The sequence below is a fragment of the Boleophthalmus pectinirostris genome, unplaced genomic scaffold (genome assembly GCF_026225935.1).
Source record: "Boleophthalmus pectinirostris isolate CB_2022bp ecotype Guang Dong unplaced genomic scaffold, ASM2622593v1 HiC_scaffold_22, whole genome shotgun sequence".
Classification (NCBI taxonomy): domain Eukaryota; kingdom Metazoa; phylum Chordata; class Actinopteri; order Gobiiformes; family Gobiidae; genus Boleophthalmus; species Boleophthalmus pectinirostris.
Window position 1 is genome coordinate 4,561,739 of NW_026571190.1, and position 72,089 is coordinate 4,633,827.

At 41.0% G+C, this 72,089-nt stretch overlaps 2 protein-coding genes and 1 pseudogene across 5 annotated transcripts in view; all 3 read left to right on the plus strand.

The window, feature by feature from the left end:
- pin1 (peptidylprolyl cis/trans isomerase, NIMA-interacting 1) overlaps positions 1-7,707 on the plus strand; it is a 10,344-nt gene extending 2,637 nt beyond the window's left edge. The window contains exons 2-5 of the mRNA XM_020917421.2: positions 612-694; positions 1,283-1,391; positions 2,181-2,291; positions 4,252-7,707. Coding sequence (XP_020773080.2) covers positions 612-694; positions 1,283-1,391; positions 2,181-2,291; positions 4,252-4,361 — 413 coding nt within the window. The 3' untranslated portion in view covers positions 4,362-7,707. The remainder of the gene's footprint in view (positions 1-611; positions 695-1,282; positions 1,392-2,180; positions 2,292-4,251) is intronic.
- Positions 7,708-13,080: 5,373 nt separating this feature from the next.
- On the plus strand, positions 13,081-20,894 carry LOC110153537 (perforin-1-like; annotated as a pseudogene).
- A 9,959-nt stretch (positions 20,895-30,853) lies between these two features.
- si:ch211-14k19.8 (mucin-5AC) lies at positions 30,854-54,707 on the plus strand. Of its 4 annotated transcripts, none has more exons than XM_020917423.2 (11): positions 30,854-31,106; positions 31,849-32,193; positions 34,706-36,229; positions 38,481-38,569; positions 38,651-38,709; positions 40,480-40,643; positions 43,867-44,029; positions 48,026-48,217; positions 51,464-51,685; positions 53,083-53,242; positions 54,278-54,707. In XM_020917423.2, the coding sequence occupies exons 1-11, from the start codon at positions 31,061-31,063 to the stop codon at positions 54,350-54,352; spliced, it is 3,039 nt and encodes a 1,012-aa protein (XP_020773082.2). In that variant the 5' UTR covers positions 30,854-31,060; the 3' UTR covers positions 54,353-54,707. The 4 variants fall into 4 exon arrangements, 3 of the variants coding, with proteins under 3 accessions (XP_020773082.2, XP_020773083.2, XP_055014762.1); XM_020917424.2 differs by having other exon boundaries at positions 51,473-51,685; XR_008632879.1 differs by lacking the exon at positions 54,278-54,707 and having other exon boundaries at positions 51,571-51,685; positions 53,083-53,104.
- The last annotated feature ends 17,382 nt before the right edge of the window (positions 54,708-72,089 follow it).

Genomic DNA, 72,089 nt, shown 5'->3' on the forward strand with positions numbered 1-72,089 from the left:
ATATAAGCTCGATGTAATAATTTGAGCTGCAGAATTTTATATCTCACACATTTAGAGATTTTGGTGGAGTTTTGCAATGCTGTTTCCCATTGTGAGGCAGTTATATGCATTCCCAAATCACGTACCAGGGTGACCAGATTTTTAAAATTTCAAAACTGGGACGCACCTGGATTGGGATGGTTTTGTATAAATAAAATTGTGAAAAGAGCGAGTAACGTTGTCCTTTCTCGACTCACCTGTGGATCAGTCATAATCTGAGGAAGTCTTTGCATTTTTTATTTTTTTTATTTTATGCCTTTTATGCCTCTCTTTACTGTTGTCAGGGATAAGATTGGTCAAAAATAGGGACACCTGGGATATTTCTTGTATAAAACTGGGACAAATCAGTAGTTTTGTATAAATCTGCTGGGACAGGGGACACTGGGCTCAAAACTGGGACTGTCCCAGGTAAATCTGGACATCTGGTCACCCTGCGAGAAATGGATGAACGTTCCCTTTGTATCACTTTGTACCACTAGAGGGCGTGCTCACTGCAGAAATAGAAACGTGGTCCTTCTTTTGTTTCCACTGGTCGAATAAAACGTTCACTGAAGTTTGTTTGTGCTTTTTAGGCAGAGTGTACTACTTCAACCACATCACCAATGCCAGCCAATGGGAGCGGCCTTCTGGAGACGGATCCGGCGACCCAGATAAGGTAACTATTAACTTATCAAAAGTAGTTATACATGAATACACTGCCAGTCAAAAGATTGGACATGACTCCTTATTTAATGTTTTTTTTTTTCTTTTTATGTGGTTTTCTTTATGTTTGTTTATCTTCTACATTATATACTTAAAAAAAATATATAGTCTACTGCATTTCACATGTGTGCATAGTGTTGATGCCCACAGTGAGAATCTACAAAATCATCATGGAAACACAATAACACATTTTAAGTATAATATAGAATTAATATAACCATAATAAAGTACTTATCAAATTATGATTCACAAAAAGGTAAACTGGAATTAAAATAACGCATAAAAATGTGTCTTGCAGTAAGTAAGTGGCATGGTAAATAGCATGAAATACTTTATAGATACTAGAGCTGTCCTAGATGTTCACATTTGAGCTCTAGTCCATCAAATAATTATCAGGCTCAGTTCTAGAAGAAAAAAAAACAGAGGTATTTTTACAAATGGTTGCTTTGACCTTTGTGAATCTGAATGAGAACATTGCACATTAATTTCCTGAAAAGAAAAAAAAAAAGATTTTAAAGTGACCCGTGCTGTTGTCCGTCAGGTGCGCTGCTCTCACCTCCTGGTCAAACACAACCAGTCCCGGCGGCCATCCTCCTGGAGAGAACAGACCATCACGCGGTCCAAAGACGAGGCCGTGGAGCTCATTCAGAGTACGACACACCGCAGTACACTCTCACTACTACATACTGTAGTACTACTGTGTCCACACTGCACTACTTTTGTCCTGCTGTCACTACCACATAGAGCGACTGCCTCAGATTGTTCAGACATGGAGGGACAGACTCTGGAAAATAAAGATAACTGCAATAACATGTGATTTTTATCAGTTGTAGTGGACAAAGAATTTAGAATAACAAAGGAGCTCAGTCATTTTTCTCTTAGAGCTGATCAGCTGCATGGTGACCTCAAGACCTACAATTTTATGTCATTTACAAAATCTTGCATTTTAAATGTGCTTTTTGCTTAAAACATAAACAAAAAATATATGGAAACTTTACTTCTGAAACCAAAGTGGACAAAAAGTCTTGATTTTTGTTGTGAAAAAAAAATATATAATCATATGTTATTGTACATTATCACTGATGTAAATCTCACTTTTTATAATTCATGTGGCATCAATGAAAAAGTGCAGCTTTCTCTAAACGGCTGTTGAGGACAACATAAAGAGACACATGGACACCCACTACACAGAGTACAACTACAACTACTAATGACAGTACTTTTGTCCCACATGCAGTACAGAGTACACACTGTCACTACTATATAATACTTTGCACACTGGAAAAAGTACTGCAGTTACTTAGGACAGAGTATACACTTACTACACCTATATTACTCTGTTGTAACTGCAGTACTTTGTCCTACATGCGGAGTACACACTGTCACTACTACACATGTACTGCTCTGCTCTAACTGCAGTACTTTTGTCATGTGCTCAGAATACATAGAACAGATCAAGTCCGGAGAGGAGACGTTCGAGACCCTGGCCTCTCAGTTCAGCGACTGCAGCTCAGCCCATAACAAAGGAGACCTGGGGCTGTTCGGCAGAGGTAGGGCATCTGGAGCAAACTTAAAGGGCTGGGATCATGTGAGATGCTGGGAAATTAATGTATATAACAGGTTTGACTTCTCATTTCCCCAAAATGTGTGTGAAGTGTTTTTTTCACCTTGGTTGGAATTTTGTGTTAATGACAGAGGAATTCCTTTTTACAGCTGAAATTTTCAATCTGTCACTCAACTGGGGTAAAACTGTGATAAAAATGTACTATAGATACTGTTCCACTAACATGAAAACAGGTCATATGCACTTCAAGCTGGAGGACAGCTCAGAATTCTGTAATCTGTCTGTGTAAGTGTCAGATTGCAGGTTTGATGAACTGGTTTATGGTTTATGTCTGTAATTACTGGGTCTAATTCATCTCAGCACAATTGTTAAAATATATTTTGTATGTAGTATTAAAAAGCAATGACAGGAGGACACAGGGTTAAAATGCCAAATGTATGGAGCCAATAGTGAATGCAAACTATTGTATAGACGCATCAAGAATCTCAGACGTCTGGTCATTGCGCAATTCATACTGTGAAGGATTTTCTGAAAAAGTGAGCATCAAACCTCCATGTTTGTTTTCCCAGTGGGATGTGTCTATTGACAAAGTCGATCTTTTCAAGTCTTTTGAACCATATCACTTTTGTTTGTGGTTCTGATATTGTCATATTTTAGTTTTGGGATTCAGACATCGTAATTGTGTGGTTGTTGGATCCTAACAGCGGAAAACGGCTCCAGAAATGTGTTTGTGAACTCCATAACTGCAAAAGGGAATCAGATGTGTGTGACTGCAAACCTCTGTTCAAACTTTTTCCCTTCCCAACAGAATTGAAAAATAGTGAAAGTCAAAGGCGATGGGCAGGACTAAAGGACTACAAAAAGGACTAAAAAGGAAACCTTTGACTGACTAAATCATCCTGAGTTTACAGTGAACATTTTGTATGTGGAGTGTCATCAAAGCAAAATCCCGATCCCTCACTCCACCTCAGTTACGAATTGAAAAAGTCAACACCAAAGCAAAAGGCACCAGCTGTTCACCAAGAAACACCTTCCACTGCAAAGAGACCAAGACGTGATGTTGCTGTAAAACCACAAGAACAAGAAAGTGCAGCTCAGTCTGTTTGTCTTCTGCTCCTCTCCATTAACAAACAGGATCCCGCTTTGATGTTGCTCCACATACAAAATGTTCACTGCAAACTCAGGATGATTTAGTCAGTCAAAGGTTTCCTTTTTCGTCCTTCCTGTGGCTCAGTCCTGCCCATCACCTTCACCTTTCACTATTTTTCATTTCTGTTGGGAAGAGAAACAGTTTGAACAGAGGTTTACAGTCACACACATCTAATTCACTTTTGCATTTATGGAGTTCGCAAACAAATTTCTTGAGCCGTTTTTCACTGTTAGAACATCTAACAACCACACAGTTACGATGTCCATTTGGTGTTTCAGAACTTTAAAGGAGAACACATGTCTTCAGGATTTTTAGGGATGTCCCAATAAAACATTAGATTTGAGTGTAATTTTGTTATTTACAACAGTGAAATCTTATTCCCATTTACATTGCCAGTGCTCTAGAACAGTTTCAGGAAATCAAACCTAAAATAAAGTGAATGTGTCATAATCTAGCAGTTAAATCAGCATCTTTCACATTGGTTTCTCTTTTGGAGTGTAGATAGAATAGACACAACTCCTTACAATATTTAAAATTATATTATAGCCAATCATCATCTTCATCAGTTTGTCCTCCCAAAAAAAATTAAAAACAAATTTGGGTGCCAATGCGAGAAAATTTCACATTTTACTACTTGAAATGTGATTGAAATTTGTTGTGATTTTATATTTTCTCAAACATTAACAAAACTGGCCACATTAACAAAACTGAAAAAAAAAAAAAAAATTGAAAACCTATTCTTATTTTATTTGTGACTCCATGATCCCGATGTAATAAAAGCGTTGTGTGTGCGCAGGTCAGATGCAGAAGCCTTTCGAAGACGCCTCATTCGCGCTCAAAGTGGGGGACATGAGCGGCCCCGTGTTCACCGACTCCGGGGTCCACATCATCCTGCGCACGGGGTAAAACCTTCGTCCCTCCTCTTCCTCCTCTTCCTCTTCCTCCAAACGCCCCCAAACACAGAGCCACAGCTGCTACTATCGCTACGGAAGCCACACTGCAAAACGACGACAAATCTGTAGCTGCCACGGACCTGCGGAGGCTGAGGCTGCACCCGAAGTCTTGCCCCCCAAAATTTAAGTGACACGAGATCAAAACGACGTAAAACTTGTAATATCGATCATTACTGGACTAGTGACATTCATTTACTGACTCCTAAATTAGACCTTTTATCATGATACTTCTGACTAATGTTCAAAATGTGTTATTTTAAAGATTCGCTATGGAACTTTCTCCTGCTTAAGATAATATTGCTTTTCCTGTAATGTTCCACAGTATGGCATTAAGCCTATCTTATCTTCATCTGCGTTTATTCAACTGCAGGTGTAAAAAGTGCATACCGTTTTTTCTGGACCATAAGTCGCTCTGGAGTATAAGTCGCTCCAGCCAAAAAAATTGTAATGAAGAAGAAAAAACATAAGTCTCACTGGACTATAAGACGCACTTTTTGGGGAAATGTATTTTATAAAATCAGAGACCAGGAACCGACATTTCATCTTGAAAGTCAAGTTCTAGTAATAATAATAGAGCAGAGAAGAACAGGCTGAACAGGTGTTAATATGTTAACGTCACATATGAACAGTTCTTCAGATAATTACAGCATAAACAACAGAACAAGTTTACCAAACTCTCCATCTCACTCAAAATCACAAAATCTATTGAATTCTTCATCGTCGGTGTCACTTCTGCACGACCTCCGGAGATAAACTATAGATCCATGAGGTAAACAGAGCGCCACTTCCTCTTCTGTGTCGCTGTCGTCAGACTCAGCATTAGTTCCAGTTAGAATTATTCGGGCCTTTCTGAATCCCGACAGGATGGTTTCAGTGTCACTGAAGTCCAGACTTTGTCGATTCATCGAGTGACTTCCGGTTCCCGTGAAGTTGTGTTCTCTATCCCCGCTTTCCATCAGTCCCTCACAAGGTTCTCACTCACTCCAAACTTTCTTTCTGCTGCTCAGTTACCGTTTTCAGCTGCAGATTTCACTATTTGCAGCAAGACAACAGTTTTTTCTACAGTAGGCATGTGCAGTAGAGTGTGAAGTGACAGTGTTACAGGAGTACCATATTTTCAGAACTATTAGACACACTCTTCAAGCCTCTAACCGCATCAAAAAACGACTGCGCACCCCGCAATCCAGAGAGCCCTGTACACGTCCCAGCACGACTTCAGTAAACTACAAAGCCGCACCACCCGCAGAACACACACACACTGAGCAGACAGCGACCGCACAGCGAAACACACCCACAGCCACAGGAACGAGGAACGAACCAAAAAAGCGAGTGCAATGTACCACTTCTAGACACAACTGAGTCACTGCGAACACACCAACAATCCAGCGATCCCAGACAGCACCTCCCTACACGCCACAACTGAACAAAGCCCAGAGTCACCGTGAACACCACAAACAAACAAAACCACTCACCCATCCAACTGTTGTGTTTCCTTTAAAGTCCAGTGCGGTTTATTTGTGAAAAAAAGTTTGAAAATAGACCATTCTATGACGCCTTATAATCCAGAGCGCCTAATAGCCCGGAAAATAGGTTAATAGTAATACTCAATATTGACATACAAGACTAGAGCCTGTCGCTGCCGTCAGTCTGAAAATTTTAATATAGAAGTCGCACCGGAGTATAAGTCGCAGGAAACATCACCTGTTTGGTCTCTATGCAGATATTTCTGTTTAATGCCATACTGTGGAAAAATGCATAGCGCACCTTTAAATGTGCTTATACTATTAGACCTAAATTACTCTTAAAAATACTTACTTACTTAAACTTTTTATCAAGTTAAGTGTGACCATTTTTATCACCTTCTGGATTCAAAATTAGGTATATGAGGTATATGCTCTGGTGGGAATTGAACCAGCAACCACCCCCAGTTTCCGGGTGACGCTTAACCCACTACTTCACAGCGGCCTGTTCACTCCACTAGCAGATAATCTCGTGTAAATTAAGGAATAAAAACAAATGACTTCAAACCAGTAACAAAAATGGATCAAATAAGTCTATAAAAATAAGTAAAAACGACGAAGTAAAAGGAGTATGAGTATATTCTAAGTTTCTCGCAGTGCGCCCTGAGCTTTTTTTTAGCATGCATGTCTCTTGAGGACCATAACTGACAACATTCATAAGGCTGCAAATGCTAAAAATGACAAGTTGTAATTGTACATCTCCTGTTATGTTGGCATATTAAGCGTCGGCCCTGTATGTACTTCCATTGAGCAACGCATGGGTCTCGAAACTGTATCCAACTAATGTCACTCACGCTCTTCCTTCAAATAAAGTTTTTTTTATATAAAACTTCTCTTTCTTTGTGTCTGAAAAATAACATGTCTGCATATTAGTATTTTAACTACATCATCGATTTCAAAAGTATAAAAAAACAGACACTAAGCGATACTGTGACTAGTATCGAAACTAGATATTTGAGGAGGTGTACAGCGTGGTATCGGAATCGGTATTGAGTATCGAGTCTATTCCCAAGTATTGAAATGGAGTTTGAAATTTTAGATCGGGATAACGCTGCTTCAGATCATTATAGGAAAAAGTTATTGTGTTGAATTGTGTATGAAGGGCTACAGACCAGTTAAAGATGAATTATGCAACACCTGCATGTGAATAAATGCAGGATAGATACATGTAATGCCATACAGTACTGTGGAACATTCTAGGCAAATAGAGCCATACTGCAACCTCAAAAATATATATGTTATTAGTATTTGTATGGTAATGAATGCACATCACATATTTTCTGGAATTTAAGACAAACAACAAAAACAGGTCAATGTCTGAGAGTAAACGTGGACCGAGCCACAACCAAACCAGGACCAAACCAGAACTAAACAGGTGTAGTCAGTGTGTGTCAGGAGACACATTTTAATTTAATGACAGGGTGTCATGTTTAGCAGCCAAAATACTTAAAAAATAAAAGAGAAACAGAACGCAACTTACAGTAAGAGGTGTGAGCTTTTACCTGAAATCACTCCCTCACACTAACACACCATTTCCTCTTTGCACTGGTATTTTATGTGTGTGGGAAAACCAGGTCAAGTAACTCAGCCCTGACCATAGACTGTACATAGAAATGGACACAGATAAACCACCAACCACCACGTTCTAAGTAGGCATGCTTATGACTCTAATTCAGTCAGTTCAGTTTGACAAAGAATTGTTCTTTTTAGCGCTGCACAATGTGAGCTGTGATATTTGTTCATTTGTTTTGTACTGGTCAAATAAAGAATATAAAATCAGCTTTTTTGGTCATTTCACTCTCCTAAAACAACACACTTCTGTAAAAATGAGAACTTTGTGTTGTTGTGATACATGTATTGTTGCTGTCTTGTGATACTGATTGATTTAGTGATATACTGTGCAGCTCTAGTTCCTTTAATACAGGGGTGTTCAAACGTTTTTCATCAAGGGCCACATATCAAAACACGGATGAAGCAGAGGGCCGATCGAGGGCCATAGAGGATCTCAATACTGTGAATAATTGAAACATGTGCATTTTTGGTTAGGTTAGAATGAGCCATCAGTCCTTTGTTCAAGATTCGATCTTCAAAAGTGCACACTAAATATTTCATGTTGGCTTTATCAAGGTAGACTTTTAAAACAAACTTGCAGTAAAAAGTACAGCCTTGTGTAATTTGGGCCAACTCAACCTGAGGATCAAGAAAAATTGGTTTGAGGGTCACATTTGGCCACCAGGCCAGGAAAAACAGATATTGCGTGTTTGGACTCACTCATAGTGATTTGAAAAGCTAAAGTAATATACACACATTTGTACTTCCCAAAATGCAGCTGGACACTGGCTACAGACCAGTTAAAGATGCAGGCCCTATGCAGGTGATGCCACCTGCTCGTCTCCATGGAGATTATACTTCTTTACCTGGAAATGTTGCACAGTATGGCATTAAATTTATCTTCATGGAAACAACCAGATAACACCACCAGGAAGAATGCTTTGTTTTTTAAGATAATTTTGAACCATAAAACACCTGTAAGTGAATAAATGCAGGATAGATACATGTAATGCCATACTGTGAAATTTATTATTATTATCATTTGTACGGCAATGAATGCACATCACATATTTTCTGGAAAGACACAACAAAAAACAGGGTCAACATCTGAGACTAAACCTGGACTGGAACAGGACCAAACCAGGACAGGTTTGGCCAGTGTTATCAATGTGTGGCAGGTGACAGTTTAATGACAGGGTTGGCTGTTTAGAGGCACATGTTTGTTGTCACTTCACAAACATGCTTAAAAAAGAAAAGAGAAACAGCACACAACTTACAGTAAGAGGTGTGAGCTTTTACCTGAAAGCACTCTCACACTAACACACCTTTTCCTCTTTGCACTGGGATTTTATGTGTGGAAAACCAGGTCAAGTAACTCAGCCCTGACCATAGACTGTACATATTAATGGACACAGATAAACCACCAACCACCACGTTTTAAACAGGAAATGCCCATGGGCGTGCTTCTGGCTCCATCGACCCTGGCTCCAATCTTGAGAATTAAAGAAATATGTGCCACATTTAATATAGGAAATACAAGACTCTTGCAATTTCATTAGATGCTGAGAAAAAAAAATGTATTTGGTTTGGGTCTTGAGTTTGTTGGGTGGACAAAATTGTTGTACAGTTCTCCCACCGCAAGGGTTTTGGTGAATGGTTTGAACTCTGATATTTTTCCCTTGGGTAGGGGAACCCGTCAGGGCTGTCCCCTCTCTCGTCTATTTGCACTAACTCTGGAGGCACTAGCAGAGGCTATGAGAACTCACCCTGGAGGATCTGGAATTAAATTGGGGAACACTGAATACAAAATTTCACTTTATGCTGATGTTATTATGTGGGGGGGAGGGCATTAGATTATCAGCAAATAATTATACAAATTAAACTTTAAAACAGTTTTAAATAGGTGGTTTGACCTCCTTCTGTCATTACTAGGCAGGATAAATTTGATCAAAATGATTATCCTTCCCAGGATACCAGTGGTGGAGTGTGCATTTCACACCTAGGCCTTCAGCAGTGCTCCGTCTGAAACAATCCACTCCTCAACTATTTTATGGTTATAAAAGCACTCTTATTATACAGAAAAAAAAATTCTTTCTGTAATACATAGTAATAATAATTTCAATTCGCACAGCCTGCATAAATGGTAGCTCGCTACAGATGCAGTTTGCTGCTTTGGCTGGTGTGTTCTCGGACTCTCCAATCAACAGGTCTGAATACAGTGATGACGCCTGCTAGAAAGCCCTGGTGACACCAACTCAAAATCTGATTGAAACTGTTGCTTCAACCATCAAAATTTATTTTGTGTTGGAAGGCCTGCAGAACAGATTGTGAAGGCCTCAGACTTCTTTGACTTTGACTCTGCCTGGCAAAAAATGATGGCTGAAATGTGATTGGTCAAATGCTTTAATATGAAAATGCATGTCGAGGCAGCACAACCATCGAAAAAGCTCTGAAAGGAAGCAGACAGACCATTTGGAATTATTTAATAATAATATGATTAAAATCAGTCTGTGATTCAGATATTTTTAGGCCAGCAGAGAAGGCCTTGCAGGCCCTGACGGCCCACCACTGCAGGATACTATATCCTATGCAAATGTTACCTCTTAAAATTAAACAAAACAACATTTTCTGAGATAGAAACATTTTTTGCCCAAATGTATATGGTATAGGGAGAAATCTGTTCTTAAGATGAATATTTCAATCAGCCTTCCAGCTGACGAGGGCAGTCAGATTTTACACAACTTCAAATATTACTATTGGGCCTGTCATGTCCGAATAGTATCGTGTGGGTTACATGTATTTTTACACCAAGCTGAGCTTCATGTGGACAGCTGGAGCTGTGAGCCTCCTTCACTGCTGAGTCTTTTGTCCTCACATCTGACAAAACTACCAGTGGGGGTTAAAACCAAAAACATTCTGTTCATAAAGTTAAGACTTGGGCGTCATATTAAGAGTTATCTTGGGTGGAGAAACTTTTCAAGTGTGATACAGAAACATTTCTACAAAACTTTTAAAAGGATGCAATACCAAAAAAGAAATGTATTAATTTTTCCTACACACAATTAATGGAATCAAAACCTTCCACTGGGAATTCCAGGACTCATTGGAAAGTGGATATGGGAATTGAACTTAGTGCTGAGACTTGGTTATGTGCCTTTAGGTCTGCCAGGATTTTTTTTAAACTTGTAATACGCTCAGGGAAAACCAATATCAAATTTTACACATCAAATTTTACACAGGCTTCAATGTACTCCTCAATTTTTGCATAAGATTCACCCTCAGTACTTACTTACTTACAAAAATACCTTTTGTATAAAATGTAAAAACATTGTGGGCACTTCTTATCACTGTATCTGGCAGTGTCCATTGATACGCCGGTTTTGGAGGAATATTACTACGAAACTCCGCTCCATTTTTCACTGAGCTGTCCCTATGGAGCCTGTTTTATTTATTTCTAGCTTGTCTGAGAGGCTGCCTGTGTTATCAGGGCAGATGATGTTACTACATAAACTTTTACACCTGGCGAGTAGATGCACCACAGGATCTCATCTCTGCTGTTTGCAGATGATGTTGTCCTGTTGGCTTCATTGAACCAGGACCTTCAACATGCGCTGGGACGGTTTGCAGCCGAGTGTGAAGCGGCTGGGATGAAGATCAGTTCCTCCAAATCTGAGGCCATGGTTCTCGACAGGAAAAAGGTGGCTTGCCCTCTCCGGGTGGGTGGAGAGTCCCTGCCTCAAGTGGAGGAGTTCAAGTATCTCAGGGTCTTGTTCACGAGTGAGGGGAGGACGGAACATGAGATTGACAGGCGGATCGGTGCACCATCTGCAGTGATGCGGTCGCTGTATCGGACCGTTGTGGTGAAGCGGGAGCTGAGTCAAAAGGCGAAGCTCTCGATTTACTGGTCAATCTACGTTCCTACTCTCACCTATGGTCATGAGCTCTGGGTAGTGACCGAAAGGACGAGATCGCAGATACAAGCGGTCGAAATGAGTTTCCTCCACAGGGTGGCTGGGCGCTCCCTTAGAGATAGGGTGAGGAGCTCAGTCACACGGGAGGAGCTCGGAGTAGAGCCGCTGCTCCTCCACGTCGAGAGGAGCCAGTTGAGATGGCTCGGGCATCTGTTTCGGATGTCTCCTGGGCGCCTCCTCGGGAGGTGTTCCGGGCATGTCCTGCCGGGAGGAGGCCCCGGGGAAGACCCAGGACACGCTGGAGGGACTATGTCTCTCGGCTGGCCTGGGAACGTCTTAGAGTCCCCCTGGAAGAGCTGGTGGAAGTGTGTGTGGAGAGGGAAGTCTGGGAGGCCCTTCTCAGACTGCTGCCCCCACGACCCGACCCCGGATAAGCGGAAGAAAATGGAATGGAATGGAGTAGATGCACCTTGCTTCAGTGGATACACGCACAACCTCCATCTGTTACACAGTGGTACAGAGAGACTTTTAAAGTTTAAAAGGCAATTCAAACACTTTCTATAAAATATGGCAACCCTTTTTGGACCATCTACCTCAAGACTTCTCTGATGTGCTTAAGAAAGGAGTCAATAATTATGCAATGTGTATTTATTTATATAACTGTGGCTCAGGCCATAGTTTGGACATGAAATGAGAAATAAATATGACATACAATCATTTTTTATTGTTTCAGACCATTTCCCAGTGGTCAGGCCGGTCTGGTCACAATGAGATTCACAGGATAATAATTTATTCTAAGTATGTTGTTGCTCCAGTTTGAAATGTAATTTAATTACCTCCTCATCATCAATGCAGGGAAGACCAAGGAGATGGTGGTGGACTTCCGCAGATTCACTCTACTACCTTCAGTGAATCCAGGGAAGGGACATTGAGAGAGTGGACTCATATAAGTACCTGGGTGTTCATCTGAACAATAAACTGGACTGGATTCACAACACAGATGCACTGTACAGGAAGGGCCAGAGCAGGCTCTATCTCCTGAGGAGACTCAGGTCTTTTGGAGTGGGGGGGCCACTCCTGAAGACCTTTTATGACTCTGTGGTGGCATCAGCCATCCTGTACGGTGTGGTCTGCTGGAGCAGCAGCATCACAGAGAGGGAGAGGAAGAAGCTGGACAAGGTCATCAAGAAGTCCAGCTCTGTCCTGGGCTGTCCTCTGGACTCAGTGCAGGAGGTGGGGGACAGGAGGGTCCTGACTAAGGTCTCTCTATGCTGGGCCATGAGTCTGACCCCCTGCAGGACGCTCTGTCTGCTCTGGAGAGCAGCTTCAGTGACAGACTGATTCACCCTCGCTGTGTGAAGGAGAGGTTTCGCAGGTCTTTCCTTCCTGCTGCTGTCAGATTGTACAACAAACACTGCTAACACTGAACATGTACCAGTCAATCATAACCATGTGCAATTATTTTTAAGTCTATTTTTAAATTATTTTAAGCTATTATTTATTATCTGTGTTACCTTTTCCTGCTGTTCTGAAATTGTGCATTGCAACACTGGAATTTCCCCACTGTGGGACTAATAAAGGCATATCTTATCTTATCTCTTACAATTAAATTTTCCGAGAAGTACTTCCTGCTTGAATTTTTGAAATCCTCTCCTCTATAAAAGCACAGTTACCTGCTCTCCTCCAGTACTTCAGGCTCCTACCGCTCTAGCTTTAAGCCAGCTCCACAGCATCACAGGTGAGTACATGCATCAGGAGGCTGCAGGAGAACACATATTTATCCACAGATATATTCATATTAAAAAAACATTTTGATGACTGACGTCTGTGTGTGTGTGTGTGTGTGTGTGTGTGTGCTAGGCCATGACGTCTGTCCTCCTGGCTCTCTCCCTCATTGCGGGATTCCTGTCTCTGACTCACTGCTGTGACTCTTCCAACACAACTGAAGTGTGCAAGGATGCCCCTTTTGTCCCAGGACACAACCTGATGGGTGAGGGCTTCGACATCGTCACCCTGAAGAGGAAAGGGGCTTACCTGGTCGACGTCACCACCTACATGAAGTCCGACGGCACCTGCAACCTGATCCAGAACCCTCTACACAAAAACCAACTGGAGAAGGTGAGAGAAGCAGCCACAATGCATGAAAAGCACACAACTCTAATAATGGTAGGAAAAATTACTATGTTTATTTATTTTTTTATTTTATTTTTTACTACAGTAAGCTTAAAAGGTCTAGTCACTAATATACAATTAGTGTTGTCAAAGTATCGAAAATCAGATACTAATCAATACCAGAACTGGTAACAAAACTAGATACTGAAATTAACTTTTCTTGGAAAGGTCTCTTGCAAAGGTTCTTAGAATGATCTTGAGCTGTAACGGAACAAGTATAGGAGCACATACAGTGTGTATAGATCAGCCTCAAAGAAATTCTGACAAACGCCTCAGGATGAGGAAGCAGTTCTTCACACCAACACTGTTTACAGTGCAGGGGGAGAACTGTTGACCTCGACTGAGGACGTTGTCAGACAGTGGAAAGAATACTTTCAGGATCTCCTCAATCCCACCATCACGTCTTCCGAGGAGGAAGCAGAGGCAGGGGACTCTGAGGCGGACTCGTCCATTACCCTGGCTGAAGTCACTGAGGTGGTTGGCAAGCTCCTTGGTGGCAAGGCTCCAGGGGTGGATGAGATCCTGAGAATCTTAAGTCTCTGCATGTTGTGGGGCTGTCTTGGTGCTCTGGGAGTATGGGGTCCCAGACAAGACAAGTGAGATTTAGTTTTACTCACCACAAAAGTGTCTGGCTCTTCCTGTGGGCTATTCTGTCCAAAAGTATTACTTCTGTTGAAGTTTTCTCACCTCAGAACTTCCCACAATGCCATGCTCTTAGTATAACAAAATATATAAGGGCCTTTGCCTGTATAACTACAGTGGCAAGTGTTACATTTAAGGAAAGTTTACAGACAGCACAGGTAAAACTCAATGGAGATAATCCATCAACATTTACAGGAAAAGGTCTTGTTTGTTAACACATATTTTTAGATTAAGATGAGTATACGCCCATGGACCACTATGGAATCTTCCTGAACCACTGAGGGATTACACACATGTAAGAGCGCATAGAAATAGAAAATAATGTACTTTTTAAATGTTACAAATTACATTCTATTGTCTAAAGAGTTTTTTATTATGATCGTGGAATCTGTATTAAATACTGAGTCTTTTCCTCAGTATCTTTTGGCATGTACTACAGACCTATAAGAAAAGTCCCTCTTCTTGTCTGTTTAAAGTATGGGAAACTGTCTAGTCAGACGACTCAGTAAGTTATGATATTGTAGACATGCTCATGAAATCATTAGGATCTTGTGGAAAAACAAATATGCATGCAGAGAAGAACTAGTGAACAGCATCTTACTAAAGAGAAAGGCAGATTTACACTGTGCAGTCACTCCCAAAACTCCAGCTGACTCACTACTCCACGCTTCCTCCTTTCTGCTGTAGTCCATCCATACATACTTGTAATCACATAACTAATCAAACATTTCACTCGACTATTTACCATTGGCCATCTAAAGGATTACATACAATCAGAGATGTTTTTGTTAGCTACTGAGCAAATGCTGAGAGCCTAACAACCACAAGGGGCCCCAGATTGAAATTCAGCATCCATCTATTCATGCATCTTCTTCTGCTTTATCCTGGGCCGGGTTGCAGGGGCAGCAGTCTGGCCCGGGCCTGTCCCTGACCCTGGACACTTGGATATTAAACATTTTCTTCCCATTTACAGCTGCCACTCTCTGCACTAGACTTTCGAGCTTTTACTCGCTGTAATTCCGCTGTCTACCAGTCTGCGACGTCTTCAGTCAGGTAAGACTAATGACTAATGTCACCCTAATGCAGTGCTTCTCAATTATTTTCTGTCATGCCCCCCTAGGACGAATAAAACATCTCGCCCCCCCCCCCCCCGCGTGACTATAGATAGTATCATTGTCTATAAAATTGTTATAAGTACACCTGTGCGTAACACTGCCACCTTATATGACGCCAACAACGCTCGCTGGTTTACTGAAGTAGCAGTCACAAAGCGGGATGATTGTCGGCAATATTCGGCACGTTTTCGCTGAAAAATCTCAAGCGGCTTATCAGAGTGATTGGGGTGTAATGTATTTAAGTGACGCCTTAATTTATTGGGCTTCATGCTGTCGGCTGCCAACATTTTTAGACGCAGTAAGCACACCGGTCTTTCCTCGTCTCCCACCGTAGTCACAGTGAAGCCAAGCGCTACATACGCTTCGTCATATTTCCTCGTCTTAGCTTTCGTGAGATTTTCGTTTGTCTCTTTATCTCCGTCTCTCTCCGTCTGTCTTCTCATCCCTGTTAAATATTTTTTCATGGTGTCACTTGAGGGTCTGCTACACTTCGTGTCTACACTTCATACTCAAACTCTGTGCTGTGTGCAAAGCGCGCATGCTCAGTGCAAACAAAACTCCTACACCACTGAGCGAATGCTCCCTGCGCACACTCTGCCAATGAGAGTGCTCTGCCCCCTAATGTAGTGGAAGTGCAATTGCACTTTATTCTAAAGGCCCGTTCAGACCAAAGCGTCAAAAGTGTCCACTTTCTATGTAAAGTCTATGTGGACGCGCGACTAGAGCGTCCTGCGTTTTGCGGCGCGTTTTCGGCGTCAGCGCGGCGCGTCTTCAGCATTTTGGCGTCAGCGGCCAAGACGCGCGTCCAAGGCGTCAGCGTCAAAAAGTTGAAAATGCTGAACTTTTCGCGTCAGACGCGCCGCGTCAATCAATCAGGGACGAGTATCCAGAGACGCAGCGACGTTATTATCAGGAAGAAAAACCCGAGAACCAGAACGAGAACCACAAACATGAGCGGAGAATAAATATATACGCCACAATCACCGAGCCGATCGCGAGGACTACACCAGGACCGGACCAGGACCAAACCAGGACTAGAACGGGACTAAACAAGGACTAGACCGAGACTAGACCGAGACTAGACCGAGACTAAACAAGGACTAGACCGGGACTAGACCGTGATTAGACCAGGACTAGACCGGGACTAGACCGTGATTAGACCAGGACCAGACCGGTATTAGACCAAGACTAGACCGGGACTGATCCAGTGTCATTAGCGGAGTAGAAATATATATACGCCCAAGTCGTCGACCCGATCTCCTCCTTTGATGTTTTATGTCATAAAAACACTCTCTCAGTCTGGTCTGACATCGTTTCGGGAAAAGAGCGGGACCGGGCTCTTGTTTCCAGGGCAACGGACGCGCGTCAAGTATTTTTGTCCCGTTCGTCCGCGGCGTCAAATATGCGCGTCGGGGGCGTCTGAACTCAAATGCAAAGACTCCAAATAGAGACGACAAGGCGTTTTTTGACGCTTTGGTGTGAACGGCCCTTAAGACAGTAAAAAAAATCTAAATAAAAAAATAAAAAAGCATGCTCCCCGAGGTCAAACGCGCCGCCCTTGACGGAGCCTCGCGCCCCCCCAGGGGGGCGCCCCACTATTTGAGAAGCACTGCCCTAATGTAACCTCACCCAAGTAAATGCTAACCCTAAATCTCAGAGAGGTAACCCAGCACTAACCCTAACCCCAGAAGAGTTTACCCACTAGTAACCCTAAATCAGAGAGAGGTAACCCACTAATAACCCTAAGTGTGGGACTAAGCCTTTGGGTAACTCGGTGTTCATTTCACTTTTTGATCTGTGTGCAGTACCGTGGTTAGTACTATGACTTACCAGGACAGCACTGACTGGAAGGTAAGAAGTGGAGAGTATTTTTAGAGTACTATAGAGTGAAAACAGAGTGAAAACAGTCTTTGACATGAGACCTCTCCTGTGTTACAGCTGGGACTGGCGTACAAGGACTATGGAGACCTGGAGGTGGGAGGGACGCGCTCTGATGCATACAATTTTGCAGCAGCAAGAACTAAAGAAGACAAGTTTACTTTTAGTATCCACCGCTCCTCCTGTGCGCACTACAGGTAAGTCCACTTACCTACATCCAAGTCAATGTAATGTGTCCAGAAAGCATAAAAACCCACCATGTGTGTGTGTGTTGTGTGCAGGTACCGGGTGTCCAGTACTCCTCCTCTGAGCTCAGAGTTTAAAAAGGACGTATCCCTGCTGCCCTCCTCCTACAACTCCTTCACCAAAGCCCAGTACAGACGCCTCATCAGCATCTACGGCACACACTACATCCGACAGGTCACTACATTTGTCCTGTCCAGAGGCACCATTGTGAACTGCTCACTTCTAAAACATCTGAAGCAGCGTGGGTCTCATATTTCCTGTCTTTACATTTGCAGGCAGATCTTGGTGGGCGATTTCGTCGTCTGACTGCTGTGCGCACCTGTTTGTCTGCTCTCAATGGTTTTTCCTCTTCTAAGGTACTTTTACATTCTGTACATCAGAGCACTACTAACCTGGAGTTGTATTTAGTTTCATACGGACACTTTGAGTAATCCTATGAGAAAGCCAGCTCCATCCTGTGTTTAAAGCACTACTGCAACATGCGGTGTGCTCACTCCTAACCCAAGACCAGGCATGTACTGTTGGGAACCACTACAAACATGAAATTAAAAGGAGACATATTCTGCTTTGTCTGTGGTGCAGTTAAACACACGTGACACCCATCAAGACCCAAAGGAAAAAAAAAAAATATTACACAAGAATATAGATTACTCAAACATGCACGGATAACTCTAAATACAACTTCCAAGGGTAAATGAAAAGGAGAACAACTATATCATGGATAAAAGTTCATATGAGTCAATCATTCATAATATGCCTTCTTTAACAAGCACTAATAGATTAGAACATGTTAACTGTGGAAACACAAATGGACAACGCTAATAAAAAAATAAACACTTCAACACATCTTTAACATGTCTGACACTATTGTCAACAGAGGGTGCACTCATTTATTGCACTGTCCAGTTAAGCCTGAGTAAAGTATATTTGCATAACAGTAAAGCTCACTCTGGTCTGCACAGGCACACAGCTGTCTCTCTCTGGGCATTAACCTGGGTCTGGGCAAGTACAAAGTACCTGGGACCTACAAGAGCTGCCAGAACCTGCTCCAGAACAAGGATGTGGCCACATCATTCAGCACGGGCCTATACATGCACCACACAGAGGTTTTGGGGGGCAGGGGCTGGGAGGGACACTTCTCCCTGCTCTTCAATGACTCACGAGGGTACAACACATGGCTGCAGTCCCTCAAAGACCAACCCGACATAGTGAAGTACTCGCTCCGACTCATGTCCGACCTGGTGCCAGACTCACAGAAGAGAGCGCAAGTGAAAGCCGCCATTGTAGACTATCTGAAGGTATCTAAAGTTTGTTTGTTTATTTATTTCTTTGGGACAATGCATTTTAATGGACAAACATGATGAAACATGAATGTTAAGGCAAATTTCCATCCATTGTACCAAAGGGTAGGGGTCACAAAAGGACCAAACAATAAAATAATCAAATGAAATAGTGCACACTTCACTCATTGCACAGTTCCCAGTATTGCACACTCCATTCATTTTGCATAATAGGTCTGCTTTAAAACCGTGTAGTACCACTGTCATACTACTGTCTAATTCCTCTGACCGTTTACACTTGACTGTGATTGGCTAAATCCATCTGTTAATCACTCACTAGGAAGGGGTGGATGGAGATAGCTTGTGTCTGGATCTGCAATAAATCACCATAAATCACCAATTACCAGTCCAGGCCTGGACTGGTAATTGGGCATATCGGGCATTTTCCCGGCGAGCTGACAGTCCTCAGGGGCCAGTGTTGTATTGTGTTTTTTTTGTTGTTGTTTTTCACTTAGAGACCGGCCCACAATTTAGAGGGGGCGGCCCATTGGTCCATCTTCAATATAAACAGTGGACTAAACCAATCAGGATATAGTACCCTACGAAAGGGGCCCCACCTCTTCCCTGCACGGATCCCTGCCAGTTTCACAGTGTTGAGTGTGGAAACATGAAGAAAGCTTAGCAGAAGAAAGGGGGTGCAGAGAAGTTGCAGGCTAATGAATCTCACCTACAGACACTGCGAAATGTGTGAAAATAACAGACATATTGGCTGGAGGGGCTGCTGTAGCCTCCACGGGACAGAGAGACCAGGGAGGTGTAGCACAGGCGCAGCAGGTACACAGGTAGACACGTTAGACTAGATAAGAGCCATACTGTCAACAAGGAGGTCAGAGCGGTTGTGCTCTGCTAATTTGGAGGGGCGGGTCTAAGCCAAAAATGCCAGGGCCTTTTTTTGTCCCAGTCCAGCCCTGTGACCAACCTATGACAGGCTCAGAGAATACCATATAATGTTATATCAAATGGTGCAGCATACACCCTGAAGGAGATGCACTTGTCCATATATATTTTTTTAATCTATACTGACTTCTATTTGAAGGAAAACGGCATCAGTAAGAAAGACAATATACCGTGTGGAGTGAACTGTTGTCCCAAAAGGGCGTGGAGTGGTCGGCTCACAGTGACTATAGTCCGGGCCTGGAGGCTTAAAGGGGACATCCAGGGGTAAAACTGAGAGGTAGGACACACTTAACAGAAAGAGTTCATAACAAACACTGTTAGCTCATGCTCTTTTCTGTTCTACTAGTTATGCCAAGATGTGGTATGGATCCCACTACCGCCAGACTCGAGTCATCAGGTCCAACGACCCAACATGGAACGCACGCTACGATCTGGGCATGGTCAGTATCTCTACACTTGTGTACATGTACTGAAGCTGCTTATCTGTAACACTGAGATATTGTAATATCAAAGGTATAGGGCAGCTTAATATACTGTAATTGAATTTGAAATTTGAGCTGGCATAGTTATCAAATTACAAAAGTTGACATCATTAGGTAAAAAAATGTTGTAAAGTATTTTGTTTTTAATGACATATTGTGGTAATCCATGTTCTGAAATACATGGGATTCTTGTGAAGTGCTAGATTTCCCCATAACCAATTCTCCTGGATATATTTATAATGTGTGCACTTAAGAGAATCCTACTTTTCAAACATATAAATAAAGCTATCACAATTTACAGCCACTACATGTTTTTTACTGTCTAAAAAATTTTAAAAATCTGAACTAGTTAATTTGAAATGCTTTGCAGTGCTCCAAAGTTAGTCCCCACTTTTCCTAACATCCTAATTATTCACAGCAGTGAGTGCTTTTCACAGCTTTCTTACATGAAAAAACATGGTGCAGCCCCTTAACATTTCAAAGCGTATGTTCATAGAGGCTTGTGTTGTTGTGCAGGTGGACACTCATGCGCTTCTGAAGATCGAGGTGTGGGATGAAGACGTGGGGAAGGACGACCGCCTGGGCTCCTGCATGAAGCAGGTCACCCAGGGCACCCACACCTTCACCTGCTACGCCAAGAAGGGAGGGGTGGAGGTGCGCTATACACTCACCTGCGACCAGCACCTGACCGGGCCACGCTGCAATGAATACAAGCCCACTCCACCGAAATAAACATAATCAAACTGAAAAAAAGACTAGGAATATAAAGACAGTTTAAACAGATGAAAGTAATAGAGTAATTGGCTTGCCTTTTTTCAGAAAATTTATGTTATATGTCATATAATAGAGAAGTAGTATCCATGTCATAAGAAAATATGGTAGTATTGGAATCTAGGTGAACTTACTAGTTATTATCGTTTTGTCAGTATTTTGCTTGAGTTGATACACTTGGTTGATTGCTTTTCAAGTATTCTACAAATTCAAGTTGCACAGAAGTAGGAAATTCCATGAAACCATCCCATACTATTTCAGGCCTGCTTAGATTGTCATTTTGATGACTTCTAATTCTGTTTGTAATGAATACAGTGGATGTACTTATCTTAATAGAAATGTCATGTGTATTCTGTCTCTAATCAACTCAAACTGCTGTGTGTGGACCTCTTCGTGTGCTTTAAAATGCGGAATTGCTTATTCATAAAAATAAAATTGGCTATGAAAATAGGTGTGTAAAATGTTTCGTTATTGTCACAAATCATGTTTTTCACCTGGCTGTTTAAAGCAAGCATTCTGAACAGAGTCCTACTATTAAAACTTTAATCTAATACTATTATCACAATATGGTCACAATGGGCACAGAACATTCATTCAAAAATAATTTAATAGTAAAGAACTGCAAACATATCTGTGAGTCCTTTTGGACAACTTGAGAGCATTCTTAATACATTCTCCTCATAATTGCTTGCACTATACAGTTTAGTTAACAGTTATTCAGAAATTACAAAGCCCCAGCAGATGTGCATATTGAACTGAACGGAGCTAATGCTACAGTTGCTGAGCCAATTAACAATGGCAATTTAATGTCACACGTCACACAAGTCACACACTTACCTCCATACACACACAGTTCAGATTCAGTACAATATATTTCAAATGGATTCAATGCAGTTCAGCTAAATCTTGGCTGTGATAAAAGTCTGTGCTAAACTACTGTTTGTGCAAAGTTCATATGAAACACTAGCCAGGCTGGTGCCAACTACTACTTCCACATATTTTCATTTCTCTCCAGCGACTAGGTCAGAAACACACTAGACAGTTTGCAAGAAGTGTGAGTCTGGGTCCCAGCCAATCAGCAAAGAGCCAGACATTCTGTGTTGGCAACGATTCCCGAGATCGAGGATTTAATGCCGGAACAAAGAGAATGTTTGGTGAATTTTATCAAGGGGAAAGATGTTATTGCCCTTCTTCCTACGGGATTTGGGAAAAACTTAATACACCAGTTATCCCTGGTCGCGGCGCATTACATACATCACGGCCAAATAGCAGCGATTGGTTAAATAAAAAAGTACCCGCCTATTGTCAAGCAAACGAATTCTAACGCTGTGAGGTCAGAGGGTTTCCACGAAGTGAAACCGGCTGATGAATCAGGCTAATGAAACACACCCATTTTAACAATTTTGGTTTGATTTTCATTCTTGGCTTCAGTCCAGGGGGATTCATTTTGCTCCTCTAAACATAAAAAAGGTATATTAATAGATGAAAAAAGAATGGAATTTGGTATCATCAATTTATTGATTTTAGGTAAACATTTTATTCACAAATGTCCTTTTTTAAAGATGAACCCACTGGAAGAATGACCTGAAACTTTTTGTTAGCCCATTGGACCTAACTGAGAGAAAAGAAGCTGATTTGAATGGACTCTTCCTGCAGTGCGTCTTGGACCTCATCCAAATTTATACCCCCACACACACCCTGAGGTCTGAGGGCCAGCTCCAGGTCTTGGTGCCTAAGACCTTCTCTGTGGTTGGCCCTAAGCTCTGAAACGCTCTGGCCCCCCACGTCTGAACAGCCCCCACAGTGGAGAGTTTTAAGTCTCGTCTTAAGACCCACTTTTATTCTCTGGCTTTTAACACTGCCTGGGTTGTGTGCTCCTCTGTCTTTTATTGATTTTAATGTCTTTTACTGGCTTTAGTTTTTACTATGATTTTGCTCTCATTTTATTTTACTGGTTTTATTATTTTAAGACTAGTATGATTTAGCATTTATTTTATAATTTTTTGATTGTTATTATTATGCATTTGTGCAGCACTTTGGAAACTGTTTGTTTGTGAAATGTGCTATAGAAATAAAGTGGACTGGATGGATTGGATTTACTTATGTCCTTTTTGAATTCTTTGAATTTATTCCTTTAAATTAGAGCTTTGAAATTGCCCCTTTTACTATTAAAAATTGTGTTTTTTATGCAATTATTTTATGTCCATGTTTATGTGAACTATATACTTTTATAAAAAGGTGCAGTTTTTGTTTGTATCTGGAAAAAAAAAAAAAGAGCACAGGTGTTTGAAAACAATACAACGCCATCTTGGACTCATCTTCCAGATCTTATTATTCTTCTAGAGACACATCAAGAATCTCGGACTTCCGGTCCTTGCGCAATGCATACTGGGAAGGATTTTCTGAAAAATTGAGCCTCAAACCGCCATGTTTGTTTTCCCAGTGGGATGTGTCTATTGACAAAGCCAGTCTTTTCAAGTATTTTGAACCATATCACTTTTGTTTCTGGTTCTGATATTGTCAAATTTTAGTTTTGGGATTCAGACATCGTAATTGTGTGGTTGTTGGCTGCTCTAACAGCGGAAAATGGCTCAAGAAATTTGTTTGCGAACTCCATAAATGCAAAAGTTAATCAGATGTGTGTGACTGCAAACCTCTGTTCAAACTGTTTCCCTTCCCAATGGAATGGAAAAATAGTGAAAGGCAAAGGCGATGGGCAGGATTGATCCACAGGAAGAACCAAAAAGGAAACCTTTGACTGACTAAATCATCCTGAGTTTGCAGAGAACATTTTGTATGTGGAGCTCCATCAAAGCAAAATCCCGACCCCTCGCTCAACCTCGGTTACGAATTTAAAAAGTCAACACCAAAGCAAAAGGCACCAACTGTTCACCAAGAAACAACTTCCACTGCAAAGAGACCAAGACGTGATGTTGCTGTAAAGCCACAAGAACAAGAAAGTGCGAGCTCAACTTGCTTGTCTTCTGCACCTCTCGTTAACAAACGGGATCCCGCTTTGATGGCGCAATACAAAATGTTCATTGCAAACTCGGGATGATTTAGTCAGTCAAAGGTTTCCTTTTTCGTCCTTCCTGTGGATCAATCCTGCCCATCGCCTTTCACTATTTTTCAATTCTGTTGGGAAGGGAAAGAGTTTGAACGGAGGTTTGCAGTCACACACATCTGATTCCCTTTTGCAGTTATGGAGTTCACAAACCAATTTCTCAAGCCGTTAGGTCATCCAACAACCAAAAAATTAACAATGATAGACACTCTCACCCAGGATAACGAATCACTTCACACCGTCAAGAATATCTCCACCCAGCTATCCGCCGTCACCTCTCAACTTGCATCTGTCACTACCGAAAACAAACTCATGAAAGAAACTATTCTGGACTTACAAGCGCGCAGCATGAGAGACAACCTCATCTTCACCGGCATTCACGAATCACCTACGGACCAACCCGAAGCAGTAGTCAAGGATTTTATGGTAAAACAACTCAAACTCCCCGTGGAAACCGTCAACAAGTTCACCTTTCACCGAGTTCACCGTTTAGGACAGAAACAACCCAACTCCACCCGACCCCGGCCCATCATCGCAAAATTCGAACATTACAAGCACAAGGAACTGGTACAGCGGCAAGGCAGACAGCTGAAAGGAACGGACTTTGGACTCAATGAACAATACCCACCAGAAATTAATCTCCGACGCAAACAGCTCTTCCCCATACGCAGGCAGATGTTGAAAGACGGTAAGAAAGTGGTCATCTCAGTGGACAGATTATACATCGATGGACAGTTATTCCGAGACAAAGATATTACCCCCTGGCTATTCTAAACTATTACTACTGACTATGCCCCGCCCCCTCCCTCTCCGTAAGGTAAATCAACTCTGGACTTATTGTTTCACTTCACCTCAATTATGCACTCTGTTCAGCACAGTATCACTCTATCATTGGCTCTTTTTGTCTGTCTCGTCTGTTTTGATCTCCCTCTGTTTCGTTTTCCCTCAATGTCATCTTGTTTTTTGTTTTTTTTTATCATACCAGCACGCACGCGCGCTCACACACGCACACACGCACTCACACAGACACACATATACTTCGCCGACAAGTACGCGCACAGACACGCATGGACACAGTACATGGACATATACAGACACATCCACATCAGTACAATATCTTATAGTCTAACAATCTCTTTAAATGGCTTCCCTTAAAATTGTAACCTGGAACATTCGTGGTATTGGCTCCCAGACAAAGAAAATAAAAATACTCAATTATCTTCATAATCTACAGGCAGACATCTGTTTATTACAAGAAACCATCTCTCACATATAGACCACCATAAATTAAAAACTTCAGAATTCACCCACTCCTTCTCTTCTTATTACAACTCCAAGCAAAGAGGCGTGAGCATATTAATCAGCAAAAAAAATAGCTTTTATCCACAATACAACTATCACAGACCCTGAAGGGCGTTTTGTTATTATTAATATATCAATCAACAATAGCCCGGTAACAATTGGTAATATCTATGGCCCAAATACAGATAACCCTTCTTTTTTCCACTCCTTCTTCTCTTCCATCTCAAACATCTCCAACTGTCCAGTCATAATCGGAGGCGACTTTAACACAGTCATAGACCCATCACTTGACCGTTCCAATAACACAAACAACAAACGCATCTGGCAATCTACTGAAATAGTAAACAGTACATGAAGGATTTAGGTCTTGGCGATAGTTGGCGATTACAGCACCCAACCACCAGAGAATACACCTTTTACTCACCGGTACATCATTCATACTCCCGTATTGATTTCTTACTGACCAGTAATTCCGTTATATTAGACATTTCCGAATCAAGAATTCACCCTATCATCATCAGTGACCATGCCCCAGTTACAATTACATGGAACACAAACAAGCAACATAAACAGGCCCCTAGATGGCGCTTCAACCTATCCCTCCTCAATGACCCAGATTTTGACAGTTATATCAAAGAGAGTGGGCATCCTTCTTTAGAAATAAATGATTCCCCAAAGTCATCATCCACACTTCTCTGGCAAACAGGCAAAGCAGTTTTAAGAGGTAAAATAATTTCATTTTCTGTCCATAAAAAAAAGAAAGAAAAAGAAAAAGAAGCAAGTCTAGAACTGAAGATCAAGCAATTAGAAACACTTAATGCTAATAATTCAACAACAGAAACTCAGAATGACTTAAGGAAATATCAACTCCAACTTAACAACATAACAAATAAACAAACACAATTCTTAATTCACAGACTTCGACAAGAACAATTTCATCACAACAATAAATCTGGTAAATATCTGGCAAATCAAATCAAACGAAATCAAGAAAAAAATACAATTCCCACCATCAGAAACTCAGCAGGGAAGCTCACTTACTCACCACAGGAAATAAATGAAATATTCAGAAATTTTTATGAAAAATTATATTCATCTGAACAGGACCAAAACAAGAAGACATAGACTCATTTCTCAGGAACATCAAAACACCACAACTTAATACAGAACAGATTAGTATGTTAGATTCACAGATAACAGAAAAAAGACCTCTCCACAGCCCTCAACCTTATGCCAAATAACAAAGCACCCCGGTCCCGATGGCTTCCCTGCTGAGTTCTATAAACACTTTTGGTCCATTTTAGCACCACTATTCACCAAAGCAATAACTGAAATCAAACAAAAGTCCAGATTTCCAGAACATATGAATTTAGCTATCATCTCACTCCTCCCCAAACCGAATAAAGACCACACCCTACCATCAAATTACCGCCCTATCTCTCTCATTAACGTAGACATAAAAATCCTCAGCAAAGCGCTCGCCCATAGAATAGAACAGGTCACCCCTCACATAATTCACCCAGATCAGACAGGTTTCATCAAAGGTAGACAAGCATCTAATAATACACGCAGACTGTTCAATTTAATCAACTACTCATCATTACAAGAAGAAGACGCCATCATAGCAACCTTAGATGCAGAAAAAGCATTTGACAAGGTAAACTGGAAATTTCTCTTCGCCACACTACACAAATTTGGCTTTGGGGAATCATTTATTAACTGGATCAAAATTTTGTACACTTCACCTTCAGCCTCTGTCATTACTAATGGTCTAACATCACAATGCTTCACACTGCACAGAGGGACTAGGCAAGGATGCCCACTCTCCCCCTCCCTATTCACCATTTTCATTGAGCCACTCGCAATAGCCATCCGTCAGAACCCCCGCATACAAGGATTTCAAACAGCTCATATGCAACATACAATAAATCTCTATGCCGATGATATCTTACTTACACTCCAGAAACCACAATCATCTCTACAGGAAACAATTACCCTCATTGAATCATTCTCTAAAATCTCTGACTACTCAATAAACTGGACAAAATCCTCCATCCTCCCATTACACAACACCAAATGGGATGCGACAGCTCATACATCACATATTCCTTTATGCACCGGTCACATCACATACTTGGGCATTAACATTTCCTCCAGGCTGTCAGAGCTGACTGGACTCAACTTCACTCCACTTCTCAAAACAATAGACAACGATCTATACCACTGGAGGAATCTACCACTATCCATTCTGGGCAGAATAGCAATAATCAAAATGAAAATACTTCCCAAAATAAATTACCTCTTTTCAATGATTCCAATCCAACCCAACAGCACCTGGTTCAGCTCCCTCGACTCAATAATCACCAAGTTCTACTGGAAAAATAAGCCACCAAGGATCAAACTGACAACACTTCAAAAACCCAAAAGCAACAGGCGGATTAGATGCACCACACTTCTATCATTACTTTCTGTCAAATCAGTTACAGTACATATACAAGTGGACACACCCCAGTCACTCAGATTACACCTGGCTAGACATAGAAGAAACACTCTGTAAGGACATTCAGATTTCAGATATCCCTTTTCTCAGCCAATCAATCAAACGACATCCATGTTTCAAAGTAACAACCATAGCATCCACTCTGACAGCCTGGTGGAAATTTCACAAAATCACATGTTCAGCTATCTCACTATCTAACTTCACCCCCATCTGGAATAACCCTGACTTTCTTAGCAACAAAAAAAACACTTAATTTTCACTCCTGGGTGCAAAAGGGCATCACACATTTAAAACACATCTTCCATAATAACACACTGGTGTCATTCCCATACCTGGTCCAGGAGTTTGGCATCACGAGTAATCAGTTTCTGGAATATTCACAACTCAAATCCTCGATACAGTCAAAAATTAATTCTAGTACAGCAAATCTATGCCTTTCCCCTGCAATCTCAGAATTAATCAATATCCCCAACCCCAAAAAACTCCTTTCAAAGATTTATAAAATAATATCTCACTCCGACCAAACTATATCATTACCGTCAATAAAATGGGAACAAGATCTCTCCCTCACTCGTGATGCCAACTTCTGGACCCAGATCTGTAAAAACATTTATCTCATGACAAAAAATGCAAATCTACAACTCATACAATATAAGGTACTCCACAGGACTCACTACACTGGTCAAAAAATGCTGAAAATGGGTTTCACATCAGAAATTAACTGCACAAATTGCACACAAAAACCTCCCCGACACTTATATTCACGCCTTCTGGCATTGCACACCCATCAGGCACTTCTGGGAAGGAATCACGGACTCACTATCCCACTTCATGGGTTGTCGCATCCCCATGTCCCCCTCACTCTGTCTTCTAGGAGACCTTTCAATAATCTCAATAGATAATAAAAACCATAAACCTCTCCTTGTGGCCCTAACTATCGCCAAGAAAACTATCCTCATGAACTGGAAATCAAGACACAACATACATCTGACACACTGGAAAAACCTACTCATTGACCATATCTCTCTGGAATACACATCTACTACCCCCGTCAGCACAACAGCACCACACTCACCCTGGTCCACCTTCCTCCATTTTCTACAAATGTAATTTCATATTTGATTACTCTTCTCCTCCTCGTTCCTTAACACTTTTCTTTGTCTGGTAGCCTATCACCTTTTGCTTGACATTAAAATAGATGAAGTCCTGAGAGTACATACACATGCACACATGCACACACACATAACACACCCATACACACTCACACACACCTGTACAAACACGCAATGCCATACACATTGCTTAATTTTATAAAGAAACAGGGATGGGATAGACAGGCTATATAAAACAGAACTTTAACAGACTTAGGAACACAGCACAAAGTTGTCTGCCTCAGGTCCCTAGCGGGCTGGGCCCTCTCTGCTGTCACCTGGGTGTTGGGTGTGGGGGTCCACCTACGGGTGCCCGGTTGCGTGCTCTCCCGTCCCCTCAGGGTCTCCCCTCTGTGCTGGCTTCACTCTCTGGTCTACCCCCAAGCTCCTTACCTCCCTGATACTTTTAATGCATCACACCCAACTTTTTTTTTAATGCATCACAAGTCAACCAGGGATGAATGTGGGTTCATGTGTGTGAATTGTGTGAGTATGTGTGTAGGCTTGTGTGTGTATGTGCGTGCACATTCCTGTGCAGGCAGGTGCGTGCATGCATGTGTGCGTGTGAATGTATGCACATGTACATATATATCAGGGAGGGGGAGCATTCAGATCGGGAGGTGGTTCATTGGGGGGTGGGCCGGCCTGGTCGATGGGCGACCACATGCGGAGCCCTGGGGGTGGCCCCCGCACCCGCCTTGGTGGGCATGAGTGTGGCTTGGCCTGCTCCCACTTCAGTGGGGATCTGAGGCAAAATGCCAACACACACTTAACAAATTTTCAATACTCAAATTAAATAGCAATAATACAGGTCAACATTAAATCATCCACATAGCCTGTCTATCCCCCCCGGCACACATACATACACACGCGTATGCACACACATACACACACACATACACACACACGCATATACACACACAGACACGCACACACGCACAGACACGCACATAAGGTTCACACTGTCACCAACCCCTGTCATCTTTGTTCCTATTTGTATGTAATGTTCAGTTGTAATGTCTGTCTTGTATCTTGTATGTCGTTTGGTTCCTATTTGTTGTAATCTATGTAGTTTGCAAATAAAAATTATAAAAAAAAATAAAATAAAAAAAAATTAACAATGTCCGAATCCCAAAACTGAAATATGACAATATCAGAACCAGAAACAAAAGTGATATGTTTCAGAAGACTTGAAATGATGGGCTTTGTCAATAGACACATCCCACTGGGAAAACAAACATGGAGGTTTGATGCTCACTTTTTCGGAAAATCCTTCCCAGTTTGCACTGCGCAATGACCAGAAGTCCGAGATTCTTGATGTGTCTATTGGAACACAAGTTTAGGAGGAGCAAAAATAACGCCCCCTTGTTGAATGCCAATGACTCAAGTCTTGTAATTTCAGGTTAACTTTATATTTGTCCTCAACAATAAAGTTTATTCCTACGTGTGACGTACTTACTTGTGACTTGAAGAGGAGGACTTCACTTGGTCACTTCTGAGCTGAAGCCGAAGCTGAGGCCTCCAATTTGCTTCTCTACCCAGGTTTTCTATTTTAATTATAGATACAATTATTAACGGTGTTCAATAACAAAAACACAAACATAAAACAAACAATAACCTAAATAAATACATGAAGCTAATCTGTCTAGCTACACTCCGGAAGACAGCTAGGCTACATTTTTAGCCATAATGAGCATTTATTTCTACCTCATGTGTTTACTTCCCGTTTGTGGATTTAACACCAATTAAAACTGACCTACCGTCGTTTTATCCTCCTCTCTTATCTGGAGAGTCTTTTACGAGAGCCTGGAGGCGCTGTTCCCCGCTGTCCTCTCCTCCTCCAGCTTCCTCCTCCTCCTCCTCCTCCGTCGGCGGGGCCAGAGCGCACACTGAGGCGGCCACACGTGCGGCTCATTTGGGCCTCCGCTCCTCCGCAGCTGAGCGTTCGCTGCTGCAGAGTCTGCCCCCCGAGGAAGTGATGTGACAGAGCGGGGAGAGAGTGTACGAGCTGCCGAGACCGCGGGGGAGACGAGAGGGTTTACAGCGTGACCTTTGTGCGGATTTGATAGTGTTTATCCGGGGTTGTGTCTGAAATGTCTCAGGACTGGACATGGTGCAGCTCAAAGCCTGTCTGCTGCTGCTTCTCCTCCTCACAGGTAAGACATTTAAGGGCCCATATTTATTTAGAGTGACCAGACTTTCAGAATAAAAAAACTGTGACATTCCTGGTTTGGGCTGATAATAATAAAACTGTGAAACGTGTGCGTAATTAAAGAAAACTGTTACGCACTGGGCACTAAAGTGAGTCAGTATAGTCACGTTGTCTTGGTGTTTTTGTCATTTTTAAGCAGCTTTTCTGTATTTTACCTAAACAAATGACAATTTATGTCTCAAATTGGTCAAAAATTGGGATACTTCATCACATTTCTTGTATAAAACTGGAACAAATCTTGGATAAATTAATGTGCTGGGACAGGGGACACAGGCTTAAAACTGGGACTGTCCCGGGTAAATAGGGACATCTGGTCACCCTACCCATGTTTTGCTATTTTCTGTTATGTTCAACATCAATTTTTCCAATGTTCTATTTTTGGGAATATGACATTAACCCACTAGCTGATTTTTAACAAATTTTACTCTATAAACAGACTACACTCTAATTTTAGTAAGGAAAAATACAATGGATCATAACATTTCAATACATCTTTTAAAATTATTTCAAAGTTGCTGTTTTTTTATATAATCTATTCTGTAATCTTAATTATAATTTTAAAAACCGTTTCATGTTGAATTTATAGCATATTAACAGCTAAATTTAATGTAAAAAATGTGATAAATTGGGGTATTTTGGACATCAATACATCTTGATGGTACTGCCATTATATCTTTCCTTTGCAGATACACCACTGGTCCTACTTTCTCACATATGCAATGGATACATGGACTTGTCTCAGGAGCCTATGGGACATTTGAGTTTCAGTCCAGAGCAGGGGACAGACCAAACCAGGTCTCCACTCATGATTTGCACTAGGATTTTGGAGATTCCTGAGCATCTTTCAGTACTGCTGAAGTTAGTGTGGCTGGAGACGGGGTCAAACATGTCCCTGGTGTGCGTTTGGGACAAAGAGAGGACACTGGCTGTAGGGGACACGGTCCTGCTCTCTGGATGTGACCAAAACAAAGCCACTCTCACTTGGACTGGAGCAGGACATTCCACACATGCTTTCCAGCTCTTCTATTATGGTGAGGAACTGCTGCTCTCCTCTAGTGGTTTATGACATGCACATGTTTACAGTCACAAATCTGAGCCGTCATCAGTTTTACTACATCATGATATAATATCCAGATATCATGATACTACATTTGGTGATACAGCATTTTTATCATGGGCTGCCATAGTTATATCTATTGCCAAGAGTAATTTTTGGTATCTTCTAGCAATTTGTTTTGTGACACAACAAATTTATTGCTTATTTAGTGGAAGAAAACTACACTTGACATACTCTGTTTTGATGATTCAAATAGATGTATTCATATTAACTTTGTACAAGTAGTGGTATTACAAAGAAATATTGTTACTGAACTATATTTGGTTCTTAAGAAACAACAACATATCACAGAGTATCTTGTGTAATATATCTGTTATCACATGTGTCATATCATGATAATATCAAATCATGAGCTGTGTATCAGTATTGAGCATCGAATCTGTCCTTAGTATCGAAAACAAGTTTGAAATGTTAGTATTGTGACAACACTATATTGTGTGTTGTGTTTTTGTGAACCTTAATATTAACCTAAAAAGGCTTAATAATTCAAACAGGTCCACTCACTTCCTGTTTAAAACTACAGAACTGATCAGCCTCAATAAATAATAGAAGTAAATACGGAGGAGTGGGTGGGGAATAGGGGGTAGGGAAAAACAGATTTTCTGAACAGTAAAACCTCAAATGCAGGACAATACTAGCCAGGCTGGCACCACCTAGTGCCTCCACTCAATTTAATTTCTCTCCAGCAACTAGGTCAGAAATCGGAATACACTAGACAGTTTGCAAAAACCCAGAAGTGCAAGTTCGGGCACCAGCCAGTCAGCGAAGAGCCATATATTCAGTGTTGTCAACGATTCCCAAGATTGAGGATTTAAAGCCGGAATAAAGAGAATGTTTGGTGAATTTTATCAAGGGGAAAGACATTATTGTCCTTCTTCCTACGGGATTTGGGAAAAGCTTAATATACCAGTTAACCCTGCAAGCGGTGCATTACATACATCATGACCAAATAGCAGTGATTGGTTAAATGAAAAAAAGTACCCACCTACTGTCGAGCGAACAAATTCTAACACTGCAAGATCAGACAGTTTCTACGAAGTGAAACAAAGTGAAACCAGCTGATGAATCAGGCTAGGACAATACACAGTTACTCAAACACAGAACTACTATAACATGGTTAAAAGAAAATAAAAGTAAATTTTACAAAAGTCCCTTTAAGAAAAAAAGCCAACAGAAGACCACTTGATTGAGATTACAGTATAACAGAAATGTAATAGTATTTTTAGATAAATTACAATTTATAATTTGACCTTACCCATTCGATTTCATAATGCAGCCATGATGAAACCTTTCCAACACAAGACATCTGTGAGAGTGTTTAAACCAGTTGCTCTCCACCCTGTTACAAGTAGCTCACCAAGGGATTTCTGAATTAAGTATTAAACTGAATAACTCAAATTTTGTTAATTACCATTGAAAATGTGTTATTTTGAACTTTGTGTTCTAATAAATAGATAATGGTTTTAGGTTTTGAAGGCATCTAACTGTACAACACTAAGGTCCTGTTTTATCAACTCAATTTCTTGCGATCGCTAAAATGAGTAGCTCTCTGGCATTCTTGTTTCCTAAAGGTAGCTCACTGGATGCGAAAGGTTGGAGATTCCTGGTTTAAACTATATTTAATGTTGAGTCCAACTCACTGTTTACGTATTGTTACTGTCCAGCTATAAGTGATAAGTTGCACACAGTGTCAGTCCATCCAAGCTGTAGGCCTGAGGAGCACACTTATCTGTTTGTTGTACAATGTAACAACAGATTGGAAATGTTTGGCACAGATGGCACAGTGGCTAGTGTCCATACTTCACAGCGATGTTTGCTTCCTTTCTGTGTGGAGTTTGCGTGTTTCTCCTTGTGTCTAAGTTACAGTATCTTCCTCCGGGCACTCTGGCTTCCCCCATCAGCCCAAAACTTGCATAAGGTCACATCCTCCAGCTAAGGTCGTCCTGACCAAGACTAACTCAAGAACTGGAGACTGTTCCCTGAGCACAGTACAGAAACTCACTCCTTCTGACAGGTTGCGCCAGTGACTTCACAACGCGAGGTATCATAATAGAATACCTCAACCTTAGTAAAACCAAAACGATTCATGCTGTGACTCTGTGTACATTTCGTTCCTATGACGTTATTTCCTGAACTTTATTCTCTTGTTGTAATGTTTTGAGTTGTTTGCGTCAAATACATTTTTTTTAAGCATGAAGATCAGTTGCGTAGTATATTTTTATAACTTAACACTAACAAATGCCCTTAAAAGGTGAGTTGCAGTTGGACAGTCAGTGATACCGTTGGCGACTCTTTGTCCTAAATGGAAGAACAACATTTTGGTTGCCTGTGTCATGAGTCTGTTTTTGGAAAGTTTGATCTCACGGCAGAGGTGTTAGCTTTGATTACATCACGCTTTGGCTCTATCTCTCTTCTTTATTTTCCAGTTCAGGATGGCAAGAGGAGCTCCACAGAGACCTACTCCAGCCCAGACTCACACCCCACCGACATCTTCACCTCTTCTTCAGCCACCACCACCGAGCAGGGTCCCCTTTCCGAACGCGCGGATCCTTCTGGGAATTTAACCCCCAACCCCGGGCCGACACGACTCACCACCGCCACTCCCTCCGCCTCTGGGAGCACCGTCAGGGAAGCTTCTATATTTCCTGGGGAAGAGTGGAACAATGGACCGGATACATCTGGAGCAACGCGGCGCACTGATAGTCCTGGGACACTGGACTATTTTAACACACAACATTCAATCCAAAGTTCTGAATTAAAGACATCACAAAATATAAAATTACAAACTTTTTCAGAGTCAAATGAAGCGGCAAGTAACAGCGAAATGTCTGTAAGCACTGGATTGTACACAACTAGTCGTACTCTAGGATATGAAGAAAATAAAAGTTTATCTATGTCGTCTATTGTGTCTGAGTTGGACACAGAGTCAACCGTGTTATCACAAAATCCACAAAATAAAATTCAGGATTTGACCGAAAATTGGCAAAGTACCGATACACTGGCCAGCAAAAGCCTGAGAACAGTTTCTAAAGAGCTCATCGAAGGTAGCAGCACCCATTTTGAACACTCCTCGAGCACGAGTAGTTTACTGGAAAAACTTTTAACGACTGAGTCAACTGAGATGTCGCATATTACAACAAAAAGCGTTGTGGAATTTCAAGACGAACAAGAATCGGGTTTGAATACGTTTGTGACGTTTAAGCTTTTGCCCTCCACGCAGGACAGCACTGAAAACGCTCAAAGACTCGAAATGACATCTCGAGAAACGTCATTCACTAGCCTTGTGCCAGATTTGGACACAGAAAAGGACACTGCGCTGACGTCTTTGACTAGTCCGACTGCCGGTTCAGAATTTGAAGAAAGCAGCAAAGACGAGGGAAAGACTACTGGAAGAAATGACCCGTTCACAACAAATTCATATTTTGGTGGCACCACAGCGAGCCTTGAACTTAAACTTATTTCTACTGCTCCAACATCAACTCTGTCACCAGGAACTTTAGTTAATCAACAAAGCAATTCCGTGCGTTCCAACAGCACGTCAGCTACAGGCGTGTCAACTCCGTCTCCTAATACAATTTCTGTGCAACAAACATTCAAAAGCACTGTGGTAGACGATGAAATCTTACCAAAAACGGAATCTTCTAGCTATACAACAACCCTAAGGAGTATAGCGTCCACGGTGTTACAAGAGAAGCAAAACCCTCATCAGTTATCAATAAGTACCAGTAGCTATCAGATTCCAGCTACATCAACGCAACCGAGCAAGAAAGAAGAAAAGAAAAGAGCTTCAACAACATTGTCGCGATATATGACCTCCTGGACTCCTGAACCCGTCAACCGAGTCACCGCTGTCACACAGACATATTTGAGTTCTGCGGCTGTTGTAAGTTCCACAGTCCAGCATAAACCCAAGTTCTACATCGTCCCGGATGAGCCAGCGATCATAAAAGGTACTTCTGTTTGATATTTTTAAGTCTTTTTGTTTATTTGTTAAGGACTGTGCATGTGTTATTCCACATTTGCTCTCACAAAAACACTCTCATGTACCTGTGGGTGTACTTCAAAGTAGGGTTGTATGTAAATGCATAGAAAATCAGATGCAAATCTATACTAACACTGAAATATATTGAAACTAGATACTCATTTGAGCAGGTATCGATACTAAAATAGTCACATTCACAGGACAGAAATGAACTTTTCCTGAATCGCTTTAGATTCAGATGATCTTGAGTTTGATCACACATAGATAAGTAGACGCCCATGGACCACTATAAAACCTACTGGACCACTGAGGGATTACACACATATAAGACCACATGAGAATAGAAAAGAAAGTACTATGACTTAATGTTGAAACTCTTTTGTCTAAATAGAGTGGTTTTATTTTCATTTTGGTATCACAATCGGTACAAGTATTGAGTCTAGTCCTTAGTATCGAAATTGAGTTTAAACAACTCTAGCCAGGCTGGTGCCACCTAGTGCCTCCGCTCAATTTCATTTCTCTCCAGCAACTAGGTCAGGAATCAGAATACAACAGACGGTTTGCAAAAACCCCGGACGTGCAAGTTCGGACACCAGCCAATCAGTGAAGAGTCATATATTGTGTTGTCAACGATTCCTGAGATCGAAGATTTAAAGCCGGAATAAAGAAAATGTTTGGTGAATTTCATTAAGGGGAAAGATGTTATTGTCCTTCTTCCTATGGGATTTGGGAAAAGCTTAATATACCAGTTAGCCCCGTTAGCGGCGCATTACATACGTCAAATAGCAGCGAATTGTTAAATAAAAAAGTACCCGCCTACCGTCGAGCGAACAAATTCCAACGCTGTGAGGTCAGACGATTTCTACGAAGTGAAACAAAGTGAAACTGGCTGATGAATCAGGCTCGGAAAGAATACCTATTTAATTCTTTTGATTTACACACATACACATATACAGACACACAATCCAATACATGTCGATGTTCACACACACACAAACACACACGCAAACACACACATCAATGTACACTCTAGTATTCGTACATATACATACACAGACACTTCGTATAGTTGATTTTATTTGTAAGATCCACGAGGTAAGATGCATGATTTATTGTGTTTCTCTATATTTTCCCTATAATTCTGGTCTTATACTTTTTTTTAATGTGCAAATCATTTAAAATATTAAATGTGGGCGGCAGTAGCTCAGTTGGTAGAGCATTCACCCACTGATCTGATGGTTGGTGGTTTGAATCCCGCTCTCAACATAAACATCATGGGTTGAGCGGTCAGATCCAGTGACCCACAGGTTGGCTGGTGTGATTCCAGCTCCTACAGATGAATGCTGTTGTTGTGTCCTTGGGCAAGACTCTTAACCCACCTTGCCCACAGTGTCTGCGTACACTGGTGTGTGAATGGGTGAGTGGTTCCTTGTTGTAAAGCACTTTGAGTGCTTTGAAGTTGGAAAAGCGCTATAGAAATACTGTATGTGACCATTTAAATTGTGGTAATACAGGAAGTGCTCCACTATGTTTTGAAATGAAACAAAACCCAACTCCAGTGTTTTTGAGGAGGTAAAGCTCACAAGAATCAGTTGCGCGTAATACAGGACCTTAAATTGTTCCATAAGAGACCTTCCATCCATCTGAGATTTACACAGATTTAAACGGTTCTAGATGGAGTCGTAGTTTCCATATTTCAGTCATTCTGTGCGAATTTAAATGTGCATTGTGTAACTTTTCTCATGGAGGGTCCGTCAAACGCTTTTCTCCATGTAGATGTTAGTACTTTGTCTGAAATGTTTCACAGTATGGCATTAAAGCTTTCTGTCTTCATGGAGACCAAACCAGGCCAAGTTACAGGTCAGATCTGTGGAGAGGCGACCCCCTCACAGCCACAATGCCTATTTTTCAAGGTATTTTTGAGCTTTAAAACCACCTGTAATTGAATAAATGTAAGGTAGATCTGCTTAATGTCATATTGTGGAACGTTCCAAGCAGAGCAACGACATCTTCTTAGAAACTAAAAGATGACAGACCCCCAACTGAAAAGTTACACAGTGCACCTTTAAAATAACAACGCTGAAAATGATGCTGATATTTTCTTTTTTACATCGGGTAAATAGTACATTATGCGTGTTGCACTTGTCACCACATTTTTATCTTGTAATTTCTCCATAAATGTGTTTTGTTTAGTGGTTTGTTTTGTGTGTTTTGTTTAGTGGAGTCCATTGAGTTGCTGCTGCAGATCACAGTGGAAGAACCTCACCCCACAGTGACTGAAGGTTTGGAGGAGGACACAGCTCAATGGGTAAATCTGACAAGGAAAGTAAACTGTATGGAAGAGAAAAAGTTCAATGTTTTTTCTTGTTGTCGTTTGTTTTGTTTTCAGTTGGAGCCGTATCTCCAGAGGGCCCCAGGTTTCCGGGAGCTGCTTGAAGTGTGGAGCAGGTTAGCCACACTTCCAGAAACAGTTAACATGAAGGTCCAATACTGTCCATCTACTATATTGATGTAATTGTAGACTTGTGGAGGTTTATGGCCACTGAAACCATCACCACCAATTTGACCTCCAGTGTGCTCATATTTGTGACATGGAGGTTGTTTTCTGAGAGCACTCTGAAGGAGGGAAGCCAAGGGAGAGGAGCAGCAAAAACAAAACTGAAACTAATTCTGCATTTGAATACAAATTTAACATTTTCAAAGCAATAGAATGTAACATGGTGGTCTAAATATGCTATATAGTGCTGATACCAATTAATACCTTATAGTAATTAGGGGTGTGCAAAAATATTGAAATATCGATATATCGTATAATTTGATGATATCGTATCATGTGATGATATATATATATATAGATAGATACATATCGGCAAGAGTATTTTTTTGGTATATTTTACAAAATTATTTTGTTACAGCTACAGTTTTGTTGCTTGTTTAGAAGAAGGAAACTCATTTATGTGACACATTTGACATTTTCACTGTTATGATGATTAAAATGTTTGTGTTTCATATGAACTTTGCACAAGTACAACGGAGTGTACAGCTCAGATTAAAAAAATAAATTATGCTGGCGTTATGAGAATAAAGTCGTGACATTTTGACATTAAAGTCGTAATGTTACGAGAATAAAGTTGAAGCCAGAAAAGGTCGTAATGTTACGAGAATAAAGTAATAATTTTACAAGAATAAACTTGCAATTTTACAAGAATAAAGTAGTTAATTTTATGAGAATGAAGTAGTAATTTTATGAGAATAAAGTCGTAGTCAATATAAAGTTGTAATATTATGAGAATATAGGCCACTCGGAAAATATGAATGAATAGGCTGGTGCGCTATGGAGAATTTGGAGCATTTTGTAACGGAGAAGAATCCGTGTATCATTCATCCATATCGACCATTTCTCATTTCCGTGACTTCTGTGACTGCGATGCCGAACTTTTGCACCGCATACGGACTGAACCAGGACTGAATCAGGACTCAAATAGGACTAAACCGTTTTCAGTCATGTTCTCAGTCCTTGTCTGGTCCTAGTCTGGTCCCGGTTTCAATCACGGTCTGGTCCCGGCCTAAGTCCTGGTCTGGTCCCGGCCTAAGTCCTGGTCTGGTCCCGGTTTTATATTGAAAAGCAAATAAATGAATGATACACGGATTGAGAAGGTTCTTCTTCTGACGCATTTTTCACTTTGACTTTGAGTTTATTATCGTTTATTGTAACTTTATTCTCGTAATATTATGACTTTATTTTGACTTTGACTTTATTCTTATAAAATTATGACTTTATTCTCATAAAATAACAACTTTATTCTTATAAAATTATGACTTTATTAATATTACAGCTTTTTCTGGCTTCAACTTTATTCTTGTAATATTACGACAAATCCTAATGCTGCAAGGTCAGACTGCCTTTTACCTTGAGTTCAGGAGAGATTGGCAACTCTAGGACTGAAGTTATCCAAATTATTCTAGTGAAGATGTATGGAGTTTAAACATGTGTGAATGAAACAAAACACAATTCCAGGTGTGTTTGTGAAGAGGAAACTACATTAGAACAGATCAGAAAATAGATTAATATGGGACCTTTGACTGTTATTTCACTTTTTCTTGCATCATATATTTGCTGTCTTCTGTGTGTACAGCTGACAGGTCTATGTAGATCTCAGTGTATGATTGAAGGACCATGTATGTACACCACCACGTTAACTCTTAGTTCTGTGACAGCGGTCCGGCCGTGCAGTGCCTGCTCGAGTTCGACACCAGGGGAGCTCTGCAGTGGCTGCCCCAAACAGGAGCCTCCTCTCTGCTGGACCGAACCGGGCTGAGGCGGGCTGCGCAGGACGGCCGGAGCTTCAGGTCTGCCAGAATCACCAACATCACGCTCGGAGGTCAGTGTTCTATTGAAGGGCCTGTGCCCGACTGGGAATATGTTTTCGTTTGAACTGTTAGCCCCACCTACTTAGTCTTTTCTGCAGCTGTGATATTTAAGCATGTGACGATACTGAAATTAGACATGCACCGATATCGATATTGATACTGGTATTGAATGTCTGTGTCAGTGCAGGAACATTTGCATTATTGTGTATCGGTTCCATGATATCGATACAGCTGATACACGCTGGTTTGACTCGTTGCTGATGTAGGTCCAGGACATCTCATGATCTTCAAACTTTAAAGCTGCACTATGTAACTTTTAGTTTCTGGGTCCATCACCTGCTTGTTTCCATGGATATGCCATTGCTCTGCCTGGAATGTTCCATAGTATGACATTAAAGGGCCCATCTCATGCAAAATCAACTTTTCAGAGCTTTCTATCTTCTAAGAGTGATGTGTGGGCCTTGTATTTGTCACCCAAGTGGTTTTTAGATTAATTTGGCATTTTTTTTAACAAATGGCAGCATATTTCTGCCACCCTCCCACGTGACCATGAACTAAAGCTGCTACAATGATGACGTGGCAGCTACACCTATGACGCGTTTGACGTAGCAGAAAACGCTTCGATTTTTTTGTACATTTTACAAGCAATGCATACTACTATAAATTAATTCTGAATGAGATTTTATAATGAAAGTATTTTTTGTTATTTAAAGCAGTGAGTAGTGGTCATTATTAGAATTGGATCTGGTGTTTTTCACCCGCATAATGGGTGCGATGTTGGTCTTAATTTTCATTTACTTGGTCTTTAAAAGGTCTTTAAAAAGTTTTAAATTTGGGGTAGTCAAACCTGGGGATACCCTGAATTATGATTAATGATTATATCACGATAATTACTGAAGTGGCTGACAGTTTAAAAATGTTATGGTTATAATTTTAATATTATGAATTGGCTCCATATTTAAACTGTTACAAAATTTTACCTTGTTATTCACCTTATTCCAGAAGTTGCCTTGCGTTCCACCATCATCATTCAGGTTGTATTATTTTGCTGGGGAGCTGCTCCTGACAGCAAATACATTCAATATGGACTATAAAGCCGTTTTAAAGCTCCTATATTACATCAAATGGATTCTTGTTAACCTTAAGCCATGTATAATCTTGTTACCTCCTCAAAAACATGCCCAGAGTTGTGTTTTGTTTCATTCACACGTTTCTGGTTTATTAGCCTTCCCAAATCTCCAAAACTCAAAATGTTCTGTTCTTTTTATATTTAGTTCAGTACACATTGTCACTTCCAGGCCTGAAATCATCTAAGTGATTCTAGTGAAGGTGGATGGAGTGTAAAACCACAGTGTAACACTTACTGTATCACCACATGACATCACAAGGTGGAAGTTAGTGTTTTCTGTTTGAAAGAAAAACTCAGCCTAAATATGCAGGGTTTGTGTGTTACACGAAACAAAACACAACTCCAACTATGTTTGTGATGAGGAAACAATATTATACCATAGATCAGAAAATAGCATAACGTAGGCCCTTTACAGCCCCTCAGAGAACTGGTGCAGTGTTGACTTGTTGGTGTACATGTAGATTGAACATTTCACACAAATGAACCTACTTTGTCATTAGGAGTGTAACGATATCCAAGTCTCATGATACGATATCATCATGGTATGAACCTCACGGTACGATATTTACTGCGATATCATGGGAAAGCTCACAATATGGTGGGGAGGCTCACGATTAGGGATGTGACAATATCCAAATCTCTCTGTACGATGTTTTCATGATATACATCTCACAGAACGAGATTTATTGTGATATTTTGTGGAGGCAAACAAAACTGTTAATATGCTTTTTCCTCTTAAAATGTCTTGACAAGACTTAATCCAAAGAATTAAAACTTAAAGTACTTAGAACTGTTATTTCTTCAGGTAGTCTACCGTTTAAGGATCATGGTCTATGTAGTTCCCTCTGTCTTTTTGCTGCACCATAACTCTTCATTTAAGCAAAGAGACTTGTAATTCAATATATTATGATGGTCCATGATGTTATTGTGAGAACTTGTTGATACGATATCACAATATTTCGATTATTCTCAAATTTTCCATTGAAATGAATGGGATCCCCATTACACCATAAGTGTGCCTGTATTCAGCCTCACATTTTACTATAGGTAGTTTTAGGTATTTTAGCATGTTAGTATGTGTGTGTGTGTGTGAGTGTGTGTGAGTGCGTGTGTGTGTGTCTGGGTTGTTTGGTTGTGTGGAGTCGGCAACTGTGGGGTGGGTTGGTGTGTGAAAGGAAATGTGGAATTGTTTTTAATCACTGTAAAGCACTTTGTGTTACATTTTTGTATGAAAAGCACTTTATAAATAAAGTTTGATTGATTGATAATAGCACAAAGGATATCAGTTAATAAAAAACAAAGTTCTTTGTGTCAATTGCATAAATTTTAGTTTCAATGTAGTTCTTGTTCTCTGCATGATGGAAAGAGCATTTATCTTCACTAGAATAGTTCTGATCATTCATGTAAGACACAAACCATGCATACTTTATCCTCGAGGAGTTTAATGTCAGACTGTTGTAAATTCCAGGCAAAGCAGTAACTTCTTGGAGACAAGCAAGTGGTTCCATCAGAAAACATGTACTTAAATGGGCAGAATTCAAGTTTTATCACTCTTTATTTGGGGAAGAACTCTGGTTTGAGTCTCTGCCCTGGATCCTCTGGATGTAGGACATGTTTTGTTGACACTTTCTCACATTCTACCTCATGGGCCAGAGTTTATCTTCAGTTTAATTACCCACAGCACGGCTCTCATTCGCGTACAGGGGACTTCCACACTAAAGCTGCTAACTCAACTAACCCACTTACTGTGAGAAAAACAACATAACTTCATCTGACTAGAAACAAAAGCTGGTGCTGTGCTGCTACGCATGTCCACTCAGTTTCTATTTGTTGACAAAAATACTGTTACTTTCAGGCAAAGCTTCATTTGTTGCTTTTTTTAAATTAAGTCTGTCATATACATGTATGTAGCCTGTGCTCTCTTCCTGGTTTAAAAAAGAAACTACACAACTAAATCTTGCCAGTACCTAAACCTGCAGATAGAAGACACATCCAAGTTTTTCCTCAGTGTATGTCCAGTTTGTGTTTCTCAGTCTTGTCAGTGTCTCTGTAATTCCTAAACTGCATATGACCCTTTGCTGAGTCCAGTGTGGTGTGTTCCACAGGTGTACAGGAGGTGTGTGGCTGGCTGCTGCAGTGCCCCTCAGGATTCACATGCGTGTTTGATTCTCTCACCTCCAACTTCAGCTGTACGTCTGTGTGTCACTCCGACTACTGCCAGCACCACGGCCTGTGCACACACCACCCGGGCCAGCCCCCACTGTGCCGGTACGCAACACACCTCTGCACATGCTAGACTTTCTGGAGCTTCTTACCATGTTATAATTAGGGGTGTCAAATTATCGCGTTAATTGCGATTAATTAATTACAGTCATATTTAGCACGTTATGTTTTTTAATCGCGTTAATCTCATTTTTAATCTCTAACTTTACTGTTTCTGTATGTGAGTTGCTTTATTATAAAACCTGTTTTTATGTGTTGTTGGGACAACAACACACACACACACACAAAAAAAAACACATTTATAAATTTTTTTATTTCGGTAATTCCACTCATTGTCGGAAACCCACACAAAACGCGCGCAGTAAGAGCGATGTAAACAACATGTTCACGTTGGCGGCGTCAGTCACACAATGGACGAGGTGGAAGAGCCAGTAGAACAGAGGCAGCAGTGCACAGGTAAAAACACATTCGTGTCTTGGAAATTATTCTCCCGACGTGAAAATAACAAATATAATATCGCCTTAAATGTCACTGGTGAAAACAACCTGCATAGACTCATGATGTCTGCACTACTGTCCTATAGTGACCTGCCACATGAGGGGACACACACACAAACACACACAAACACAAACACACACCTTCATCATCGTCATCAACCTGAGAACGCGCGGACCAAGTTTCCTTCCGTAGTTACTGCGTGGACACCGACGTGCTCCCGTGAGCCGCGTGTGGATCGTGTTTTCTGGCGTACGCTGCGTAAACCGCGCTTCCTCCTGTGCGCCTCTAAACCAGAACTAACACCAAGACTAAAAGGACTAAACCAGGACTAAACCAGGACTAAACAGAAAAAGAACTAAAACCAGAACTAAAACCAGGTCTAAACCAGGACTAAAACCAGGACTAAACCAGGTCTAAACCAGGACTAAACCAGGTCTAAACCAGGTCTAAACCAGGTAAACCAGGTAAACAGGACTAAACCAGGACTAACTAACTAACCAGGACTTAAACCAGGACTAAACCAGGACTAGGACTAAAGGACTAGGACTAAAGCAGGTCTAAACCAGGAGTAAAACAAGGACTAAAACCAGTGATCTCATATATAAAGCATTTCTCTATCAATAATATTTTTAATATGGTTAAGGAAAGACTGGACTTTTTATTGTCTTTAAGTAGACAAAAGTTATTATGTTCAGATTTCCTCGTCTTTGCTACTTTACAGCAAACAGTTTCTTATTCATGGAGACTTGGGCTCAACAGACAATTTGGAGAGATTTGTTAAACAATAAATGACTTTATAAAGTCACATTTTTTTTAATCTATATCAGTCTTTTGATCTGCCACAATAATGTAATAATGAATTTAAATGAAAATACCTCAAATTGAAGGCTTTTCTCAGCAATTTTAGGTGAGATTAAAAAGAGATTAATTAGATTAATTAATTACAGATCATAATTAATTAATCTCTCAATTTTTTTAATCGCATGACAGCACTAGTTATAACATCGTTCAGTCATCAGAAACATGCCCAGAGTGATTTTAAATGTCATCCATGCATGTTTGATTGAACAGTTCAAGTCCACGCCTCTTGCGCTGAGCTCAACCCACAAGCCTGTCACCCATTTTTACCTGGTCCCCAAAGGTTTGACCAGGTTTTGTATTCACCCTATGTGTCTGTTTGTCTGTCCACCTGCGATAATTCTGCCATTTATGGACCGACTGTCACCAGATTTGGTACATGGGTCAAGCCCTCGTGCCCGATGCCGCAAAAAAAAAGTTTGGTGACGATCCGAGGTCATTTGAGGTCACACAGGACAATTGAAAGGTCACGCCATTATAAAGGATCGGCAATTTTGGCAATTTCTGAACCATTTGCGGCCTAAAATATTCACCCAATCATCACACAAGTTGGCACACACATAACCGGGGTACACTGGATTACAGGTTGAAACAGGTCAAGGTAACCAAGGTCAAATATGTGTTTTTGGTCATAACTCCACCAAGGATGGAGCTAGAGCAACAGGAGTGGCCTCAAAATCTCAGAAAAATTATTATCTATTTATAATTCTATGCATTTGTGTAGTAAAATATTCATAGTTTTTTGAGATAATCATGGAAATCTATACCCACTTATTTTCAGTTAAATCAGCCACTCTGAGATGAATCTGGACCGGTTTGTACTCCATACCCACAAATACAAAAAAAAAAAAAAAAATCACAAAAATATTATTCCACCTTGACTTTTCTTTTGCCTTATTACAAGTCCCTAAATCTCATGTTTAGTGAGATCTGCTTCAGCTTTCACATTGTCAACACCCAACAAAAGCTCAATATGCTCTCTCTCTCAGACCATCCCCAGAGCACGGGTCTCCAACCTTTTTCCTCCAATGAGCTCCTTTACAAAACCAAAATGCCAGAGAGCTACTCATTTTAGAAGTTGCAACAGATTGAGTAAATATAAGAGCCACAGCCCTAGATTGGAACAGCTAGAGGCCTGTGAAACATACACCATCATCTGTTCATTAGTGCAGAAAGTAAAGTTAGGCGGGAAAATTATACATTTACAATTTTATTAGTCATTCTAGTCATCTAATTTTTGTTATTCAGCTCAAAACTTATATTTCAAAAATTGTTTGGCGAGCTACTTGGAAGGACGTGGAGAGCTACTGGTGGCTCCCGAGCTACGGGTTGGTGACCCCTGCCCCAGAGACACCTGCTATACCTCCTCTTATATTTACCCTAAAGATTTCAGTTTGAAATCTGACTTCTCTCTGTGTAGAGCTTGTTAACATTTAAAATGAGAGCAGTTCAGACAGACTCCAGAGCCTCAGCTTCACAAAGAGTTCAGCCATTCATCTGTGCTCCAAACGGTTTGAATTGAGAGTCATTTCAGTCAGGCATTTTGGGAAAAATAGGCCGAAACATGAAGGGGTTAACTAACTTCTCCAGTCTGCAGTTGTCTCTTATTACCGTATTTTCCACACTATTAGGCGCTCTGGATTATAAGGCGCACTGTCATTAAATGGTCTGTTTTTGAACTTTTTTCACAAATAAACCGCACCGGACTTTAAAGGAAACACAACAGTGTGATGGGTGAGTGGTTTTGTTTGTTTGTGGCGTTCACGGTGACTCTGGGCTTTGTTCAGTTGTGGCGTGTAGGAGAGGTGCTGTCTGGATTGTCGGTGTGTTCACAGTGACTCAGTTGTTCAGTTGTGTCTAGAAGTGGCACGTTGCACTCGCTTTTTCGGTTCGTTCCTCCGTTCCGTTCCTCGTCGGTGTGGAGTGATGTGTGTCTGGGGGTGTGTGTCGCTGTGCGGTCGCTGTCTGCTCCGTGTGTGTTTGCGTGTACTGTGGGTGGTGCGGCTTTGTAGTTTACTGAAGTCATCCTGGGACACCTGAGTGGATTCGTGTATAGGGCGTTCTGGATTGTGGGGCGCGCAGTCGTTTTTTGATGGGGTTAGAGGCTTAAGAGCGCGTTTAATAGCCCAGAAAATACCTTATTATCTAAATAAAATGATTAATCGACCAGTGTTATCACCTAAACTAAACCAGCTGGACTTTTGAAGCTTTTGAAGATGACAATTCGCTACCAAGCAGGTAGCTTCTTCAGCGGTAGGTGATGACGTTTTATTAAAAGTCTGGACCGTCTCCTCCATCTGCTGGTTCTTTTTTGGTGACGTCACTAAAATACCTCCCACCTCTACATCGAGTGGGAGTCGCTGTCACCAGCACAAGCCCTGATGAAGCTTCCTGGATGGTAACAAAACGTTGGCTTCAAAAGCTAAGTCCAGTTGGTTTAGTTTAACTTGGTGATAATATCTTATCCCTGGATGCCTCAAAATTTGCATCAGTTAGTCGACTTATAGAAACTTTCAACCAGTTTATGGACTAAACGACTAAAGGACTACAACCCTACTCATTTGTCATGATCAAACGTTTCCAGGCTTAAACTGAAGTGACTAAACATGAAATCAGAACGCAAGTATTCCAAATGTGTAACCTGTGATCTGTTTCCAATTCAAAAGTGCTGTGGTCTGTGGACAGGTGCGTGGCGGGGCAGGACTTCTGGTTCATGGGGCAGAGGTGTGAGGTGAAGATGACCCAAGCCCGCCTGGCCCTGTCGTGCCTGGGCGTGCTGCTGCTGCTGCTGGGGCTGGTGGCTGTGCTGGTGGGGATGGTTGTGAGGAGGTACAGAGCTCTCCTCATCCAGGCCAAAGTGGACCAGACCAGAAGCAGGTAAGGTCAGAAGCCTCTGTCGCCTCATCACAGGTCGCCATTGTAGTTGTGATTAGTGAAATACAGTCAAAAGTTTGGACACACCTTACTTATTTTTCTTCTTTATTTCCATGATTATTTGCACAGTAGATTATCACAGAAGGCATCAAAACTATGGATAGACACGTGTGGAATCTAACAAACAAAAGATAAGCTCAAAATAACTCCAAACTTTTAGATTCTAGTTTTAATTTTAAATAACCTCCCTTTGCTTTAATCACTGCTTTACATTGTTGGCTCTTCTTGACCCTGACAAAGCACAGCTGTGAAATGCAGCTCTGTCTAAAGCAGAGGTTGGATACTATGAGGATTTGAATATAAAATATGATGGAGAAAAATCCCGCACACCGTCTTACTTGCAAATTTTGAGATTTATTAGGACAAACCGTGCAATGTTTCGGCACTAGGCCTTCGTCAGGCAAAACTTGGGCCTAGTGCCGTAACGTTGCACTGTTTGTCCTAATAAATCTGACAATTGGCAAGTAAGACGGTGTGCGGGATTTTACTCCATGTTCTTGGGCTGCTCCCTCTCCTCCAATGCACCCATCACAAGTAATTGATGTGCAAAGTTCTCATTCTCGAATATAAAATATGAAAAATATTTAGTTTAGTTATTCAAAGCTTTGTTTCCCAAAGACTGGGTTGTGACGCTCAGGTGGGTCACAAGAGATTTTTTTTGGGTCACCTTGTCACGATCTGCATGTAGGTCTGTAATATACACTTCTGACACATGACAGAGCTCATAAGTCAGCGAGTCCTATCTGCCCTGAATGTTCCTACAGCTAAAGTTGAGAAATGCTTGCTTGGTTTTCCAAAAAGAAGGGTGATAAATCCACAAAGGTCAGTGCACTTCAGGGAAATGAGGGAAGTCAGGAGCCAATCCGCAATGAAGCTGGTACGAGTGTTGTTAGCACTGGAAATGCAGATGGAAATGAGGCTAGTTTTAACGCTGTGGAGCAGGGATTGGAGCCTCCAGTAAAAGAAAGTGTCGCATATCTAAAGTGGTACGCTAGGGACAAAAGGGGTGAAGTTGGTGTAGGGCTAGGGACAGAAGACTAGACTGCGGCTCTCTGGGAGGTAGGAAAACAGTAAAAAGCACAAGAGATTGCAGAATTATGTTTGGTGGCTGGTGCCGTATATTGAAAAGCGAAAAGTGGGGTGAACAAAATATATATACAATATTTACAATAATCACAGTAATCTGCAGATTTCTTTTATCATCTTAGTCAGCTCAATTCAAGTCAGGTTAATACATTCAAAGCAACAGTAATAAGTAAGTCACTTTGCTGGATTCTTTATCATTGTCCATGGGCAAATGTGGATTTTAATGTCCACAATTCGTGTCCATATAGTCTTTTAAAGGGTGTGTGTGTTTGTCCATACGCGTGTTTGAATAGGTAAAGTGTGGGAGCGGACTGGCTGCAACAGCCCCTACCCGACCGTAGAAACTGTATGGAGTATTGTGAGTTGTATGAAGAATTCCTGGGTTCAGCTCGCCATTGGGATGTTTTTTAACCGGAATCGCCTGGCCAATTCCCTTGTGTTATGGTTTTGTACGGTCTATTCACCTTCGGATGCTAGCGGTAAGGGCTCCTGCACAGCCGTCCTGTCTCACCTCACTCCCGGGTGTGAATGGAGGCAGGGGAGCAGGTGACTTGTTGAAAGCGCGAGAGTGAGCATGATTCGTTTACTGACCGGTAGTAGTCAGAATATTGGCTATTGACTGTACATCTGTATTTTAACCTGGGTTACAAAAGTAAAAGTAAATTACCAGTAAGGCCGACTATTTTTTGAATTATGGCTTTATAAATTGTGCTGGTCCTAACCGGGATGCAAGGCCAGTGTGTGTCATCTGCAGCGAAAAACTGGCAAACGAGAGTTTGAAGCCAACTAAACTTAAAGGTTGTATGGAGGATTTTCCAAGGAAAGAGAAATACAGCGACTGTTTGTCCTTTTTCAAATGTTGCTTATGCGTGACACCACCCCCTCCCCCTCAGCTCCCTTCTCCAGTGAGAAGAGAAACGCCTCCTCCCTCCTTCCGCCTCCTCCTTCCACTAGAAATCATGCTTGTTTACAGCTGGTGTGCATTCAGAATTGCTGAACAAATAAATTCCTGTTGAAGTTACCTGTCCAGAAGTAATTTAGTGACCAGTGTGTGAGTTTTTAGACCCTTCGTCTGCTTCAGTGCACGCCATTGGAAGGACTCTCCAAGAATCAACTTAATTTGGCTTTGCTCCTTTTCCTCTTCTCTTCTCTTCTCTCCTCTTCTTTTGCGGCGAACTGCCTTGTTTTCTATTGGCTAATGTTTAGCTGGCCCCACCACGTTCACAGTTGATGGATTTCATTTTTTTTTTGATCATCATCATTACAAGGCCGGTGCAACTCTATAATGCTATTCTGCACTTTCAGTGACAATTTGAAAAAAATAAAATAAAATCCTCCATACAACCTTTAAGAGACATTTAGAAACGCTGCACCCGATTTGGTTGACAAACACTTAGATTTTTGGTGGTTTAATTACTGTTTTTCATTGTTTAAAATTATACTAATACAAATTGCTCAAATCCACCTTTATTTTGTGATTTACAGTTAATGTCTAATGACTTGAATTGGAAAGGTTTGTGACTTTTAAAATATGAAGAAAAAAAGTTTGGGAAACACTGATTTAAAGGTCCTATATTACGTCAAATTGATGCTTGTGAGCACATGTTTGAGTAACCCTTTATTATTAGTCTGTCTGCTTCTCCAAAGTTCAAAATGCTTCGTTCCACTTTGTGATGTCATGTAGTAATAGTTTTCAAATTAACAGCTGCCTTTTACCTTTAGTTCAGTAGAGACTGGCAATTCCAGGCCTGAAATGATCTAAGTGACTTTAGTGAAGGTGTATGGAGTTTAAAAATGCAGAGGAGCACTTCCTGTGTTTTTTCTGTTTGAGAGAAGAACTCAGTCTAAATATACAGGGTTTGTGTGTTAAATGTGTGAATGAAACAAAACACAACATTATAAAAGAGCGTAATATGGGATGTTTTACTTTTATTTCTCTTTTTCTTTACTACATAATCCGATATATCTTGCTTCATATGTTTGATGTCTTCTGTGTGTATATAAAATGTAGAAAGCGGAGAACCTAAAGACATAATACATAAAAAAAGAAGGTGTGTCCAAACGTGACCAGCAGTGCAGATGATTAACAAGCGTGTTGGTAAGTTACCGCAGGTTCAACCACTTCGACGAGCTGTCCGGGCGCTTCTGGCTGCGCTCGTGGGCGGGGTCAGCGGACTCCCTGGATAACCCCGCCTTCACCCGCTCCACAGAGATCCTCCACCTGCGGGCGCTGGAGAGGCCCTGCTGTTACCATGACGACAGCCTGTCCCTGCCCTCCACCTGCCCCAGCCCGGGCACCCACATCCGCACCATCTACCCACACAGGTCAGGGTCTGAGAAGGCTGTCGTGAAACTGCAGCGATCTGAGACAACTAAATAAGACTCAGCACTTTTATTACACATTCACTGGCCCAAAAATGGTTAGATAAATGCCACTGGACTTTGAAATATATGCTTGTGGAATAAAAACAATATATTAACAGACTTTTAATAATTTAATACTTATTTCCAGTCTATACATCTATATATAGGCCTATTTAAAAATGCACATGGGGGCCTCTTCTTTTAGACGTAAACATCTTGTAATGTTCTTTTTGATAGAGCATAAAATATTTTTCTAATTTCTGAACATACTAGTATGAGCAGCACAGTGTTCAGAGTGGATATAGACTATAAATGCACAGAGCTACCCTGCCAGCCACCTTCCAAACAGGAAGTGCGCATGTTGAAACTTCCGGCTCCTTCAACTCCTTCCAATTCGAAATGACTTTATACTGAAAAACTGTCCCTCCTCTCTCTGTAACTGCAGCAGTGAGCCTCTTCATTTAGGTCTTTAAATGTTCATATTAACCCACTCTACATGATCTTGGTGTTTTTATTTTCCTATTTTGTCCATAAAGAAATACTTATTCCTAATATGGAACTCTGCTCTAAATTCCCTCCTATAACCACTAGCTCCGTGAGCTTCATTTGGTGCAGCCGAACACTGTGGGTGACGTCACACTCCTTTAGTCCACTTCTTTATACAGTCTATGATTATAAGGCTCTATTTCAGTTCATTGGCTTTTCTTTTCACTGAGAAAATGTGTATCAGGCAACTACTTCCTCCTACTGGCAAGAGAGAGGTATATGTTCTCCTGTCAGCTCGGGCACATATAAATCCTCATAATCACCATTGATTCATTTATAAACAACCTACAGCACCCAGCTCCAATATGAAAGGTCCTAGATTACACAAAACTGACTTTTGTGAGCCATGTTAGAATGTTGTTGTCTCCTTAAAATCAAACCCTGACTGGTGTTTTGCTTCTTTTCATTTATTATTAGTCTGTCTACTTCTCTAAAACTCACCTTTTACCTTTAGTTTAGTAGAGAGGGGCAATTCCAGGGCTGAAATTATCCATATGATTTTGGTGAAGTTTACAGAGAAGTTTAAAAACACAGTGGAGTACTTCCTGTATTACCACATGACATCACAAGGTGGAACAGAGTGTTCTCTGTTTGAGAAAAAAATATGCAGGATGTGTGTGTTAAATATGTGGAAGAAATGAAACATAACTCCAGGTCTGTTTGTGATGAGGAAACTACATTTATCAGGAAATAGCCGTGTACAGGCTCTTTAAAGTTGTAAGACATGAAATACCAGAGTAAAGTTTCTAAAGCTGCTTCAAAAAACACTCAAGCCTAAAGAGTGTGTAGCTCACAGTGTTTCTCTGGTGCAGTTCTCAGTACGCCTGGAGGGGCAGTGACCTGAGCCTGGCTGACGGTGTGGTGGACTCGGGGAAGGCCAGCGACCTGTCCGTGTGCAGCTGGCCCGTGGAGCCCATCCAGTGGAGCCCCTTCCCCCTGCTGCAGCAGCTCTCCAGGCAGCAGGCCTCAGTGGTGAGTGCCCCTCTGCTCGTCTGCTGAACGACTCCTTGTTATACTACATTTTATAAATGACATACTGTACACTACCAGTCCAAAGTCTGGATACACTTTTTATCTGTGAGCCTTTCTTTCCATGATTAGTTACATTGTAGATTCTCACTGGAGGCATTAAAACAATACAAATAAATAAAAAATCACTCAAAACTTAGTCACCCTTTGCTTTAATCATTGCTTTGGGTACTTGGCATTTCTTGATACACAGCAGTGAAGAGAAAACCATTTCAGGAGATAGTGCATTGAATGAATCTCAATTTTGAAATCAACTTTATTTTTTTCTTTCAGAAGCGTTATAAAAAAAAATCAGTATTGATTTCGTGAACTTACAATAACAAAAACTAAAATTCTTTCTTTACTTTTTTGCCCTACTTTTTAGTAAATTGAGCTTGTTATGGGCCTACACAAAGTACTGGTTGCATTCTGGGTTTAGTATTCTTAGTTCAATCCAGGCAGTAGGCCAAATGTACTAATAGTCCTGGTTCAGTTTAACCAGTAGACCCGGCTTAGTCCTGTAACAGTCCCGGTCTAGTCCAACTTGTAGACCTGGTTTAGTCTCGGCTTGGATCCAGATCATAGTACTACACCAAACATTATTATTATTATTATTATTATATTATTATTTTATTAGTAGTAGTAGTAGTAGTAGTAGTAGTAGTATAGTAGTAGTAGTAGTAGTAGTAGTAGTATTTTTATTAGTATTATTATTATTATTTATTTATTTTATTATTTTGTATTCATTATTATTTTTATTTTTTTTATTGTCATTTCCTTTTTCTTTTTTTTTCTAAATGATGTAGTGACCCTCTTCAGCCACCAGGGGGATAAAGTGTTCTCTCTATATGCAGTTACATAGGGCCACACACTTGAGTTTGCATGTTATCCGTGTGTCTGGGTGGGTCTTCTTCAGGCAAAAGATGACCGAGACTAGCTCAAGATCTGGAGATATCTCTGTTTCTGATGAGTCTGATTCTTTTGTGTCTCCTCCTGCAGGTGAGAGTGTCGCGGCCACGTTCCTACTGCGACGGCATGGAGCTGGTGGACATCAACAAAAGCTGGACGGCGTAACCTGTGCTCGTCCTCTGTTCTTCCTCTTTTCCTCCTCTGCTCTTCCTCCTCTGTTTCTCCTCTGCTCCTTCACTGCTCCTCCTCTGTTCCTCCTCTGCACCTCCTCTGCTCCTCCTCTGTACCTCCTCTGCTCTTCCTCTGCTCCTCCTCTGTTCCTCCTCTGCTCCTCCTCCTCTACTTCTCTGCTTCTCCTCTGCTCCTCCTCCTTTGCTTCTCTGTTTCTCCTCTGCTCTTCCTCCTCTACTTCTTTGCTCCTCCTCCTCTGTTCCTCCTCTGTTCTTCCTCCTCTGCTCCTCACCTGCTCTACTTCCTCTGTTCCTCCTCTGTTCCCCCTCCTCTTCTTCTCTTCTCCTCGTCCTCTGCTCTATGTACAGTGTGGTATCACTTAATAAACTGTAAATGAATGTGTCAGAATGTGTTTATGTTTTTATATATCCGGTTTGGAGGCAGATAAACTCCATAAGACAAAAACACAAACAGTTAAACATTTGTCAACATATTACACAAGACACATCTGGATCTAATACATCCTTTAAAGATGTACTATGAAACTTTTCTGGTGCACGGTCTGCCACGTGTTTGTTCACTCACAATAAAAAAGCTTTTTCAACAAAAATTATACTTTAATGCCATACTGTGGAACATTCCAAATGAAGCAGTGGCATTTCAGTTGTGCTGCATGGGACGAGTGTACAGGAGATGTTTTCTTCCAGTCAAGCCCTTTGTGGTTTTCACACACAGCAGGTCGTCCTTCTCTTGTGTAAACTGCATGAGAGCAAAAGTTCTCATGAGGAGTCACTGAACTACAGCTCCAGGATTTTGAGCACACAGTAACAGGGACGGACAGGTGATGTTTTATAGTTTCACTAGCACAGGTATTAACATTTAAGAATGAATAACTCTTGGACCAGAGTAAATTATGACACAGAGAAGCAAACAGTCACCAGCCTGGACACACTGAGCTTTTTATTGACTAGACAGAGTTGTATATGTGAGAAGGGAAAGTCTGTCTATGCAGTTTATTTATGCAATGTGTAATGTGGCCACCAGGCGGCACCAAATAGTTTAAAAAAGCAGAAGGTTCTATGGCACACTACTACTGACATGAGCCTTTGGTGTTGAGCAGTGGAGAGGACCTGTGTGGTTGCTGGAATAAAAAGACTCACAAATGAACCTGTGTTGCCTTAACCGCAAAAACAGCAGAACTCGTGAAGTTCAGAACCTCCAGGATTCCCTTCCTGAGCTGCAGAGGCTGCACTAGCACTGACTCATGACGCTGCAGGAGCTGGGGTAGAGACCATTCAGATCAGAGAGAGACATTATTTAGCTTGAAATAAGAGTGGAAAATACTAGAAAGAGTCAGAATTAAAGTGTAATTAAATCCACTTTTCTATACCAAACAGTGTTAATGGTGTTTTAATAACCCTAGTCCTTTTGGGGCAACTTTAATACAAACTAAGTACATTTGCAGCTTTCTATTTATGTATGCGGCACAAATGTTTTTACACTGTCTCATATAAAGTATTGCATAACCACATGGTCACTTGCTGCTGGCACAACACTCAAACCCATCGAATCACTTTTTTAAAAAGCCATAAAAATATTGGACAAGAAACCATTCTCATTTCACCACTGCACTGTTTTAGACAAGTACAATCTGCTTCATTTTAATAATTGTGTTGATTTTAAATATGGATGTTTTATGTATAAAGTTTTGCATGGACTTGCCCCTCCTCCGTTACTGGGTTTTATTAAAGTAAAGACTGTCAGTGGGAACTAGAGCCACAGCCCAGGGGAACTGTGAGCTCCACACAGACGCTCCACATTCAGACAATGTGTGTCTCAGTCACAGGCACAAAGTTCTGGAACAGTCTGCCACTGTCAATAAGAGAAACTCCAACACTTGCCACTTTCAGGTCCTACTTGAAACAGTGGCTAAAGGAAAACCAGACTTGTGGACACTTTTACTGTATAACTGTCACTTGTTTTTGTTTTTTCTGTTAAATTTGTGGTGTTACCTGCCGAGGGACGACAGATGGAAATGAGCATTCTTGCTATAATCTGACATATTTACACTGCAGTGTTGTAGATGTTCATTAATATTCACTGTCCCTATTAAATAAATAAATAAAATAACAGAGGCAGTGTACAAATAGTGCTCTAAATGCTAACTTGTTGATGTTAAAAACCAAAGGCAATTGTAGATATACAGATATACACAGATATGTACAAGCAAAGACATTGTAAAAACATCTTGGAGAACACATAACAGCGCAGACATGTATCTCAAGTCCATTAGTGAGACTGCTGACAGGTGTGGTTATTAAAGCCACTTCCTCAGGTGTACTTTAACTGGATGTGGTCATTTCCCTGCTGATCACAGGGACAGTTCCACCTCTGTGCCTCTGTGAGTGAAGAAGGCCTCAGACACACTCCTCCTCAGTGTGTCATTACATTTACAAAACTGTTGGAGTGGAGGTGAGGCCATGGACCACTTTAAACATTCATTACAAGTTCATATATTTGTTTGCCAATTAGAAAGTTTAGATTTTTGTATGACAGCACAAACCAGGACTGGTCAGTGGCCTCTGCAATGTCCAGTAGTTGGAAATTGTTATTCTGGATGTGGACAAGACAGAGACCGAATGAAAAGAGCACAAATATCTTTGATGTTACTCTTTCATTCTGTATACATTTTACATTTCTGTTGTCTTTGGTTTGTGAGACAGAGACAAGAATGAAAAAAGTGTGACAACAAGCCCCACTCACCCCTACTGTACCGAGGTATTTGTACTTAACATAAGTACATTTTAAAGTGAATAATTTTGACTTTTACTTCACGACATCTGTATTTACAGGCCTCTGTACTTTCTACTCCACTACATTTTGTAATAAAACTCAAAAGTAAAAGTAGTAAAAGTAGTAAAAAGTAGTAAAAGTAAAAAGTTCTTTATTATTGTTTGAGACCAACTGAAAAGCCTGAGGTGAGTATTTTTAAAATGTTCAGTTTGAGAAAAAATTTAAATTTAAGAAAAAAAACTACCGAATACAGCACAAAATGCATTTTAAGTTTTATTAGATCTAAAAATCTACGCAAAATACGTACTTTTTACTCTTTAAGTACATTTTTAAACAGGTACTTTAATACTTTAGTACTTTTTTCATATGATACTTTTGCTTTTAACTTTTTCCTCTCATATCTGCACTTTTACTTAAATGGGCACTACATAACTTCTTGGTTGGGGGTCTGTCACCTGCTTGTTTCTATGGAGATGTCATTGCTCTGCCTGGAATGTTCCACAGTGTGACATTAAACAGCTCTGCTAGCCAGGGGGATTCATGAAAATCGTGCACTTCTGAAAAAGTTTTTGATTTTTGGCAGGGTGTTAGATATGGGTCTAAGCCTCTAAGGTTTTCAAAAATCCATGGATGTAAGTTGGGGTGTGCCCCCTAGTGGCCGGTGTACATAAAATTCAAAATGGCCCTCGACAAAACAAGAAAAAGTTGTATCTCTGCTCCCTTTAGTCTTAAATTGATGTATGATGTACTTTAAATATATACAAAATAAAATGTGTGTGTGTGTGTGTGTGTGTGTGTGTGTGTGTGTGTGTATATATATATATATATATATATATATATATATATATATATATATATATATATAAAATAAAAAAATGTGTTTCTCACCTTCCACGGTGGTTGGTCTCTCACCCTCATTCAGCTCGGGTCGTCTACCAGAGGCCTGGGAGCTTGAGAGTTCTGCGCAGTATCTTTGCTGTTCCCAGTACTGCACTTTTCTGGACTGAGATGTCCGTTGTTTTTCCCGGTATCTGTTGTAGCCACTCTTCCAGTTTGGGGGTTACAGCCCCGAGTGTCCGATCACCACAGGCACCACTCATGCCTTCACTTTCCAGGCTCTCTCCAGCTCCTCCTTGAGCCCCTGGTATTTCTCTAGTTTCTCATGTTCCTTTTTCCTGATATTACCATCACTTGGTATTGTGATGTCCACCACCACGGCTCTGCTCTGTTGTTTATCCACCATCACTATGTCTGGTTGGTTCATCACCATTCTGTCAGTCTGTATCTGGAAGTCCCACAGGATCTTGGCTCAGTCGTTCTCCACAACCTTTGGAGGTGTTTCCCACCTTGATCCTGGGGTTTCCAGCCCGTACTCTGCACAGATGTTTCTGTACACTATGCCCGCCACTTGGTTATGTCACTCCATGTATGCTTTCCCTGCAGCATCTCACACCCTGCAGTTATGTGTATATATATATATATATATATATATATATATATATATATATATATATATAAAAGTTGGATTTATGTTTTTTTTACTTTCTAACTGTATATAAAACAATAACTTTATTTGAGTATAGTCTGTGGAGAGTAAATATTGTAGGTTAAGTTTATATTTGGACTTAAAATGGGCTGTGGAGATGTTTCCAGGCACTTTTTGCCTCCATGTACAGACCAAAAACAGACTAACGAGGAGCACCAAGTTTGCAGAATTACAGGAGGTAAAATTTTGTGGAATTTTTATGGACATTTTTAAAGACATGGAGCATTCACACAGGACTAGAAACACAGGTGACGTTCATAATGATTGGTTTACCGGGGGGTCCAGGTAAACCCAATCAGGGCTTTAGCGTCAAATGCCTTTGTGATATTTCCTGTTATCTTGCTCAAAGCCAAAATGACAGCCAGGTCCACCTCACTGCTGCGCTCCTCAGCTCTGTCATTATCATTCCACAGATGGCTCCGACAGTTCGGCTCCACCACTGCAGGTTCTACAGCGTCGCCAGCAGCGTTTACAGCACTGCTCTTCCTTTTTGCTTTGCTTTTTGTATCAGGCTTTTTTGAAATGTCGTCGTCCAAGCTCATTATATATAAACTCCCACACAGAAATGCAACGTTTCACCAAGTCAACACGGGTACGAACACGTACTCAGACTACGAAGCCATCTTGACCTCCTCTGGACAGCCAACATATGTACAGCCATCCTGTTACAAGGAGAAAATTCTGGACAATAGTCGACTGGACAAAAGTTAGTTTGGTTGAAGACGTTTTGCAGCTCATCCAAGCTGCTTCTTCAGTTCTGGTCAGACACAAATGGACACTTCCTTATAACTGTCAGCAGGGAGGAGCTAACTACTCTGAAACTACTCTGAAACTAACACACACACTTGTTTACAGTTTTTGTTAGTTAGTTATCTCTATTGACCTGTACAGGTTGTGGGGTTTAATTAGCACCACAATTCATGGCCATAATGGATCTTCCACATGTCTGGACCTGACCTGGCTGCACCTGTTGTTCTCTTGTTTGTTTTGATTTAGGTTTGAGGATGGAGTTGTAAATAGGAGATAGATGGTGTCTGAGGCCTCCATTTCTGTTAAGAGAAGGATTCTCTTTCTTAACAAAAATGGCTTCTTTCACTCCCCTCTCAAACCAATTCTTTTCTCTGGCTAAAATCTGTTCCTCACTGTCCTCAAATGAGTGACCCGTGGCTTTTAAGTGGAGATGGACAGCAGACTGAGGTCCACTGCTGCTCTCTCGTCTGTGTTGGCACATCCTCTTATGAAGTACCGTATTTTCCGGGCTATAGGTCGCGCTCTTTAGCCTCTAATCCAGAGCGCCCTGTACACGAATCCACTCAGGTGTCCCAGCACGACTTCAGTAAACTACAAAGCCACACCACTCACAGTGCATGCAAACACACACAGAGCAGACAGCGACCACACAGCGAAAAACACCCACAGCCACACTCATCAGTCCACGCCAACAAGGAACAGAACGGAGGAACGAACCGAAAAAGCGAGTGCAATGTGCCACTTCTAGACACAACTGAACAACTGAGTCACTGCGAACACGCCGACAATCCAGACAGCACCCTCCCTACACGCCACAACTGAACAAAGCCCAGAGTCACCGTGAACGCCACAAACAAACAAAACCACTCACCCATCACACTGTTGGGTTTCCTTTAAAGTCCAGTGCAGTTTATTTGTGAAAAAAGTTCAAAAACAGACCATTTAATGACAGTGCGTCTTATAATTCAGAGCGACTAATAGCCCGGAAAATATGGCTGTTTAGTTTCTCCAGTGTAGCGTTCACTGCAGTCTTCACTGCACTGAATGGAATAACCACATTGCTTTGTTTGTGTCTTGGTGTTTTGTCCTTTGGGTTGGACCAGTTTCTGTCTTAAAGTGTTCATAGGTTTGAAATAGACCAGGATCTCATGTTGTCTGAAAATCCTCTGTAGTTTTTCAGAAACACCAGCCATGTACGGAATAGTTACTCCCTTTCTCCTGGGTTCTGATTCTCTGTTGTCCTGTTTTTTAGTTCACTGAACAAAAAAACAGGACGACAGCAACAGGAACCTGCAGTCGCTGTGCGGTCGCTGTCTGCTCCGTGTGTGTTTGCGTGCGCTGCGGGTGGTGCAGCTTTGTAGTTTACTGAAGTCGTGCTGGGACACCTGAGTGGATTCGTGTATAGGGCGCTCTGGATTACGGGCTCTGCGGTCATTTTTTGATGGGGTTAGAGGCTTAGGAGTGCGCCTAATAGCCCAGAAAATATGGTACTTCACAAGAGGATGTGCCAACACAGACGAGAGAGCAGCAGTGGACCTCAGTCTGCTGTCCATCTCCACTTAAAATCCACGGGCCACTCATTTGAGGACAGTGAGGTACAGATCTGAGCCAGAGAAAAGAAATGGTTTGAGAGGGGAGTGAAAGAAGCCATTTTTGTTAAGAAAGAGAATCCTTCTCTTAACAGAAATGGAGGCCTCAGACACCATCTATCTCCTATTTACAACTCCATCCTCAAACCTAAATCAAAACAAACAAGAGAACAACAGGTGCAGCCAGGTCAGGTCCAGAGGTGTGGAAGCTCCATTATGACCATGAATTGTTCTGCTAATTAAACCCCACAACCTAACAAATAGAGATAACTAACTAACAAAAACTGTAAACAAGTGTGTGTGTTAATTTCAGAGTAATTTCAGAGTAGTTAGCTCCTCCTGCAGACAGATGTAAGGAAGTGTCCACCAGCGTCTGACCAGAACTGAAGAAGCAGCTTGGATGAGCTGCGAAACGTCTTCAACTAAACTAATTTTTGTCCAGTCGACAAACTGAATTTTCTCCTCGCCGTGGATTCTACCTGGACGACTGAGGGATTCTTCACACAGATATCCTGTTATTGAAAATGCTGACTTTATATTTTAATAGATTCAATAGACAGAATTATCCTCAGTTTGAAACGAAAATGTTAAGTAACCAGACAAGAGTGCTGGTTTTGAATTTCAATCAGTGTTGCAACTGGGCTTCTTTTGACTAGGTCAGACGGGGAGGGGAAGCCTTAGGGCAGGTAATATTTGGGCAACTTCCAACAAGTCTGAGCAATTTTTGTTTTCACACCAATTACTGCAAGACACAACAACGCCAGGAACTGTACGGGACTTTCCCTCCTGTCCAGTCTGATGGAGGTGCTCTCCGACTCCGGCCTGTGCACAAATGAACAGACGTCCACTACATTTATCAGCTGTTCTTGCAGTAGCCAACGCTGTAGCCCAACACTGATGTATATATACATGTGTATATGTGCATGGATATGTATGGATGGAGATATATATGTTGGCTATTGTCATTATCATTATTCATTTATTGTCTTGTCTGTTGTTGTACTTTAACTGAAACTGAGCATGTCAAGGCTCTAAATGAATCATGCCGTGGTGATGGAGCCATTATATACAAACTGCCCAGCTTTCTTGAGAGTCCATGTTTTGTTCACAGTTGACACATATGACCAAGCACAATGTATTTGTCAGTTGTATGTACATGTTTGTGTGTACGTGTGGATGTGTGCCTTTGTGGGATTGTGTTTGCCACTATGGAAAAAATTAAATTGAAATTGATTAAATTGATCGATTTATTGATGACATGGGTCAGTCTGTATGAAATCAGCTGTTTTCAAGGAATCTCCCCTCTGAGAAAAAATGTCTAAAATCACCAAATGAAAGAATCTTAAATTTTAGCTCAATCTCTTCAATCGTTCCTTATGGCCATGTTCAATTTTCCTGAAGCCTTAATTTATAAACATGTTTAAGAGACCATAACTTCATAAAAAAAAAAATAGAGCTAGGAAGCTGAGAATTATAGATTTTGAATCTGTTGTCAAATATTGAGGTGTCTTTATTAAGGGGGCCCCCAAAATTTCACATTTGGTTGCCACTTCTTTTTTTTTTTTTTTTTTTTTTTTTGAGGTCCAAGATCTGTTTACTCCAAGCAGATATTTACAAACTAACTGTTGAACCTGAATATTTGAGAGAATGACCTTTTCTGACAACAATCTCACACTTTTCTGAGCTTTTCCTGTGGATGGTGTAGAGTCCCAAATACAACAGACTCAGAATCTATGACCAAGAATCTACAATAATTCAAAATTTCAGCTTCCTAGCTCTATTTTTTATGAAGTTCTGGTCTCTCAAACATGTTAATAATTTAAGGCTTCAGAAAAAGTGAGCATGGCCCCAAAATTACAATGGGCCATAACTCAGAAACGACTCAAGAGATTGAGCTAAAATTTGAAATTCTTTCATTTGGTGATTTTAGATTTTTTTTTTTTTTACATTTTTTCAGCCAAATCTGAGACGGCTCATAGGGGAGGGCGGCTGATTTTTATGTGTGATGAAAACGCTTTCCGACATTTTACCAAAGGTTTTGCAAAACATCTTTTCTCCATCCTGGCAATGTTTTTAAAAAGCCAATAGATTCATTTACAACATGTTTATTCAATTGTTTGGCTAAATGATTAATGAAAATATTGTTCTACTTTTAAAATGTTTTTCTCCATATTGGCAATGTTTTTAAAAAAGCCTACAGATTAAGATTTTTTATTGGATCATTTGCAGCATTACAAAACAAAAACAAAACAAACCATAAACCACGACTACAAGGGTCCTGACTGGAAGAGTCCGAGCTGAAACAAACAAGTTTGTATTCACAACTCCACTCACTGCACATGGAGACAAAATATAAATTTAAACAAACAAAACTCAGTGCACAATTTCTCAACTCCAGCGCTCTGTATTTTCCAAAACACAACACCCGATACTCTTTTTAAAAGGTTTCTACAGTGTTGGACTGTTTAAAATCATCACTCTGATTGTTCCACAAACCAAAACCTCTACCAGAAACACAATCACTTTCTTCCTAGTTCTTATCTTTTTTTGTTTTTTGTTTATGGTTGTACAAACTAATAAAAATGTTAATGGAAGCACAATTGTTTATCGTTCATGGTCACGTGAAGTAAACCACAGTGAGAATGAAAAAATGTAAGGATATTTAGTTTTTGTTTATGGTCGTGCAAACTAATACAAACATTAATGAAGGCACAAAGGTTTATCGTTTATGATCGTACAAAATAAAGGGTAATGTTAAAGAAAAGCATGTGTTTAGTAGTTAATAGTCGTATTTTTTTGTTTTTTTAATACCCCCATCTCACTAATCCCACCCTCAAAACTTATATAGGTTAGGTTATATATAAATAATGATCTGTGCTGTACTTTTTTTTTTTTCCATTTATACCATTTGTACCAGTGGAAGCACACTAAAAGCACATTTAAATTTGCCTTGACACCCTCTTGCAAAAGGCTGTAAATATTAATTGTCCTTTTTTCTGTGATAAATGAAAATGCTCTTCTACATTCAACATGTTGTATGGAGGATTTTTTTTTGTTTTGTTTCAAATTGTCAATGAAAGTTTAAAATACCATTACAGACAGTGTTGGGGAGTAACGGATTACATGTACCGCCGTTACGTAATCAGAGTACAAATTATGAGTAACTGTATTCCGTTACAGTTACTGTTTCAATGAGTGGTAATTGGATTACAGTTACTTTGCTGAAATAAGTGGATTACAAGGCGGTATTTTCCTGTTTTCACATTTTGTGCTACATCCCATTTATTTATTTTTTTATTTCGGTAATTTCACTCATTGCCTGAAGCCCAAACAGAACGCGCGCAATAAGAGCGACATAAACGTCATGTTAAAGTTGGCGGTGTCAGTCACACAGTGGAAGCAGCAGTGCATTGGTAAAAACGCATTTGTGTCTTGGAAATTCTTCTCCCAATGTGAGATATATATATATATAAAAAATATATATAAAATCGCCTACAACTTAAATGTGAAACAGGAACTACTGGCACTGGTGAAAAAACAACCTGCATAGACTCATAATATATCTGCACTACTGTCCTATAGTGACCTGCCACATGAGGGGACACACACACAAACACACACAAACACACACACACAAACACACACACACAACACACACCTTCATCATCGTCATCAACCTGAGAACCCGCGGACCACGTCTCCTTCCGTAGTTACTGCGCGGACACCGTCGTCTCGTGCGCCGCGTGTGGACCGTGTTTTCTCGCGTAAACCGCGCTTCCTCCTGTGCGCCTCTAAACCAGAACTAACACCAGGACTAAACCAGGACTAAAGCAGGACTGAACCAGGTTTAAACTAGGACTAAACCACGACTAAACCAGAAGTAAAGACCTGGTCTAGACCAGGTCTAAAAATCAGGACTAAACCAGGACTAAACCAGGTCTAAACAACATGACACCTAACAGTAGGTTGACATAATTTAAGGTGATCTCATATAATTTCTCTATCAATAATATTTTTTAATCTGGTGAAGGAAAGGCTGATCTTGTTACTGTCTTTTAACAGACAAAACCTCTTATATTAAAATATCGTGGTCTTTGTTTCTCAACAGTAAACAGTTGCTTATTCATGGAGACTTGGGCTCAGACAAATTGAAGACAACAAACACGAATTTTGAGGATGTGGTTGCTACATTCATGTCGTTTAAAAAAACATGACAATATCAAGTAATCCAAAGTAATCAGATTACGTTACTCACTTTAACTAATTTAATGGATTACGTTACAAATTACATTTTGGGGTGTGTAATATGTAATCTGTAGGGGATTACATTCTAAAAGTAACCTTCCCAACACTGATTACAGAGACGCAGCAGCCTTGTAATTATGATGACCAAAAGAAAAAGAACGAAAATCTATCAACTGAGGACGTAGTGAGGCCAGATAAACATCAGCCAATAGATAACGAGGATACCTCATTTTCTATTGGCCGTTAGGTTGTCAATCAAACTCCCTACGTTTATAGTGTAATTGACTCGCCGGTGAGCGGGGATTACGTGGTTTATGCAGTGGTTCTTAGAGGCTCTTTCAAACTGTAGCTTCCTCACATTTCGCACAAAGTTTGATGCGATGGCGGACGAGAATCTACGACCAGTTCACGGCAAAAGAAAGTCTGTTTTTGAGGTCGCTGAAAGAAGAAGAGAAGGAGAAAAGGAGCAGTGCCAAACTCAGGTGATTCCTGGAGATTCCTTCTAGCAATTGCGCGACTCAAGCAGACAAAGGGTCTAAAAACTGACGCATCGGTCACTAAATTACTTCTAGACAGGTCACTTCAACACGCGACCCGGCCCCGGATAAGCGGACGAAAATGGATGGATAGAGGTCACTTTAACAGTAATTCTGAATGCGGACAAGGACTGTTGCTGTATTTCTCTTCCCTTAAAAAATCCTCTATACAACCTTTAACAAATATTCTCAATGTTTTTCAAAAGCCCAACAATGGACTACATACAATTATTCAAAGGTTAAATGTTTTTTGTGACAAAGTGTTTTTTTGCTGAAGTGAGCGGCTTTTCAAACAGAAATCACTCAACCCAATCTGGCAACACTGATTTCAATAGCAGAGGTGGGTCGTTCTCCATTGCACTTGCATGAGTAAACTTTTAAATAAATTGTACTTTTCAGAGTACTTTTCCAGCACCATACTTATATTAAAGTAACATCACTCTCACTTGAGTAAAATATTGTGTAAACAGTGTAACAGTACTTCTGCTTGAGTAAAAGTTGTGCTTCCTCTTCCCACTGTGAGTAAAAGTCTGCACGGGACTAAAGATTTACGTGACAATATGAAATGAGCTGAACATTTGTGAATGATTTTGTTTGTCTCATTTTTGTGCCCAGATACCAAGATACCAGATTGTGTGCGTTATTTAAAGTTTTGTCCATCAAATTACATTATACATTATAAATAAGATGTCACATTTACGCTTTAAGTTACTCATATGTAAGTAGCATCAGCCACATCAACAGTGACAAAAAAAAAAAAAACACAAGAGAAAAAAAAAATTTTAGAAATTTTTTTTTTTTTTTTGTAGAAAAAAAAGTATTTATTTTTTGAGTTGGTGTGAAAAAAAAAAAAAAAAAAAAAACACTTAGAAAATAGAGCCCAAATGACCTGCCTCTTTTTTATTCTCTTGCCTCTCAGGGCTTCTGTAGAACACCATAGCATATCACAGAGTACACAGAGTACCACAGAGTACCACAGAGTACCACAGAGTACCACAGAGTATCACAGAGTACCACAGTGTATCACAGAGTATCACAGAGTACCACAGAGTATCACAGAGTATCACACAGAGTACACAGAGTACACAGAGTACCACAGTGTATCACAGAGTACCACAGAGTACCACAGAGTATCACAGAGTACCACAGAGTATCACAGAGTACCACAGTGTAACACAGAGTACCACAGAGTACCACAGAGTATCACAGAGTATCACAGAGTACCACAGAGTATCACAGAGTATCACAGAGTACCACAGTGTATCACAGAGTACCACAGTGTATCACAGAGTACCACAGAGTATCACAGAGTATCACAGAGTATCACAGAGTACCACAGAGTACCACAGAGTATCACAGAGTATCACAGAGTACCACAGAGTACCACAGAGTATCACAGAGTATCACAGAGTACCACAGTGTATCACAGAGTACCACAGAGTACCACAGAGTATCACAGAATATCACAAAGTATCACAGAGTATCACAGAATATCACAGAGTATCACAGAGTATCAGAGTATCATGACGTATCATAGAGTATTACAGAGTACCACACAGTACCACACAGTATCACAGAGTATCACAGTATATCACAGAATTTCAGAGTATCACGACGTATCACAGGGTATCACAGAATATCACAGAATATCACGACTTATCACAGAGTATTACAGAGTACCACACAGTACCACAGAGTATGACAGAGTATCACAGTGTATCACAGTGTATCACAGAGTATCAGAGTATCACAAAGTATCACAGCCTATCACAGAGTATCACGACGTATCACAGAGTATTACAGAGTACCACACAGTACCACAGAGTATCACAGTGTATAAGAGTGTATAACCGTGTATAAGCATGTATCACAGTGTATTACAGAAACAAAACCATCTGTAAACCTAATTTAGACAAGAACCAAAGCAGGACTAAACCAAAATCTTAAAAATGAGACAAACTAAATCATATCTGAAGGAACGGTGCAAGAAACACAAATGTTCAAATCATTTGATATTTTCAACATAAAGAGTTACACTGTCAAATATATTACTCAACTAAAAGTATTACCGTTGTCTACCAGCAGAGGAGGGTAGTACTTTTACTTCTAGTTGGATGGATGAGTGCAAAAGCTAAAGTACCTGCTGCCTTTGTCCTTATTTGGTTGTATGGTGAGCCAAAGCCTGACTTCCTCTGGACTAGGAGTGTGTGTGTGCGTGGGTGTGTGTGTCAGTGTGTGTGTGCATGTGTGTGTATGTGTGTGTGTGTGTGTGCACGTGTGTGTGTACATAGATTAGTCATGGGGTCAAAGCCTGCTGAGTAAAACATGACAAAGTTGGTTTAACATGAGTTGAGTAAGAAATCCAAGTATGTGAAATAGTTGAAGCACGTCATCATAGCTGCTGTACAGTAAGATGAAGTACTGCTAAAAGTAGCAGGCATCAGAATATTGTTTAAAAAGAATGTACTTTAAGGTCAGACACAGTACAAATAGTAGCACACATTTGGTCATGGTGGTATCAATAGCCTGAAGGAGTACTTCTGGTAAATGATTGCAGGATTTTAGAAGTACTAGACAGTAATTGCATTTGCAGTGTTGGTGGAAAAGTAGTAATAGTAAAGGTTCCATCTTTATTGGGTTTTAAGTCCACCCGGTTACTATAGAAACCAGCCCTGCACAAGAGACTCGGAATGATCTATGGAACATCACGTCAAAAAAAAGTATCTGCCCTGATATTTTTTGTAGTTATTGTAGTGACAGTTACAACAGCCAAAGAGAAAAGTACAGTAATTAGTACTATAACAGAAATAGTACTAGAAAGTAAACCTAATAAATGAGTCTTACAGGATGTGTCCACACTGCTTTGATTCTGGTTTAGAACTGAGATTTGTTTTGGCTCTGGTCTAGTCCTGGTTTAGTCCTGATCTAGTCCCAGTTTATATGTGGTGTGTGCATGTGATGAAGGTAAAAACAATGTCAGTAATGATTTGATTTTTATTTATTTTTTTGGCAGAAAAGAAAGTCTGTGCCAGAGATTGTTCCAAATATTGTATGTATAATTTCACAAAAAAGAAAATCAATAAACACAAAATTCTCTAGTCCCTGTTCCAGTCAGTACAGATGTATTACTTTGTGAAAAATATTGAATTCAAAGACCAGGATTAAACCAGGACTAAACCAGGACTAAACCAAGACTGAACCAGGACTAAACCAAGACCAAACCAGGATTAAACCAGGACCAAACCAGGACTAAACCAAGACTAAACCAGGACTAAACCAGGACTAAACTTGGATTAAACCAGGACTAAACCAAGACCAAACCAGGATTAAACCAGGACCAAACCAGGACTAAACCAAGACTAAACCAAGACCAAACCAGGACTAAACCAAGACTAAACCAGGACTAAACTAAGACTAAACCAGGACTAACCCAGGACTAAACCAAGACTGAACCTGGATTAAACCAGGACTAAACCAAGCCCAAACCAGGACTAAACCAGGACTAACCCAGGACTAAACCAGGACTAAACCAAGACTAAACCAGGACTAAACCAGGTCTGAACCAGGATCCTGACATGAGACTAAATCAACTGTAAACCAATACTAGACTAGAACTAAACCAAGAGTAAACCAGCCAGAAAAAAAAAAAAAAAAAAAAAAAAAAAAAAAGAGGTTAGGGCATGAATACTTGAAATACTTTTGGACCTGGCGTGACTCTGAATACTTTTACTTGAGTACACATAGTGCGTCCTGCCTCCTCCTCCTCTCCCTCTCTCACAGACAGGCCTTAAAAAGAGACGAGCGTTCACTTCCTGGTGTGGTCACGTGACCCGCCCGCTGCATTCTTCCCCCCATGTGACCTGCTCCTCTGTCTCCTTATATGGACGTCATCCAAAGGAGCTGTTAAAGGGAAGCCCGCCACTATACTTGGTATGTTTGTGCAGAGGCAGGACGAGTCTCTGCTCCGGCCCAGAGGTGGGACTGTCCCCCTGTCCCTCTGTCTCTCTATCCCTCCATCCCTCTGTCCCTGGCTGCTCCCCCCCTCCCCCCCCCTCCCCCCTTTCCCCCTTGTCCCGGGTCACTTCCTCTGTCAAAGGGATGTGATGAACCAGGACTAGACTGTAAACTGATGTGAGAAGAAATCAGCTGTAAAACAAAACTAGACGAGGACTAAACCAGGACTGAACCAGGACTAAACCAGGACTGAACCAGGACTAAACCAGGGAACTAACTTGAAACTATGCTCAATCGACTGTAAACCGAGACTACACAAGAATTTAACCAGGACTAAACTGGGACTAAACCAATCCTAAACCAGGACTAAACCAGGTTCCTAACATGCAACTAAATTCTTCTTTTTTTTTTCTTTGTGTGCACATAAATAAGATGTCACAGAAGGAAATAAAAAATAAAAATAAATAAATAACATAATTATTAGCAATAATGCAATGTGACCATCTTCACTTCACTTCACCCCACAATCTCTCCAGAGAAAAGAAAAATAAATAATAGTACATGAATAATATATATATAATATATCCTGCATATACCATACATACAAACTCATATCTACACATATGCACACATACAGCATAACACATATGTTACGTGACATATATAATGTACACACACACACACACACACATATATATATATGTATATATAAAAACAAGAAACTAAATTCACTCTGTTGTAAACCTTGACTAGACTAGAATTTAACCAAGACAAAAGCAAGACAAAAGCAGGGGATTAACATGAGACTATATTTAATCGACTGTAAACCAAGACTAGACAAGAATTTAACCTTAACTAAACCAGGACTAAACCAGGACTAAACCAAGGAACTAACATGAGACTACGTTCAATCAAATGTAAATTAAGACTAGAGAAGAATTTTACCTTGACTAAACCAGGGCTACAATGTTGTGTTAGTGGTGCGTTGGTGGTGTGTTGGTGGTGTGTTGGTGGTGTGTCTTGTGGTGTGTTGGTTGGTGTTTGTGGTGTGTTGGTGGTGGTTGTGGTGTGTTGGTGGTGTGTGTGGTGGTGGTGTTGGTGTTTGGTGTGTTGTGTGGTGGTGTCGTGTGGTTGGTGGGTGGTCTTGTTGTGTGTTGGTGGTGTGTTGGTGTGTTGGTGTGGGGGGTTGTCCATTGGTGGGTCTGTTGGTGTGTTTGGTGGTGTGTTGGTGGTGTGTTGGTGTGTTGGTAGTGGGGGGTTTCCATAGGTGGGTCTGGTGGTGTGTTGGTGGTGTGTGGTTGGGTGGTGTGTTGGTGTGTTGGTGGTGTGTTGGTGGTGTGTTGGTGGTGTGTTGGTGGTGTGTTGTTGGTGTGTTGGTGGTGCATTGGTGGTGTGTTGGTGGTGTGTTGGTGGTGTCTTGTTGGTGTCTTGTTGGTGGTGCATTGGTGGTGTGTTGGTTGGTGTGTGTTGGTGGTGTCTTGTTGGTGTCTTGTTGGTGTCTTGTTGGTGTGTTGGTCGTGTGTTGGTGTGTTGGTAGTGGGTGGTTTCCATAGGTGGGTCTGGTGGTGTGTTGGTGGTGGTGGTGTTGTTGGTGGTGTTGGTCGTGTGTTGGTGTGTTGTAGTGGTTGGTGTTCCATAGGTGGGTCTGGTGGTGTGTTTGGTGGTGTGTTGGTGTGCGTTGGTGTGTGTTGGTCGTGTGTTGGTGTGTTGGTAGTGGGTGGTTTCCATAGGTGGGTCTGGTGGTGTGTTGGTGGTGTGTTTGTGGTGTGTTGGTGGTGCGTTGGTGGTGCGTTGTGTGTGTGGTTGTGTTTGGTGTGTTGGTAGTGGGGGTTTCCATAGGTGGGTCTGGTGGTGCGTGTTGGTGGTGCGTGTGTGTTTGGTGGTGCGTTGGTGGTGTGTTGTGGTGGTTGTGGTGGTGCGTTGGTGGTGTGTTGGTGGTGCATTGGTGGTGCGTTGGTGGTGCATTGGTGGTGTGTTGGTGGTGCATTGGTGGTGTGTTGGTGGTGCGTTGGTGGTGCGTTGGTCGTGCATTGGTGGTGTGTTGGTGGTGTGTTGGTGGTGCGTTGGTGGTGCGTTGGTAGTGGGTGGTTTCCATAGGCTGGTCTGGCAGCTGCAGTAGCTCCATAAGGCCACTGAACCAAGCCTCATAAAGCCACTGTAGAATTCTCTTCCTCTATCATGCTCCAAATATGGTCAAAGCTCAGGCAGGCCAGAGCAGCCACTGTGCACACAGGAAGTTCCCCAGAGAGGAAGTGACCCGGGAGGCCCAACTTTCAATGAGCCTTATTCACTTAAATGTTAGTTAACATCTATTCTGC

What these genes read in the sequence shown, in the direction of transcription:
- si:ch211-14k19.8 (XM_020917423.2), top strand. Translation starts at nt 31,061, where the DNA reads ATGGTGCAGCTCAAAGCCTGTCTGCTGCTGCTTCTCCTCCTCACAG. An exon ending in AGGAGGACACAGCTCAATGG is followed by an intron (nt 38,570 to 38,650) that starts GTAAATCTGACA and finishes TTTTGTTTTCAG; the next exon opens with TTGGAGCCGTATCTCCAGAG. An exon ending in GTGGACCAGACCAGAAGCAG is followed by an intron (nt 48,218 to 51,463) that starts GTAAGGTCAGAA and finishes CGTGTTGGTAAG; the next exon opens with TTACCGCAGGTTCAACCACT.